The sequence below is a fragment of the Medicago truncatula genome, chromosome 3 (genome assembly GCF_003473485.1).
Source record: "Medicago truncatula cultivar Jemalong A17 chromosome 3, MtrunA17r5.0-ANR, whole genome shotgun sequence".
Taxonomy (NCBI): Eukaryota; Viridiplantae; Streptophyta; class Magnoliopsida; order Fabales; family Fabaceae; genus Medicago; species Medicago truncatula.
The window spans coordinates 10,646,406-10,718,494 of NC_053044.1; the positions used below are offsets into that span (position 1 = coordinate 10,646,406).

The 72,089-nt window shown below is 36.9% G+C and overlaps 3 protein-coding genes, 1 long non-coding RNA gene and 1 other non-coding gene across 6 annotated transcripts; 3 read left to right on the forward strand and 2 right to left on the reverse strand.

The window, feature by feature from the left end:
• Positions 1 to 28,422: 28,422 nt before the first annotated feature.
• Positions 28,423 to 29,178, reverse strand: LOC112420070 (uncharacterized). The gene has a single exon (XM_024778686.1). It carries the CDS (start codon positions 29,176 to 29,178, stop codon positions 28,423 to 28,425), a length of 756 nt encoding a protein of 251 aa, XP_024634454.1.
• Positions 29,179 to 31,404: 2,226 nt separating this feature from the next.
• On the forward strand, positions 31,405 to 37,459 carry LOC11406209 (putative disease resistance RPP13-like protein 1). Its single transcript, XM_003599309.4, has 3 exons — positions 31,405 to 35,480; positions 36,022 to 36,084; positions 36,637 to 37,459. The coding sequence occupies exon 1, from the start codon at positions 31,601 to 31,603 to the stop codon at positions 35,465 to 35,467; it is 3,867 nt and encodes a 1,288-aa protein (XP_003599357.2). The 5' UTR covers positions 31,405 to 31,600; the 3' UTR covers positions 35,468 to 35,480; positions 36,022 to 36,084; positions 36,637 to 37,459.
• Positions 37,460 to 42,825: 5,366 nt separating this feature from the next.
• On the forward strand, positions 42,826 to 48,335 carry LOC11406823 (putative disease resistance RPP13-like protein 1). 2 transcript variants are annotated; one of them, XM_024778191.2, is made up of 3 exons: positions 42,832 to 47,163; positions 47,325 to 47,395; positions 47,935 to 48,335. In XM_024778191.2, the coding sequence occupies exon 1, from the start codon at positions 43,130 to 43,132 to the stop codon at positions 45,749 to 45,751; it is 2,622 nt and encodes an 873-aa protein (XP_024633959.1). In that variant the 5' UTR covers positions 42,832 to 43,129; the 3' UTR covers positions 45,752 to 47,163; positions 47,325 to 47,395; positions 47,935 to 48,335. The 2 variants fall into 2 exon arrangements, with proteins under 2 accessions (XP_024633960.1, XP_024633959.1); XM_024778192.2 differs by lacking the exon at positions 47,325 to 47,395 and having other exon boundaries at positions 42,826 to 44,686.
• Positions 48,336 to 55,693: 7,358 nt separating this feature from the next.
• On the forward strand, positions 55,694 to 57,666 carry LOC11408383 (uncharacterized). Its single transcript, XR_003010049.2, has 3 exons — positions 55,694 to 56,358; positions 56,945 to 57,036; positions 57,260 to 57,666. It is a non-coding gene; the product is annotated as an uncharacterized lncRNA (long non-coding RNA).
• Positions 57,667 to 60,204: 2,538 nt separating this feature from the next.
• TRNAW-CCA (transfer RNA tryptophan (anticodon CCA)) lies at positions 60,205 to 60,276 on the reverse strand. Its single transcript has one exon. It is a non-coding gene; the product is annotated as a tRNA-Trp (tRNA).
• Between the last annotated feature and the right edge of the window lie 11,813 nt (positions 60,277 to 72,089).

The window sequence follows — 72,089 nt, forward strand, 5'->3', positions numbered from 1 at the left end:
ATTATTTGATTTGCAAATAAAACAATTTGATATGGTATCAACCGGTCAATGTTACAACAATATTTTTTTATTAAAAAATCATTATTAATTTTTTTTTGAGAGAATTTATATATTGACTTACATTATAATACAACTAATTTTGTCAAAAAAAAAATTATAATACAAATAATATAATATAGTAATCTAATACTACCTCCGGTCCTATTTACAAGAGACAATTTACTTTTTAGATACATTGAATAATTTATGTATTTGGTTTAGGTTCTTGACTAGATACATACATTATTCAATGTATCTAAAAAGTCAATTGTCTCTTGTAAATAGGACCGGAGGGAGTATAATTTATACACATGGTTCCAAATACTAATTACAAAAGTTAACACGGAAAGTTATAATAATGCAAAGTTATAATAATTCCAAAATTAATGCATAAGAATAAAACAATATAAGAGTGCCACATGTCGTGACTTCATGAAATTCTAAAACATTGAAATGTAGTGGCACATGTCAAGAGCAAAAGAGTAGAGAATTATTTCCATAAAAGTCTATGAAATGGGTCATAAATTTATATTATATAGATAGATTATATAGATTTAAGTAGCTTTGATCCTTTGACCAAGTTTGAAGAACAATTATTTGCCTGAATTAAGAATATTAATCCTTCCCCATTTTAAATCTATTCCACGACGTAATTTATGTCAAATAAAAGAGATTGATCAATTTGTTTCCTCTTATTGCCAAAATTCAATGAAAACCATTTTTGTTGGCTTTCATCCCACGGTTTCTCTCTTTCTCTCATTACAAGTGTATAATCTTTTCCTATCCTTATGATTTTGACCAAATAGAAGCCATTGATTGTCTTCTTGATTTAGATAAAGTCAACCATAATACTATAATATTCTTCATTTTGATTTCCTCATAACTCCAAATTATTACCCTTAATATATGTCTTACGTTTTCAATTATTCTACAACACCTTATCATATATTTAAAATCCCTTGGTCAATTCCAAGAGGGCATGTGTAAGAAATCAGAAAACGAAACCTCGCATAGCTAGCCTTCTAAATATCCTTAGCTTTGGAAGCTTACGCCCATCATCATTGCCATCAACATCATCTCACCAAAATTCTAAGTCTCGGTCCACTATACTCTTTAGAAGGTCTTAGGAGCCTTAAAGACTTGCTTGTGCGTTCGGTTCGGAATCAATCCTAGTACGTCTTGTGTCGAAGGAGAATCACTCAAAGGTAAGGGCGGTATTCTGTATAATTATATATTCATAATCTTATAACTTATAAGTTAATCTGAACGTAGAACCCTTATCCTAATAAGATGAGAAGACTTGAATATAAATAAAAGAATGGAATATATAATTTTTATTGCATTTCATGTTTGATGAAAAGGTCTCATCTTTTGTGGCATAGCATGACGTTATGATTTGACTCTCTTGTGCTTTAGAGAAAATGCTTTGATAAATGTGATGAATATTTTGAAAGAGAGTTTGAATATCTTAGTTGATGTTGTGAAAATGGTGATGATTTCAAAGAGTGTGCATCATGCATGGCATGACATGTAATTGTGTCATAGGGTGCCGTAAGGGCGATTTACTCTGGTGCCGTAAGGGCGATTTACTCTTGTGCCGAGAGGACATTTATTATGTGCCGAAAGGGCAATTTATTCTTGTGCCAATTGGGGCGATATCCGGATCATGGTCAAGTTGCATCTCATGCATCATTTGCATAAAAATCGTATTTTGATTTCTGTTATTTGTATTGAGCTTTTGACTCTTATCTGGTGAGTGTCTTACTGTTCTTTTTATCTTGTGCCTTTATGTCTATATAATTGTATTTTTGTGGTTTAAGAATACTGATCCCTTACAACCAATATTTTAGGTATTGATGAGTTTGAAGATTTGAAGAAAGTATGATGTTAAGTTTGCACGCGCGCGGGAAATAAATTTGGGTTTTTCATAAATTGTAATTTAAAATATTTTTGAGGTTCATTTTAGTTTCTTGTAATAATCCAATTTAATGAATAATTTCTATTATTTTACTTTAATAGTTAGCTTCTAAATATCCTTTCTATTAATTATCTTTTATTTTCAAAAGCAAATATACTCATATTTTCTAAAGAATAAATAATATTTAGGTAATGTCTTGGATTAAAATCCGGGGCATTACAGTTAACTTCCGTTGTGTTCGTGATATATGAACAGAACAGTATAGGAGTTTCTAAAACTCCATTGTTATTGTTATGTTTTTTGCTTCCATAGGTGCGAATTTCACAAAGCATAAGCCATTCTAAGCCAATTTCAAGCACAAAATCAAGTAAGGTTTTTGAATCATATTGCATTGCTATTTTGTGATTGATTTGTTAGTTTTTTTTTGTTAAATTGCGATTATAGAGGTTTATTGATTTTATGATGTTCTGATAGTTTAGGTTGTTTGAATTGTTAGGTTTAGGTTAGAATTGTTTAGATTGTTAGAATTGTAGAATTGTTATGAAATTATGGTAGAATTTTTAGGATTAGATGAATTGTTGTATAATCGTTGCGATTAGTTTAGGTTTGTTATGAAATTTTGTTGTTATGAATTTGTGATAGAATTGTTACGATTAGTTACAGTATAATTTTTAGGATGAGTTTAGGTTTTGATGAATTATTGTAGAATTGGTACGACATGATGTAGGTTTTGATCGTCGATTTGTTTATGTAGATATGTCTCAGAATCAAGGAAACGTTGAGTTGAACAAGAAGAAGAAGGGTGACGACAAGAAGAAAGAAAAATCACTGATGACATGGCACAGAATCACATGTGATGGATCCGTCAAAAAGAAGGATTCGAAGGTGCTGGTGTATAATCATTCGAGGTTGAGGAGGAGCGGGAGGACATGCTATATTGTCCTTAGCCAAAAGCAGGTGCCCCATGGATTGTCGAGGACAACCCAATTGACTTGTGTGATGCGGAAGATGATTGAATGTAATGTGTTGTAATATCTAATTGTTTTGGATCTTTTTTTATGTTTTTTTATGGTAAATTTTGCTTGACATATTGGTACTTTGAATAAATTCGCGTTTTGAATAATTTCAATTAAAATCGCATTTGGAATAATTTCAATTAAAGTCGTGTTTCGAATAATTGCGTATTCGAATAAAAACTAATTAAATCTAACGTGAATTCAATTAATTAAAATTGCGTAATGAATAAATAAAATCAAAAAGTAAATAAATAAAATAATTATTGTTCCATTCAAAACAAAATGTATTATGCACATTCAACTATACATGTTATCACATTACATTGTATTACATTACATTCCAGAATGTACCTTCCAACTGCAACAATTATCTTACCCTTGAATGAGGCAAATTCAAACTTGTTAAACAGCAGGACTCCAACATCCGATCAACATCTTGAATTATGGTATTCAGGTGTCAAAAGAACGAGATGCATTCCTTGACACTTCAATACCAGTATTCAAGATGCTTATTGAATGCTGGATTCCTGCCGTTTAACAAGTTTGAATTACCCAATTCAAAGGAAGACAATTGTTGCAGTTGGACGTTTGTACCTTCCAACTACAACAATTTTGTTACCTTTCAATAGGATAAATTCAAACTTGCCAAGCAGCAGGACTCCAATGTTCGACCGACATTCCCATAATTCCATTCAAAAGATTAAATTCTTGTTAGATTTGGTTTAAATGACGGTATTCAAGTGTCAAAAGAATGAGGTCCATTCATTGACACTTCAATGAATGGACAATTGTTGTAGCTGGAAGGTGCATTCATTCAGTACCTAATGACGATCTTCTGGCGGAATCAAACTTTTGATGATATTTCAGTTGATCTCAGCAACGTCACCCGCATATCGATCCACTGGAACATGTGCTCCCAAAACATGCTCATCACGTTTTCGTCGTTCGTTAATTCCACCCAATTGAATGATACTCTCCCCTCGTCGAGCGTTGGACATTTATACCGAATGTATTCCACCCTCCTTGTGTCTCTCAAGTTTACTCCTTGGTTGAATTCAGCCAGTTCATCCTTGAGACCTCTTAACGTTACACCAATGCACTAAACCTTCAACCTCTGAGGTTCTCCGCCGTTGAATTGTGCATGAACGTCGATCCACCCGGCCATTGTTTCAAATCTACACAATTAGAAATTAAAAATAATCAATGAAAAACTCATTCAAACACTTGTAGTGAAAAGTTGACATAAACCATAAAAATCCTAAACAAACCCTAAAAAATTTATAAAAATTTGAAAAAATATATAAATTTAAGCATTATAACAGGTATTCATAATATATGTTAATAACATTTCAGATCTACAACATAATTATATTAAAAACAAATATTCAAACCCTAAAAAATTTATAAAATTCGAAAAAAAATATAAATTCAAGCAATATAACTTCATTATAACATGTATTCATAATATATGTTAATAACATTTCAGATCTACAATATAATTATATTAAAAACAAAAATTCAAAATTTAATAATTAAACAACAAATAAAATTATAAACATATAAACACATATACTAACTAAAATGTATGACAATAGCATAAGTGATAACTTACTTGCGATTTCGTAGAAGAAATTTTGGATGATTTGGTAGAGTTTTTTTAGAGAGAGTGAGTGAAAATTTGAGAGAAATATGGTGAAGGTGATGATGGAGTGAGTGAGTGTCTGGGTTATGGCTACTGACTTGAATATATCACGAACACAATGACAGTTAACTGCTGCTGGAAATCCAGCGGTTCTTAACTGTCGGTGCACAGCCTAACGGCAGTTAACTGCTGTTAGGGGTAAAAACGTCATTTACTTGTGTTAATAGGAAGTATTCTATGTCAGAAAAGCAATTTTCTTCTTATTTTTTCCTCAAATGTTGGTCCATAAGATTCAGCTCACTCAATTAAAAAAAATCGGCCCATTAAAAAAAAAATCAACATAATGTCAGCATCTATGGCCACCGGAGCTCCGCCGGACAGCCACCATCCATCGCCATGACTTTGCCGGAGCTCCGTTGTGGATCGCCGGAAAATCTAGATTTCCGGCCATATCGCCGCCGCCCACGACCGTACCAGTCGCCGGAGAACTTGTCGGTCAACGTTGGTGTCCGGTGGTCAACGCCGGTACACCACCACCTTTAATTTATTTATTTTAGTAATAGATGGATTGGAGGGACATAAAACTTAATGGATGGATTAGATATTTTTTTTTTCAAAAAAGAATTGGTGGATTTTAATGGACTAATGGATTTTTTTGATCCATCCATTAGGATCCAAATCCATATCCATCCATTTTGCCACCCCTATTTTCAACTAGTCTTGTTGCAACTATTAATTCTAAGAGTCACAACAATGCAGTTTTTTGTTTGAGACTTCTTCTCTGTTATGCCAAAATAAAAGTTTTGTTTACCAAAGTAAGACAGGACTAATAATTTGAAAAATGAAATTATTGTAAAATTTTGATATTATTGTAAAATTTCAAGTAAATTTAGGTCTAACCAGCAATACATGGGGTGTAACTAGAAAAATTCATAATATAATGATCTATATTGACTTAGGTCTAACCAGCAATATATGGATTAGGATTTTAAAAGATAATTTGTATGAAAAATCTAGTGGATTTTAAAAGACTATGTAAGATTTTAAAAGATTCTCAAGATTTGTAATTTGGATTTCAAAGGATTTATATTCAAAGATTTTATAAGATTTTAAAAGACTATGAGATTTCAAAAGACTATGAGATTTCAAAGGATTTATATCAACAAGCCAATTGTGTTTTCTTCTAGATGCTTATGAGATGTTTTTTTTCTTTCCAACACTGTGTATTACATCATGATATTCATTTCTAAATTATAAAAGACTTTGAAGCCGTCTTACATATTAAAAATGGTTTTAGACACAGAGTCATCTTAAAAGAAAATTAGTTTGAAACAGAACTAATAAATTGAACAAATAGCTAAAATTTTACGAGAATGAAAATTAATACGTCCAACATTGAAGCAGTCTTGCATTTTTTTTCCTTTCCATAATAACAATAATTTGGTTGAAAAGGTACAGTGATTTAAAAATGACCGTCCTTTCAAAACAAAACAAAAAAAAATGCAAGACTGCTTCAAAGTTTATAAGCCTCACAATCCACCAACATTATTTCGGTGAAGGTAGCTCAAACTATATTGACTGAAAGTTTTCTACACCCAAAATAATGTTCACCTGGAATAATGTTCTATGCATCTTGAAACTAATGGGAAAATGAATCTCGTTGAATACCACAAGATTTATTTATATTTTATAAAAGTCTTGATTGAATACTGTTGAGTTTGTCTTCAAATTTGTGGTTTGGAAGAACAGGGAAATCGTGACACGATTTTGGTATCGTGACGCGATTTCGGATGCCGTGAGTTAGGGTTGCAGGGGTGCAAATCGTGACACGATTTTGGGAAAATCGTGACACGATCAAGAAACTTGCTCGTTAAGTATCCTTGATAAGGACTGGTCGTTCCTTGGGACGGACGCAAATCGTGACACGATTGGGCAAATCGTGACACGATTGGAACAGAGGAAGACTAGTACTTAAGTGTTCTTGTGCAGATTTGAAGAGAGGGTTGAAAGAGAGAGACTTGGGAAATCAAAGGGGAAGCTCTAGAGTTTAGGGTTCTTTGATTAGAGTACCTCTTGGGTTGAAAACATGGGAAACACCTTGTAGAGAGAATCATTGAGTGTCTTGGTGAGATTGGGAAAGGGGTAGAAATTAGGGTTTGTTCATAGTGAACATTGTCAAGCTAATTTCTTGTAACCTCTTGTATTCCTTTTGTAAAGAACTCATTTGATAGTGGATTGGAGAGTACAAACTCTCCTCCAGAGTAGGTCAAGTTTGGACCGAACTGGGTGACCAATCTCTTTGTGTTTATTGTTTTCTTCTTCCCTCTCCTTGTTTATCTTGTGTTTAGTTGCTTTGTTTCACACTTGTTTCCTAGATTGGATCTAGGTGGTGTTTGTTGTTTCTTGCTTGCTCAATAAGCTTGGTTTGGTGGTTACCACTCTCCGTCGCTCCACACATCATTATTCTTTGTATTGGTGTGGTTCGATCCGGACCTTGGAGGTTCGGGGATTCACAACAATTGGCGCCCACCGTGGGGCAATGGTAGTGATTTGGTTTAGTGTGTACCATGGGTTCAAAGTGGGATATTGAGAAGTTCACCGGGCTCAACGATTTTGGGTTGTGGAAGGTGAAGATGCAAGCGGTGTTGATTCAACAAAAGTGTGAGAAAGCTTTGAAGGGTGAAGGCGGTTTGCCGGACACCATGTCACAAGAGGAGAAGACCGAGATGGTGGACAAGGCGAGGAGCGCCATTGTCCTGTGCCTCGGGGACAAAGTTTTGAGGGATGTCGCGAAGGAACCAACTGCGGCATCGATATGGTCTAAGTTGGAATCGTTGTATATGACCAAGTCGTTGGCTCATAGGCAATTCCTTAAGCAACAACTCTACTCATTCAAGATGGTGGAGTCAAAGACCGTGATGGAGCAATTGGCGGAGTTCAACAAGATCCTCGACGATTTGGAGAACATTGAGGTGCAACTTGAGGACGAAGACAAGGCTATACTCTTGTTGTGCGCACTACCGAGGTCATTTGAATCCTTTAAGGATACCATGCTCTATGGCAAAGAAGGCACTGTCACCTTGGAAGAAGTTCAAGCGGCTTTAAGAACCAAGGAGTTGACCAAGTCTAAGGACTTGAGAGCGGATGAAAACAGTGAAGGCCTTAGTGTGTCAAAAGGAAATGGTGGAGGTAGAGGCAGCCGGGGAAGCTCAAAGAGCGGAAACAAGGATAAGTATAAGTGCTTTAAGTGTCACAAGTTGGGGCACTTCAAGAGGGATTGTCCGGAGGAAGATGATAGCTCCGCGCAAGTTGTGTCTGAGGAGTATGGAGATGCGGGTGCTTTGATGGTGAGTTGTTGGGAGGAAGGTGAAGGTGAGGGTTCTCACCTTGGAGTTGATTCCTTGTAGATGGTATGGTTCGTCTGGAGAGACGTTAAACACTCAACGTCAGCCTGGAGAGGCGGTGGTGAGAATACTCGTGGTTAGTCTGGAGAGGCGGTGGTAACAATACTCGTGATCAACCTTTGAGGTGGAGTGGCAAGGCGGAAGCATAGTGGAAGTACTCATTTGGAAGTTGAGGTAGAGAAAGCTCAACTTGAGGTGGAGTTGGTGACTCCGGAAATGGTACGGCTATGGAGGCTTTGGGAGTTTATGCTCTAGTGGTGAGCATGTGGATTCTTCATGAGGACGGATGGTATTCCGGGGTTTGAAGAATGTATGGGGTGGCTTGTGTGATTGCCTAAAAGGCCAAGGGTGATCGGATGCAAGGTGATCTTCGAGGAGGCGGGAGACGTTCCGTGGTTGAAGATGGTTTGGTGAAAAATGAAGACTTGTGGAGCAACTTGGTGTAGAGTTGGATGCAAGGGAAAAGGAAGATTGGTGGTTGATGGTTAAAGTGGCATCATCACCAAATTAGAAGTCAAGGTGGAGAAATGTTGAGTTTGTCTTCAAATTTGTGGTTTGGAAGAACAGGGAAATCGTGACACGATTTTGGTATCGTGACGCGATTTCGGATGCCGTGAGTTAGGGTTGCAGGGGTGCAAATCGTGACACGATTTTGGGAAAATCGTGACACGATCAAGAAACTTGCTCGTTAAGTATCCTTGATAAGGACTGGTCGTTCCTTGGGACGTACGCAAATCGTGACACGATTGGGCAAATCGTGACACGATTGGAACAGAGGAAGACTAGTACTTAAGTGTTCTTGTGCAGATTTGAAGAGAGGGTTGAAAGAGAGAGACTTGGGAAATCAAAGGGGAAGCTCTAGAGTTTAGGGTTCTTTGATTAGAGTACCTCTTGGGTTGAAAACATGGGAAACACCTTGTAGAGAGAATCATTGAGTGTCTTGGTGAGATTGGGAAAGGGGTAGAAATTAGGGTTTGTTCATAGTGAACATTGTCAAGCTAATTTCTTGTAACCTCTTGTATTCCTTTTGTAAAGAACTCATTTGATAGTGGATTGGAGAGTACAAACTCTCCTCCAGAGTAGGTCAAGTTTGGACCGAACTGGGTGACCAATCTCTTTGTGTTTATTGTTTTCTTCTTCCCTCTCCTTGTTTATCTTGTGTTTAGTTGCTTTGTTTCACACTTGTTTCCTAGATTGGATCTAGGTGGTGTTTGTTGTTTCTTGCTTGCTCAATAAGCTTGGTTTGGTGGTTACCACTCTCCGTCGCTCCACACATCATTATTCTTTGTATTGGTGTGGTTCGATCCGGACCTTGGAGGTTCGGGGATTCACAACAATTGGCGCCCACCGTGGGGCAATGGTAGTGATTTGGTTTAGTGTGTACCATGGGTTCAAAGTGGGATATTGAGAAGTTCACCGGGCTCAACGATTTTGGGTTGTGGAAGGTGAAGATGCAAGCGGTGTTGATTCAACAAAAGTGTGAGAAAGCTTTGAAGGGTGAAGGCGGTTTGCCGGACACCATGTCACAAGAGGAGAAGACCGAGATGGTGGACAAGGCGAGGAGTGCCATTGTCCTGTGCCTCGGGGACAAAGTTTTGAGGGATGTCGCGAAGGAACCAACTGCGGCATCGATATGGTCTAAGTTGGAATCGTTGTATATGACCAAGTCGTTGGCTCATAGGCAATTCCTTAAGCAACAACTCTACTCATTCAAGATGGTGGATTTAAAGACCGTGATGGAGCAATTGGCGGAGTTCAACAAGATCCTCGACGATTTGGAGAACATTGAGGTGCAACTTGAGGACGAAGACAAGGCTATACTCTTGTTGTGCGCACTACCGAGGTCATTTGAATCCTTTAAGGATACCATGCTCTATGGCAAAGAAGGCACTGTCACCTTGGAAGAAGTTCAAGCGGCTTTAAGAACCAAGGAGTTGACCAAGTCTAAGGACTTGAGAGCGGATGAAAACAGTGAAGGCCTTAGTGTGTCAAAAGGAAATGGTGGAGGTAGAGGCAGCCGGGGAAGCTCAAAGAGCGGAAACAAGGATAAGTATAAGTGCTTTAAGTGTCACAAGTTGGGGCACTTCAAGAGGGATTGTCCGGAGGAAGATGATAGCTCCGCGCAAGTTGTGTCCGAGGAGTATGGAGATGCGGGTGCTTTGATGGTGAGTTGTTGGGAGGAAGGTGAAGGTGAGGGTTCTCACCTTGGAGTTGATTCCTTGTAGATGGTATGGTTCGTCTGGAGAGACGTTAAACACTCAACGTCAGCCTGGAGAGGCGGTGGTGAGAATACTCGTGGTTAGTCTGGAGAGGCGGTGGTAACAATACTCGTGATCAACCTTTGAGGTGGAGTGGCAAGGCGGAAGCATAGTGGAAGTACTCATTTGGAAGTTGAGGTAGAGAAAGCTCAACTTGAGGTGGAGTTGGTGACTCCGGAAATGGTACGGCTATGGAGGCTTTGGGAGTTTATGCTCTAGTGGTGAGCATGTGGATTCTTCATGAGGACGGATGGTATTCCGGGGTTTGAAGAATGTATGGGGTGGCTTGTGTGATTGCCTAAAAGGCCAAGGGTGATCGGATGCAAGGTGATCTTCGAGGAGGCGGGAGACGTTCCGTGGTTGAAGATGGTTTGGTGAAAAATGAAGACTTGTGGAGCAACTTGGTGTAGAGTTGGATGCAAGGGAAAAGGAAGATTGGTGGTTGATGGTTAAAGTGGCATCATCACCAAATTAGAAGTCAAGGTGGAGAAATGTTGAGTTTGTCTTCAAATTTGTGGTTTGGAAGAACAGGGAAATCGTGACACGATTTTGGTATCGTGACGCGATTTCGGATGCCGTGAGTTAGGGTTGCAGGGGTGCAAATCGTGACACGATTTTGGGAAAATCGTGACACGATCAAGAAACTTGCTCGTTAAGTATCCTTGATAAGGACTGGTCGTTCCTTGGGACGTACGCAAATCGTGACACGATTGGGCAAATCGTGACACGATTGGAACAGAGGAAGACTAGTACTTAAGTGTTCTTGTGCAGATTTGAAGAGAGGGTTGAAAGAGAGAGACTTGGGAAATCAAAGGGGAAGCTCTAGAGTTTAGGGTTCTTTGATTAGAGTACCTCTTGGGTTGAAAACATGGGAAACACCTTGTAGAGAGAATCATTGAGTGTCTTGGTGAGATTGGGAAAGGGGTAGAAATTAGGGTTTGTTCATAGTGAACATTGTCAAGCTAATTTCTTGTAACCTCTTGTATTCCTTTTGTAAAGAACTCATTTGATAGTGGATTGGAGAGTACAAACTCTCCTCCAGAGTAGGTCAAGTTTGGACCGAACTGGGTGACCAATCTCTTTGTGTTTATTGTTTTCTTCTTCCCTCTCCTTGTTTATCTTGTGTTTAGTTGCTTTGTTTCACACTTGTTTCCTAGATTGGATCTAGGTGGTGTTTGTTGTTTCTTGCTTGCTCAATAAGCTTGGTTTGGTGGTTACCACTCTCCGTCGCTCCACACATCATTATTCTTTGTATTGGTGTGGTTCGATCCGGACCTTGGAGGTTCGGGGATTCACAACAATTGGCGCCCACCGTGGGGCAATGGTAGTGATTTGGTTTAGTGTGTACCATGGGTTCAAAGTGGGATATTGAGAAGTTCACCGGGCTCAACGATTTTGGGTTGTGGAAGGTGAAGATGCAAGCGGTGTTGATTCAACAAAAGTGTGAGAAAGCTTTGAAGGGTGAAGGCGGTTTGCCGGACACCATGTCACAAGAGGAGAAGACCGAGATGGTGGACAAGGCGAGGAGCGCCATTGTCCTGTGCCTCGGGGACAAAGTTTTGAGGGATGTCGCGAAGGAACCAACTGCGGCATCAATATGGTCTAAGTTGGAATCGTTGTATATGACCAAGTCGTTGGCTCATAGGCAATTCCTTAAGCAACAACTCTACTCATTCAAGATGGTGGAGTCAAAGACCGTGATGGAGCAATTGGCGGAGTTCAACAAGATCCTCGACGATTTGGAGAACATTGAGGTGCAACTTGAGGACGAAGACAAGGCTATACTCTTGTTGTGCGCACTACCGAGGTCATTTGAATCCTTTAAGGATACCATGCTCTATGGCAAAGAAGGCACTGTCACCTTGGAAGAAGTTCAAGCGGCTTTAAGAACCAAGGAGTTGACCAAGTCTAAGGACTTGAGAGCGGATGAAAACAGTGAAGGCCTTAGTGTGTCAAAAGGAAATGGTGGAGGTAGAGGCAGCCGGGGAAGCTCAAAGAGCGGAAACAAGGATAAGTATAAGTGCTTTAAGTGTCACAAGTTGGGGCACTTCAAGAGGGATTGTCCGGAGGAAGATGATAGCTCCGCGCAAGTTGTGTCCGAGGAGTATGGAGATGCGGGTGCTTTGATGGTGAGTTGTTGGGAGGAAGGTGAAGGTGAGGGTTCTCACCTTGGAGTTGATTCCTTGTAGATGGTATGGTTCGTCTGGAGAGACGTTAAACACTCAACGTCAGCCTGGAGAGGCGGTGGTGAGAATACTCGTGGTTAGTCTGGAGAGGCGGTGGTAACAATACTCGTGATCAACCTTTGAGGTGGAGTGGCAAGGCGGAAGCATAGTGGAAGTACTCATTTGGAAGTTGAGGTAGAGAAAGCTCAACTTGAGGTGGAGTTGGTGACTCCGGAAATGGTACGGCTATGGAGGCTTTGGGAGTTTATGCTCTAGTGGTGAGCATGTGGATTCTTCATGAGGACGGATGGTATTCCGGGGTTTGAAGAATGTATGGGGTGGCTTGTGTGATTGCCTAAAAGGCCAAGGGTGATCGGATGCAAGGTGATCTTCGAGGAGGCGGGAGACGTTCCGTGGTTGAAGATGGTTTGGTGAAAAATGAAGACTTGTGGAGCAACTTGGTGTAGAGTTGGATGCAAGGGAAAAGGAAGATTGGTGGTTGATGGTTAAAGTGGCATCATCACCAAATTAGAAGTCAAGGTGGAGAAATGTTGAGTTTGTCTTCAAATTTGTGGTTTGGAAGAACAGGGAAATCGTGACACGATTTTGGTATCGTGACGCGATTTCGGATGCCGTGAGTTAGGGTTGCAGGGGTGCAAATCGTGACACGATTTTGGGAAAATCGTGACACGATCAAGAAACTTGCTCGTTAAGTATCCTTGATAAGGACTGGTCGTTCCTTGGGACGTACGCAAATCGTGACACGATTGGGCAAATCGTGACACGATTGGAACAGAGGAAGACTAGTACTTAAGTGTTCTTGTGCAGATTTGAAGAGAGGGTTGAAAGAGAGAGACTTGGGAAATCAAAGGGGAAGCTCTAGAGTTTAGGGTTCTTTGATTAGAGTACCTCTTGGGTTGAAAACATGGGAAACACCTTGTAGAGAGAATCATTGAGTGTCTTGGTGAGATTGGGAAAGGGGTAGAAATTAGGGTTTGTTCATAGTGAACATTGTCAAGCTAATTTCTTGTAACCTCTTGTATTCCTTTTGTAAAGAACTCATTTGATAGTGGATTGGAGAGTACAAACTCTCCTCCAGAGTAGGTCAAGTTTGGACCGAACTGGGTGACCAATCTCTTTGTGTTTATTGTTTTCTTCTTCCCTCTCCTTGTTTATCTTGTGTTTAGTTGCTTTGTTTCACACTTGTTTCCTAGATTGGATCTAGGTGGTGTTTGTTGTTTCTTGCTTGCTCAATAAGCTTGGTTTGGTGGTTACCACTCTCCGTCGCTCCACACATCATTATTCTTTGTATTGGTGTGGTTCGATCCGGACCTTGGAGGTTCGGGGATTCACAACAATTGGCGCCCACCGTGGGGCAATGGTAGTGATTTGGTTTAGTGTGTACCATGGGTTCAAAGTGGGATATTGAGAAGTTCACCGGGCTCAACGATTTTGGGTTGTGGAAGGTGAAGATGCAAGCGGTGTTGATTCAACAAAAGTGTGAGAAAGCTTTGAAGGGTGAAGGCGGTTTGCCGGACACCATGTCACAAGAGGAGAAGACCGAGATGGTGGACAAGGCGAGGAGTGCCATTGTCCTGTGCCTCGGGGACAAAGTTTTGAGGGATGTCGCGAAGGAACCAACTGCGGCATCGATATGGTCTAAGTTGGAATCGTTGTATATGACCAAGTCGTTGGCTCATAGGCAATTCCTTAAGCAACAACTCTACTCATTCAAGATGGTGGATTTAAAGACCGTGATGGAGCAATTGGCGGAGTTCAACAAGATCCTCGACGATTTGGAGAACATTGAGGTGCAACTTGAGGACGAAGACAAGGCTATACTCTTGTTGTGCGCACTACCGAGGTCATTTGAATCCTTTAAGGATACCATGCTCTATGGCAAAGAAGGCACTGTCACCTTGGAAGAAGTTCAAGCGGCTTTAAGAACCAAGGAGTTGACCAAGTCTAAGGACTTGAGAGCGGATGAAAACAGTGAAGGCCTTAGTGTGTCAAAAGGAAATGGTGGAGGTAGAGGCAGCCGGGGAAGCTCAAAGAGCGGAAACAAGGATAAGTATAAGTGCTTTAAGTGTCACAAGTTGGGGCACTTCAAGAGGGATTGTCCGGAGGAAGATGATAGCTCCGCGCAAGTTGTGTCCGAGGAGTATGGAGATGCGGGTGCTTTGATGGTGAGTTGTTGGGAGGAAGGTGAAGGTGAGGGTTCTCACCTTGGAGTTGATTCCTTGTAGATGGTATGGTTCGTCTGGAGAGACGTTAAACACTCAACGTCAGCCTGGAGAGGCGGTGGTGAGAATACTCGTGGTTAGTCTGGAGAGGCGGTGGTAACAATACTCGTGATCAACCTTTGAGGTGGAGTGGCAAGGCGGAAGCATAGTGGAAGTACTCATTTGGAAGTTGAGGTAGAGAAAGCTCAACTTGAGGTGGAGTTGGTGACTCCGGAAATGGTACGGCTATGGAGGCTTTGGGAGTTTATGCTCTAGTGGTGAGCATGTGGATTCTTCATGAGGACGGATGGTATTCCGGGGTTTGAAGAATGTATGGGGTGGCTTGTGTGATTGCCTAAAAGGCCAAGGGTGATCGGATGCAAGGTGATCTTCGAGGAGGCGGGAGACGTTCCGTGGTTGAAGATGGTTTGGTGAAAAATGAAGACTTGTGGAGCAACTTGGTGTAGAGTTGGATGCAAGGGAAAAGGAAGATTGGTGGTTGATGGTTAAAGTGGCATCATCACCAAATTAGAAGTCAAGGTGGAGAAATGTTGAGTTTGTCTTCAAATTTGTGGTTTGGAAGAACAGGGAAATCGTGACACGATTTTGGTATCGTGACGCGATTTCGGATGCCGTGAGTTAGGGTTGCAGGGGTGCAAATCGTGACACGATTTTGGGAAAATCGTGACACGATCAAGAAACTTGCTCGTTAAGTATCCTTGATAAGGACTGGTCGTTCCTTGGGACGTACGCAAATCGTGACACGATTGGGCAAATCGTGACACGATTGGAACAGAGGAAGACTAGTACTTAAGTGTTCTTGTGCAGATTTGAAGAGAGGGTTGAAAGAGAGAGACTTGGGAAATCAAAGGGGAAGCTCTAGAGTTTAGGGTTCTTTGATTAGAGTACCTCTTGGGTTGAAAACATGGGAAACACCTTGTAGAGAGAATCATTGAGTGTCTTGGTGAGATTGGGAAAGGGGTAGAAATTAGGGTTTGTTCATAGTGAACATTGTCAAGCTAATTTCTTGTAACCTCTTGTATTCCTTTTGTAAAGAACTCATTTGATAGTGGATTGGAGAGTACAAACTCTCCTCCAGAGTAGGTCAAGTTTGGACCGAACTGGGTGACCAATCTCTTTGTGTTTATTGTTTTCTTCTTCCCTCTCCTTGTTTATCTTGTGTTTAGTTGCTTTGTTTCACACTTGTTTCCTAGATTGGATCTAGGTGGTGTTTGTTGTTTCTTGCTTGCTCAATAAGCTTGGTTTGGTGGTTACCACTCTCCGTCGCTCCACACATCATTATTCTTTGTATTGGTGTGGTTCGATCCGGACCTTGGAGGTTCGGGGATTCACAACAATTGGCGCCCACCGTGGGGCAATGGTAGTGATTTGGTTTAGTGTGTACCATGGGTTCAAAGTGGGATATTGAGAAGTTCACCGGGCTCAACGATTTTGGGTTGTGGAAGGTGAAGATGCAAGCGGTGTTGATTCAACAAAAGTGTGAGAAAGCTTTGAAGGGTGAAGGCGGTTTGCCGGACACCATGTCACAAGAGGAGAAGACCGAGATGGTGGACAAGGCGAGGAGCGCCATTGTCCTGTGCCTCGGGGACAAAGTTTTGAGGGATGTCGCGAAGGAACCAACTGCGGCATCAATATGGTCTAAGTTGGAATCGTTGTATATGACCAAGTCGTTGGCTCATAGGCAATTCCTTAAGCAACAACTCTACTCATTCAAGATGGTGGAGTCAAAGACCGTGATGGAGCAATTGGCGGAGTTCAACAAGATCCTCGACGATTTGGAGAACATTGAGGTGCAACTTGAGGACGAAGACAAGGCTATACTCTTGTTGTGCGCACTACCGAGGTCATTTGAATCCTTTAAGGATACCATGCTCTATGGCAAAGAAGGCACTGTCACCTTGGAAGAAGTTCAAGCGGCTTTAAGAACCAAGGAGTTGACCAAGTCTAAGGACTTGAGAGCGGATGAAAACAGTGAAGGCCTTAGTGTGTCAAAAGGAAATGGTGGAGGTAGAGGCAGCCGGGGAAGCTCAAAGAGCGGAAACAAGGATAAGTATAAGTGCTTTAAGTGTCACAAGTTGGGGCACTTCAAGAGGGATTGTCCGGAGGAAGATGATAGCTCCGCGCAAGTTGTGTCCGAGGAGTATGGAGATGCGGGTGCTTTGATGGTGAGTTGTTGGGAGGAAGGTGAAGGTGAGGGTTCTCACCTTGGAGTTGATTCCTTGTAGATGGTATGGTTCGTCTGGAGAGACGTTAAACACTCAACGTCAGCCTGGAGAGGCGGTGGTGAGAATACTCGTGGTTAGTCTGGAGAGGCGGTGGTAACAATACTCGTGATCAACCTTTGAGGTGGAGTGGCAAGGCGGAAGCATAGTGGAAGTACTCATTTGGAAGTTGAGGTAGAGAAAGCTCAACTTGAGGTGGAGTTGGTGACTCCGGAAATGGTACGGCTATGGAGGCTTTGGGAGTTTATGCTCTAGTGGTGAGCATGTGGATTCTTCATGAGGACGGATGGTATTCCGGGGTTTGAAGAATGTATGGGGTGGCTTGTGTGATTGCCTAAAAGGCCAAGGGTGATCGGATGCAAGGTGATCTTCGAGGAGGCGGGAGACGTTCCGTGGTTGAAGATGGTTTGGTGAAAAATGAAGACTTGTGGAGCAACTTGGTGTAGAGTTGGATGCAAGGGAAAAGGAAGATTGGTGGTTGATGGTTAAAGTGGCATCATCACCAAATTAGAAGTCAAGGTGGAGAAATGTTGAGTTTGTCTTCAAATTTGTGGTTTGGAAGAACAGGGAAATCGTGACACGATTTTGGTATCGTGACGCGATTTCGGATGCCGTGAGTTAGGGTTGCAGGGGTGCAAATCGTGACACGATTTTGGGAAAATCGTGACACGATCAAGAAACTTGCTCGTTAAGTATCCTTGATAAGGACTGGTCGTTCCTTGGGACGTACGCAAATCGTGACACGATTGGGCAAATCGTGACACGATTGGAACAGAGGAAGACTAGTACTTAAGTGTTCTTGTGCAGATTTGAAGAGAGGGTTGAAAGAGAGAGACTTGGGAAATCAAAGGGGAAGCTCTAGAGTTTAGGGTTCTTTGATTAGAGTACCTCTTGGGTTGAAAACATGGGAAACACCTTGTAGAGAGAATCATTGAGTGTCTTGGTGAGATTGGGAAAGGGGTAGAAATTAGGGTTTGTTCATAGTGAACATTGTCAAGCTAATTTCTTGTAACCTCTTGTATTCCTTTTGTAAAGAACTCATTTGATAGTGGATTGGAGAGTACAAACTCTCCTCCAGAGTAGGTCAAGTTTGGACCGAACTGGGTGACCAATCTCTTTGTGTTTATTGTTTTCTTCTTCCCTCTCCTTGTTTATCTTGTGTTTAGTTGCTTTGTTTCACACTTGTTTCCTAGATTGGATCTAGGTGGTGTTTGTTGTTTCTTGCTTGCTCAATAAGCTTGGTTTGGTGGTTACCACTCTCCGTCGCTCCACACATCATTATTCTTTGTATTGGTGTGGTTCGATCCGGACCTTGGAGGTTCGGGGATTCACAACAATTGGCGCCCACCGTGGGGCAATGGTAGTGATTTGGTTTAGTGTGTACCATGGGTTCAAAGTGGGATATTGAGAAGTTCACCGGGCTCAACGATTTTGGGTTGTGGAAGGTGAAGATGCAAGCGGTGTTGATTCAACAAAAGTGTGAGAAAGCTTTGAAGGGTGAAGGCGGTTTGCCGGACACCATGTCACAAGAGGAGAAGACCGAGATGGTGGACAAGGCGAGGAGCGCCATTGTCCTGTGCCTCGGGGACAAAGTTTTGAGGGATGTCGCGAAGGAACCAACTGCGGCATCAATATGGTCTAAGTTGGAATCGTTGTATATGACCAAGTCGTTGGCTCATAGGCAATTCCTTAAGCAACAACTCTACTCATTCAAGATGGTGGAGTCAAAGACCGTGATGGAGCAATTGGCGGAGTTCAACAAGATCCTCGACGATTTGGAGAACATTGAGGTGCAACTTGAGGACGAAGACAAGGCTATACTCTTGTTGTGCGCACTACCGAGGTCATTTGAATCCTTTAAGGATACCATGCTCTATGGCAAAGAAGGCACTGTCACCTTGGAAGAAGTTCAAGCGGCTTTAAGAACCAAGGAGTTGACCAAGTCTAAGGACTTGAGAGCGGATGAAAACAGTGAAGGCCTTAGTGTGTCAAAAGGAAATGGTGGAGGTAGAGGCAGCCGGGGAAGCTCAAAGAGCGGAAACAAGGATAAGTATAAGTGCTTTAAGTGTCACAAGTTGGGGCACTTCAAGAGGGATTGTCCGGAGGAAGATGATAGCTCCGCGCAAGTTGTGTCCGAGGAGTATGGAGATGCGGGTGCTTTGATGGTGAGTTGTTGGGAGGAAGGTGAAGGTGAGGGTTCTCACCTTGGAGTTGATTCCTTGTAGATGGTATGGTTCGTCTGGAGAGACGTTAAACACTCAACGTCAGCCTGGAGAGGCGGTGGTGAGAATACTCGTGGTTAGTCTGGAGAGGCGGTGGTAACAATACTCGTGATCAACCTTTGAGGTGGAGTGGCAAGGCGGAAGCATAGTGGAAGTACTCATTTGGAAGTTGAGGTAGAGAAAGCTCAACTTGAGGTGGAGTTGGTGACTCCGGAAATGGTACGGCTATGGAGGCTTTGGGAGTTTATGCTCTAGTGGTGAGCATGTGGATTCTTCATGAGGACGGATGGTATTCCGGGGTTTGAAGAATGTATGGGGTGGCTTGTGTGATTGCCTAAAAGGCCAAGGGTGATCGGATGCAAGGTGATCTTCGAGGAGGCTGGAGACGTTCCGTGGTTGAAGATGGTTTGGTGAAAAATGAAGACTTGTGGAGCAACTTGGTGTAGAGTTGGATGCAAGGGAAAAGGAAGATTGGTGGTTGATGGTTAAAGTGGCATCATCACCAAATTAGAAGTCAAGGTGGAGAAATGTTGAGTTTGTCTTCAAATTTGTGGTTTGGAAGAACAGGGAAATCGTGACACGATTTTGGTATCGTGACGCGATTTCGGATGCCGTGAGTTAGGGTTGCAGGGGTGCAAATCGTGACACGATTTTGGGAAAATCGTGACACGATCAAGAAACTTGCTCGTTAAGTATCCTTGATAAGGACTGGTCGTTCCTTGGGACGTACGCAAATCGTGACACGATTGGGCAAATCGTGACACGATTGGAACAGAGGAAGACTAGTACTTAAGTGTTCTTGTGCAGATTTGAAGAGAGGGTTGAAAGAGAGAGACTTGGGAAATCAAAGGGGAAGCTCTAGAGTTTAGGGTTCTTTGATTAGAGTACCTCTTGGGTTGAAAACATGGGAAACACCTTGTAGAGAGAATCATTGAGTGTCTTGGTGAGATTGGGAAAGGGGTAGAAATTAGGGTTTGTTCATAGTGAACATTGTCAAGCTAATTTCTTGTAACCTCTTGTATTCCTTTTGTAAAGAACTCATTTGATAGTGGATTGGAGAGTACAAACTCTCCTCCAGAGTAGGTCAAGTTTGGACCGAACTGGGTGACCAATCTCTTTGTGTTTATTGTTTTCTTCTTCCCTCTCGTTGTTTATCTTGTGTTTAGTTGCTTTGTTTCACACTTGTTTCCTAGATTGGATCTAGGTGGTGTTTGTTGTTTCTTGCTTGCTCAATAAGCTTGGTTTGGTGGTTACCACTCTCCGTCGCTCCACACATCATTATTCTTTGTATTGGTGTGGTTCGATCCGGACCTTGGAGGTTCGGGGATTCACAACAATTGGCGCCCACCGTGGGGCAATGGTAGTGATTTGGTTTAGTGTGTACCATGGGTTCAAAGTGGGATATTGAGAAGTTCACCGGGCTCAACGATTTTGGGTTGTGGAAGGTGAAGATGCAAGCGGTGTTGATTCAACAAAAGTGTGAGAAAGCTTTGAAGGGTGAAGGCGGTTTGCCGGACACCATGTCACAAGAGGAGAAGACCGAGATGGTGGACAAGGCGAGGAGCGCCATTGTCCTGTGCCTCGGGGACAAAGTTTTGAGGGATGTCGCGAAGGAACCAACTGCGGCATCGATATGGTCTAAGTTGGAATCGTTGTATATGACCAAGTCGTTGGCTCATAGGCAATTCCTTAAGCAACAACTCTACTCATTCAAGATGGTGGAGTCAAAGACCGTGATGGAGCAATTGGCGGAGTTCAACAAGATCCTCGACGATTTGGAGAACATTGAGGTGCAACTTGAGGACGAAGACAAGGCTATACTCTTGTTGTGCGCACTACCGAGGTCATTTGAATCCTTTAAGGATACCATGCTCTATGGCAAAGAAGGCACTGTCACCTTGGAAGAAGTTCAAGCGGCTTTAAGAACCAAGGAGTTGACCAAGTCTAAGGACTTGAGAGCGGATGAAAACAGTGAAGGCCTTAGTGTGTCAAAAGGAAATGGTGGAGGTAGAGGCAGCCGGGGAAGCTCAAAGAGCGGAAACAAGGATAAGTATAAGTGCTTTAAGTGTCACAAGTTGGGGCACTTCAAGAGGGATTGTCCGGAGGAAGATGATAGCTCCGCGCAAGTTGTGTCCGAGGAGTATGGAGATGCGGGTGCTTTGATGGTGAGTTGTTGGGAGGAAGGTGAAGGTGAGGGTTCTCACCTTGGAGTTGATTCCTTGTAGATGGTATGGTTCGTCTGGAGAGACGTTAAACACTCAACGTCAGCCTGGAGAGGCGGTGGTGAGAATACTCGTGGTTAGTCTGGAGAGGCGGTGGTAACAATACTCGTGATCAACCTTTGAGGTGGAGTGGCAAGGCGGAAGCATAGTGGAAGTACTCATTTGGAAGTTGAGGTAGAGAAAGCTCAACTTGAGGTGCAGTTGGTGACTCCGGAAATGGTACGGCTATGGAGGCTTTGGGAGTTTATGCTCTAGTGGTGAGCATGTGGATTCTTCATGAGGACGGATGGTATTCCGGGGTTTGAAGAATGTATGGGGTGGCTTGTGTGATTGCCTAAAAGGCCAAGGGTGATCGGATGCAAGGTGATCTTCGAGGAGGCGGGAGACGTTCCGTGGTTGAAGATGGTTTGGTGAAAAATGAAGACTTGTGGAGCAACTTGGTGTAGAGTTGGATGCAAGGGAAAAGGAAGATTGGTGGTTGATGGTTAAAGTGGCATCATCACCAAATTAGAAGTCAAGGTGGAGAAATGTTGAGTTTGTCTTCAAATTTGTGGTTTGGAAGAACAGGGAAATCGTGACACGATTTTGGTATCGTGACGCGATTTCGGATGCCGTGAGTTAGGGTTGCAGGGGTGCAAATCGTGACACGATTTTGGGAAAATCGTGACACGATCAAGAAACTTGCTCGTTAAGTATCCTTGATAAGGACTGGTCGTTCCTTGGGACGGACGCAAATCGTGACACGATTGGGCAAATCGTGACACGATTGGAACAGAGGAAGACTAGTACTTAAGTGTTCTTGTGCAGATTTGAAGAGAGGGTTGAAAGAGAGAGACTTGGGAAATCAAAGGGGAAGCTCTAGAGTTTAGGGTTCTTTGATTAGAGTACCTCTTGGGTTGAAAACATGGGAAACACCTTGTAGAGAGAATCATTGAGTGTCTTGGTGAGATTGGGAAAGGGGTAGAAATTAGGGTTTGTTCATAGTGAACATTGTCAAGCTAATTTCTTGTAACCTCTTGTATTCCTTTTGTAAAGAACTCATTTGTAACCTCCAGAGTAGGTCAAGTTTGGACCGAACTGGGTGACCAATCTCTTTGTGTTTATTGTTTTCTTCTTCCCTCTCCTTGTTTATCTTGTGTTTAGTTGCTTTGTTTCACACTTGTTTCCTAGATTGGATCTAGGTGGTGTTTGTTGTTTCTTGCTTGCTCAATAAGCTTGGTTTGGTGGTTACCACTCTCCGTCGCTCCACACATCATTATTCTTTGTATTGGTGTGGTTCGATCCGGACCTTGGAGGTTCGGGGATTCACAACAAATACCACAAAACTTTTTTATAATGAAAAAGTCTTTTAAAATCCCTTGAAATCTCAATTCAATACACCCTCCTTAAATATTCAATCAGTTCACTTTTAAATGTCATTTTAGAAAATTAGTCTCCAATTATGAAAGGTTGAATCACCGCCGAGGTTTTGCGTTATCACCATTTGTGATCCCAAAGGTATTTGTTATTCTATCTCATTTTTTTCTATTATTATTGTCATTATTATTATTACTATTTTTTTGTGGTCAAACTTAGTTTCCCAAGAATAAAATTAGGCAAGACAACAAAATCGGTAATCCGTCGAAACCCACACCGAGTTGAGCCGTTTGTCTCTTTTCGACTGAGTTTGGATATGAGTTTAGGTTTTTTCTTACTTCAAAATATAGTTATGAGATAGAAGTACCCACCCCAAACTCTTCTCGAATATTGAAAATTATTGATAAGCAAACTCTGAATGTCACAGTGACATTTTCCTAGTTTACAATCGACAAATACACATGGTGTTGGATGTGTTTTCCTACCCCAACTGGATTATATTAATGGAATTTCTAATAGTATGATTGGGTTTGGGAAAAAAGAATTGAACGAGGAGCGATACACGGTGAACATATCATGTAGAATTCTGCAAAGTGACAATTTGACAATAAGGATGACTTATCTGTCAGCTTTACCACTCTTACCCCTAAAAAACAAACTTTGTCTTAATAGGGGAGCGAATGGGATTAGAGACCTAGTAAACGATGGATACTAGGTAGAGTAGTGATAGTTTTGCTATGACATTTTGTTACCGTTTGACCGTTACATAGACTTTTGCTTCTGAAAAAGATATTTTAAAGTAAAATGACTTATATATTGAAACTTAGAATATAATAAACCCTTCTGCATGGAGAAGAAGAGTAGCCATCCGAATTCAAGGCGAGTTTGGGGCTTGAAAAACTTATTCGTTATAAAAAATTATTTCACTGTAGGGGTGGGGACAAGGATACTTGAACCTGTCGAGGACGAGGATAAGGTTCAAATCCCCATTTTCGTCAAAGATCGGGTAAGACAACGAATAAGTGTATGAGATTTGGGGACCTAGGCGAGGAAGGTGAAATTCTTACCTTGCTCAATTGTCATGCCTAAATAAAATCCGGAGTAGTTTTGACGTTTTTATAACAGGTCACCAACTAGTACTTGACTTTGAGTTTTTTATTTTTTTATTTTTATTTTATTTCAAAGGCTAAATTTACCCGTAAACAAATTGTGAAGCACTAAATTGGATCTCCATTATTATTATTATTATTATTATTATTATTATTATTATTATTAGTATATTTTTTTGGGTAGAGTATTGATAAGGTTACACTGCTTTGAACAAGAAGATCTTTAATGTTTTGAACAAGAAGATCTTTAATGTTTTGAATTAGCACGACATGGACATGGTACTTCACACTGGGACCATTGATAAGGTTGATGCAGAGAAGTGAATTAGAGTAGCAAACAAGTTCATTGATACCCCAAGTTCTTGGCCAAGATCAGACATTGGTAAATAGCAAATAATTTCGCGTGCGTTATATCAGAAGATCCTGGAATGTTCCCAGAAAATCAAGATTGTTATTATTCTACTTTATGTGTCTCTCATCTGAAACACCATTAGCATGAGGAGAGAAACTAGACTTAAGAACATCCACCTTATTCTTGATGTTAAATGAAAGACGGTTAATGGACCAAGTTTCAAGCACATCAAGTTACGATACCTCCAATACACCAGACACCAGCTGAGAACAGGAATGCAATCAAACCTATAGAACCACCCTTGAGCAAATCTTTCCGTTAAATTGCTTTTTTTTTCTTCTTCTTTCGCATTCCTATCTATATTCTATTTTGTCTATTATTATATCAGTGTTTATATAAGGTTTGCTTAAATACCTATTTGGTCCTTTAACTTTAAAACCGGTCAATTTTACCTCTTAATATATTTTAAAAATTCAGTTTGATCCCTTAACTTTAAAACCGATTAATTCGTCCCTTAACTTCAGCAAATTAATTCAACTTGGTCCCTTAACTTATAAAAAAATATTATCATTTTCATCGATTAAGAAACCAAGTTGCACTAAATTGCATAAGTTAAGAGACCAAATTGAGCAATTTTTAAGTGTAGTGACCAAACTAAACTTTTAAAATAAGTTAAGGTGCCAAATTGATCAAAGTTCAAGTTAAGAGACCAAATTGAACTTTTAAATTAAGTTAAGGGACCAAAGTGTTATTTAAGCTAAATATATTCATCTTTGTAATTATATTATCAATTCAAACAAACAATTTCAATAACTTGAAACCTTTTGAAAAGGTCACCATCACTGCAATTCTCTTTTTTTGGTTTTTGGTTCAATTCAAGCTTCCCTTGGAATGGGATTAGTATCCTAAGCTCAGAACATATCCTCAGCAGTAGACAAAGTGATTTACATTTCTTCATAAGGCAGGGGCTTATTTAAATGTCTAGGTGGCTGAATTGGACTAAAATGTCAAAATTGTCTAAATAAAATCAATGAGCTTGGCTTAACCAAAGTCTGAAATTTTAGCCATGAAATAATCATCTAGAAGCACATTTTCAGGCTTGATGTCACAATGAACAATCTGTGTCATAATCTTAATGCTGATATTAAATCTTGTATTCCAGTCTAAATGAAATTCAGCTTTTTTCTTCTTGATATCCATTTCTTTATTGGACATATACACATAAACTGAATGCCTATGAGTTCCTTCTGTACAAAATCCTTTAAGGGGGTAAGGTAATAAATGCTACCGATGATGCTAACTTTAGCTCTGAACTCTTTCTTCACTTGACCAATAATACCTTCCAATTTCTTCACAGCCAATTGAGTCTCATCAAGTATTGAGTACCAACCCAAAATCCCCTTGGCATACCAGTTAATTGACCAATAATAACTTCAATATCTTTATGTCGGTAACATATTGGCATACCAGTTAAATTTCCGAGAAATTTTCTTCTCAGAGATTCAGGTAAATTTTTCTTTTTCAAGTAGTATCTAGCCCCAACAAAGAGCTGAACGATATTACAAGCAACTTTAATTTGACAATAACGACAAACTTCTATGGAAGGACATTGCAAGACAAGAGAAATTTCCACGACAATATGTTTGAAAACCAGACAAATCGGTTTTCTAAAAGGGATGTAGAAATGAATTGCAAAGTAACAAGTCCGTCATCACCTTTCAGAAATTCAGTAGATTTTTCTGATTTATCATCACAACTGGAAACAACCAAGGACAGCTAGACATAAGGTTGATTGTGAATATGATATAGCCATGAAGGGATCATATCGTTGATGTGTACCAAAAAGATCTTGTGGTATTCTTGTTGATGAATCACTGTTTATTCCACCATTGTTGAGAGTAGAGAAAGTAATAAAACCATCCCTTCCGAAAACTGCAATCCAAGTTGCTTTCACACATGCATCAGCATAGAAAGTAAATTGCAACAACAAAGACATCTTCTCGTCATACAATCTCCATAAATTGTTACTGATATTTGCAGTAGCCAAAACATTATTGTCCTTATCAATTGTTTTGCGGTTACCCTTCTGCATAGTCTAGTAAGTCAGTGGAGTTTCCAAACCAGCAGAAACAATAGCATTACCAGATTTTATCTGAAGAACATAGGTCGAGTTATTTGGAATAGGTTCACTTGTAAGTTTCTTTACCTCTTTGAATTTCTTTGAAGTCGTCAAAGTTGTTGGGAGAATAAAAACTTTGCCAAAGTACCATACTATTGTTGTTTCCAAGCAAAACTAATTTTATTTTATTTTTATAGATAGACGAAATGGCAAAGCCATTATAAACTCACACGCACAAGTGCAGGTGTTGGGGTTCGAACCCCGACCATGGCATCCAGCCTAACAATTTTGACATTTTTGTCAGTTGAGCTAGGACTTGTGGAGAAAATCATATTGTGAAAATATTTCCCTAATTTTGCATACATTTGTACAAAACTCAAACAGAACACTCTAAACCCTATGGAAATGGATAAATTAATTAATAATAATTTGCATATGTTATTTGTTATATTAATTATTAAAAGTGATTTTAGTGAATGAACATTTTGTGATGAACCTGCCATCAAGGTAGTGCCAAGCAACTATGGAATGTGTGAAGTCATTCTATTCCTCAAACCTCCTTCTTCTTCCTTCTCTGCTTAGCCAGAAAATTTCTTAGTTAATTTCAATTTACATTCCCTAGTTGTAATTGCCTTCCAGCTTTTACAGTGAAAGTTGAACTTTCTACTTCTCAATTTCCATAAAAGCAGAACCAGCAAAGAGTTCAACTGGACATGGTACAGGTGCAGGGGTCCCACTCCCAGGACTGCATGGAGTGAGAATGAGCAAGGACATGAAAAGTGATCAACTCTTGTGAGTAATTTCGTTGTTTGAATGTTTTAGACACATATCAATCAATACAACACGATTTTACTGTAAATCATCTTCACTTAATTTTAGCTTTATAATATGCTTTCTTAATTAAGTTAACATTGATTACTTCACTCAACACTCTTTGACGTTGTTAAAGAACTCATAGTTGAGAGATAAGATTTCTTCCTCGATATAACGATTGAAGAAAAATGAGTCGTTGTTGATTAATATTAATCGACTGTTTGCATAAATTCTGTTCACGTCAATAATTTCATATTGCATTCATAGTTGTGTGAGAAGTTGCATATTTTTTTTGGTAGCAATAACGTCTCTAATCATGTTTTTATTAATATATGAAGATTAATTTCACATGAATAGAGCCGGCAACAAGCTGCACCGCTACATATATTTGATAGGATTGAAGATGTAATTTGGTGTTTAAACATAATGAAAGATTGCATATGTTGGTGTCCCTTTTATAAATCTTCAAATTGTGCTATTTCATATTAGGAAACTTTTATTACCAGAACAGAAACTTTGGTGATTTGTCAAGAATAAATAAATAAATTAAGTATGATACAAATTATAATAATTAGGATAAATAAAAAAATCTTTCACATTTGACTTTAACTTCTGTAGCTTATTCAAGTACAGATCTTTTCTTAACGGCAAAAGGTACTATAGTGTTATGAAAATATTTCCACTAAAAATTTATCTGTTAACATATCCAATTTTTTTATAAAAGACTTACATTGATGCAAATTGAGTTCACAGTGATCAAAGTATTTTGGAACATGAGTAACTCATTTTTTTATTTTTTTATGATATGAACTAGATTCTTTCATCTTCATTATTCTATAAAAAAGCAAATGATATACTCCGTTTTCTGATTAAAAGCTTTTTGATTGTGTGATCAGGTCGTTTTCGACTTTCGTTTCTTTGCACTCCTTGCTGTTGGAGGTTCCTTGACTGGCTCAGAAAGGTGCTATAATGTTGTTTTTATGTTTCCATAGAAAGATCAAGGACTTGTTTGGATTAGGTCATTATCTACTGACATATGCATTTTTCGGACTATTGGAAAGAGATTATGGGAACAACTTATGACATGTATATAAGCTATTTTTAAGTTATTTCTATAAGCTCTCTAAGTGATTCTATAAGCTCTCTAGTGTATAGTTTTGTATTGCATTTGTATGTTACTGATTCCACAACACAAATTCAACCCTTGAATCGCATGGTCACATGGTTCAAATGTCAGTAAACATGGGAATGAGTTCTCTCATGTTAAAACTCCACATGATTTTTTTTTTTTTTTTTTTTTTTTTTAAGTTCCAACTTTTTGATTAAACAAACGAAGGAGCCTGAACACGGCTTACAACAATGGCAGGTTCAATGGATGTTACTACACCAGCTCTGTTGACACAATTCACCACAATGAGAGCATCACAGGAGAGCTTCAAGCTTTGGATGCCTAACCTCACTGCCACTTGAAGCGCCCATGTCACTCGTAGTGCTTCGGCCAAGCAAGGGTCTACTTCCACCGAATCCAATTTGCACTTGTGATGAGTAATTATTCCTGTCTGTGTCTGGTTTTTCAGAATCAGCCCCCATCCTGTTTGTCCGTTTGAAAAACATCCAGCATCCACAAACATATGATGGGATATATCCTGGCACGTGCCATCATTGTCCCTCCTTTGGCGGGGTGGTTGAGGCCTTTGCTTGACATTTGCTGCATTGAACTCCTGAATAAACTGAATAGCTGTGTGAGCTAAATTAACAGGGTCTGTAGTGGCCCCATTAAAAACAGCTTGATTTCTAGCGTACCAAAGCTTCCAGAGGATAGTGCAGAACAGCTGCGAGTCATCCTTAACAGCACAAGATAGCCAATCTAACAAATAGCTATGCAGGTCCATATTAAAGGGAGCATGGGAACGCAAAGGCGATGCAAACAGTGCTAGTTTGGACAAATTACAGTTCATGAATAAATGTTCCACAGTCTCTGCTTCAGAATGACATAAAGGGCAGGAGGTGTCTAGAACAATACCTTTCCTCTGTTGGTTGTGTCTATTTGGGAGAATGTTCTTTGCCAAGCGCCACATGAAGTTTTTGATCTTGTTGGGGATTGGTGCTTTGCAAATTTCATTCCATAGTCTTTCGTTCCTGCGTTGGGATGGTCCTAGCTGAAGATTTTCTCTGATTCTGCTCAATAAGTGGTATGCTGTGTAGCAACCATTTTTCTCCCAGCGCCAGCAAATCTTGTCTTTTGGAAGGGATTGGGATATAGGAATACTTACAATTTTAACGCTTCTTGAAAATATTATAAATTAAGGTCCTATTCCGTTGTATAGTATCTGGATCCAGAAGTTCTTCCACCAAGGCTTCCTGCCTCAAAGTACAGTTATCGCTCTTTGATGTCAAAATTTCGAGGTTTGGCATCCTTCCAAAATTTGATGCTTTTACCATCTCCGTATATTAATCTGCCACCTTTCTCAACCCCCTCTCTTGCGCTGATAATGCTTCTCCACCCATAACTTGGTTGATATCTGGCCTTTGCCTCCAAGAACGTACCTCTAGGATCGTACCTGCTCTTTAACACCTTTTCTAGAAGGGAATCATCTCCATTGGAGAGCCTCCAACAATGCTTTCCTAGCAAAGCTTTGTTAAATCACATGAAAATTTTGTAGTTACATGAGAGTGACAATTTCACATACAATTTTCAAGTGAAAAGATAATGTAAAATTTTAACATGAGAGCATTCATTCCCATTACTAGTGACTTAGTAATAATGATATGAACTGTGAATTGATTTTTCTTATTTTCTGTTATTAAATCCCCTTTAGTGATAATTTTACTTTTGATTAAGAATGTTTTCTGATAAGTATTGGTGAAATAATAGAGCTAGTGTCATATTAATAAACTTATTCATGTATCATGGTCATTTTAGGGCTGTGTCAAAGGAGTTCACACTGGAAATATGGTTCTGCGCTTGGTTGAAATGAATCTTTATGACTAATTTCTGATAAGATTTAGTTTTTACTTGCATTTAGCCTTCTTTATGACAATAAAATAAATGAATCTTGCTGCTGCAGATGTTTATCTTGCTGGTACTGTTATGTTGATTTTTATAATGGGTTTATATGGATTGTTTATCAGCAACATACCTCATGACATTTCACGTTCTGTGGACCGTTCCCTTAAAGGATCCTCTCTCTGGAATGTTTGCTTTGAAGGTAATCGTAAACCCTATATTCATGTAGGGGGTACGGTCGCGGTCCTCCACTCACTCTATGAGTAAATCTCGTCAGTTACTCCGTTTCATAGCTCTATAGATTTTAATTTTATCGATTCAGCTGTTGAATTATCTTAACAAAAATGTATATATTGTTTGAAAAGTATATTCAAGCAATAATCAATACCTACATTCAGAAAGCTTCCAATATGCAATCAGTACCTCGTATGCTATGCTTCATTAGGTTTTATATCACATAAAATTCTCAAGAAATGCTTTTCCCTAATTATTTCTTTAGATGGTTGAAACAAAAATTGAAATTTCAAAAGCAAATTACACATCAAAATATTAATGTCTTGCTTCCACAGCAGAATTTCATGTTCTTTTCTTATGTGAACATCCGCACAGTTAATCAATTATTTGTTAACATATTGTTTTAAATCAAAATAGTACATGGTTGAAACTTCAAAAAGATGCAAGTTGCATTTTATGTGTGCAACATTTCTTTGTATATTTATTATTGAGCCAACAAACAACTATTATTAGTTATTACTATTATTATTCAGACGTCAGTCTTCTTGACTCTTACAAATCATCACTTATCTTTCAATTTAATTTAAAGTTTTTTTTTCCTTTCCCTGCTTTACTTTACAAATCATCACTTATCTGTTTTTTGTGGTGACATATTTATTAATTTTCAAATATCTTTAAAAATTATCATAAAAAAATATTCAAAAGATATTATATGACATAATTGGAAGAAGTGGCCTCAAATAATAACAATTCACAACATTATTTTTCTCGGAAACTATATTTGACTGAGGTTGTGTCAAGTCTTTGTTTTGGGGCCATGCAATAATATCATATTTTTTTCCCATAAAGTGTGTGTTTTGAAATATCATTTACATTCAAACCTTCATTTAGTAAATTCTATATTTAAAATATCGGTACAATATTTCCTTGTATCAATTATTTTGTGGGATGTGGGTCCAATATTAACCACTACTGAGCTTTACTTTCCAGCTTTCAAATTTTGTTTCTTCATTAATTCACATACATATAAGTCTTCTTGAGTCTACCCTTTACAATATGCACTTCCAACCACTCAAAAACAGCGCTGTTAGTGTTATCCATTCATTCACAAGCGAGTCTTCTTTGAGTCTTTAACAAGATCCATACCATAGTTTCTATCCCTTAATCTTCATAGCTCTTACTTTCCATCAAAATTCCATACTATTTTCTACAAGTTCCATACCTTAGTTGCTGGTTTGCTTTAATAAGATCAACTGAAGATGGCTGCAACTATGATAGGAGGTGCTTTTCTCCATGCAACTGTTCAGACCTTAGTTGAGAAACTTACTTCAACTGAGTTTCTTGATTACATCAAAAACACAAATCTGAATGTATCACTCTTCAGACAGTTACAAACAACCATGCTCAATCTTCAGGCTGTACTAGATGATGCAGAGGAGAAGCAGATCAGCAATCCCCATGTCAGACAGTGGCTTGATAACTTGAAAGATGCTGTCTTTGATGCCGAGGACTTGCTCAACGAAATCAGTTACGATTCACTGCGATGCAAGGTGGAGAATGCACAAGCTCAAAACAAAACTAATCAGGTGTTGAACTTCCTTTCATCTCCTTTTAATAGCTTCTACAAAGAGATCAATTCTCAAACGAAGATCATGTGTGAAAGGTTGCAATTGTTTGCACAGAATAAAGATGTACTTGGTCTGCAAACTAAAATTGCTAGAGTAATTTCTCGTAGAACACCTTCAAGTTCAGTGGTAAATGAATCTGAGATGGTTGGTATGGAGCGTGACAAAGAGACAATAATGAACATGTTGCTATCAGGGATGGGCGGAACCCATAATAAGATAGGTGTTGTTGCAATTTTGGGCATGGGAGGTTTAGGAAAAACTACCCTTGCCCAACTTGTTTACAATGATTATAAAGTTCGATACCATTTTGATTTGCAGGCATGGGCTTGTGTGTCTGAGGATTTTGATATTATGAGAGTAACCAAGTCTCTCCTTGAATCGATCACTTCTAGAACTTGGGATAACAATGATCTTGATGTCCTTCGAGTTGAGTTAAAAAAAAACTCGAGGGATAAAAGATTTTTGTTTGTGTTAGATGATATGTGGAATGACAATTATAGTGATTGGGATGAACTTGTAAGTCCCTTCATTGATGGAAAGCATGGAAGCATGGTGATTATAACAACACGCCAACAAAAAGTTGCAGAGGTGGCACGCACATTTCCTATACATATATTAGAACCTTTATCAAATGAAGATTGTTGGTATTTACTTTCAAAGCATGCATTGAGAGTTGGTGAGTTTCACCATAGTACAAACTCAACCCTTGAAGAAATAGGCAGGAAGATTGCAAGAAAGTGTGGAGGATTGCCAATAGCTGCTAAAACAATAGGAGGACTTCTAGGTTCAAAGGTAGATATAATAGAGTGGACAACAATTTTGAATAGTAATGTATGGAACTTACCAAATGATAAAATTCTTCCTGCTTTGCATTTGAGTTATCAATGTCTTCCCTCTCATTTGAAAATATGTTTTGCATATTGTTCAATTTTTCCAAAGGGTCACACACTTGACAGGAAGAAATTGGTTTTGCTGTGGATGGCAGAAGGCTTTCTTGATTATTCACATGGGGAGAAAACGATGGAAGAATTAGGTGGTGATTGCTTTGCTGAATTATTGTCCAGATCCTTAATTCAACAATCAAATGATAATGGTCGTGGAGAAAAGTTTTTCATGCATGACCTTGTCAATGATTTGGCTACAGTCGTATCTGGAAAAAGTTGTTGCAGGTTTGAATGTGGTGATATCTCTGAAAATGTTCGTCATGTTTCATATATTCAAGAAGAGTATGATATTGTAACAAAGTTTAAGCCTTTCCACAATTTGAAATGCTTGCGAACCTTTCTACCTATTCACGTTTGGAGGTGCAACAATTACTTATCCTTTAAGGTAGTTGATGATTTGCTACCATCACTCAAAAGGTTGCGCGTGTTATCTCTATCAAAGTATAAAAACATCACCAAGCTACCTGATGATACAATTGGCAAGTTAGTGCAATTGCGAAATCTAGATCTCTCATTCACTGAAATTGAAAGCTTGCCTTATGCAACATGTAACCTTTACAATTTGCAGACCTTGATTTTATCAAGTTGTGAGGGTCTCACTAAATTACCAGTACATATTGGAAATTTAGTACAATTGCAGTATCTAGATCTCTCCTTCACTGAAATCGAAAGCTTGCCTGATGCAACATGCAACCTTTACAATTTGAAGACCTTGATTTTATCAAGTTGTGAGAGTCTCACTGAATTGCCGCTACATATTGGAAATTTAGTCAGTTTACGTCACCTTGATATAAGTGAGACTAACATAAGTAAGTTGCCTATGGAAATGCTGAAACTAACAAACCTTCAAACTCTAACCCTTTTTTTAGTGGGTAAGCCCTATGTAGGGTTAAGTATCAAAGAGCTAAGTAGATTCACAAACCTACGGCGAAAACTTGTTATTAAGAACTTGGAAAATATTGTTGATGCCACAGAGGCATGTGATGCCAACCTTAAAAGCAAAGACCAAATTGAGGAGTTAGAGATGATATGGGGAAAGCAAAGTGAAGATTCACAAAAAGTGAAAGTATTGCTCGATATGTTGCAACCACCAATAAATTTGAAGAGTCTGAATATTTGCTTGTATGGTGGGACAAGCTTTTCGAGTTGGTTAGGAAATTCTTCGTTTTGTAACTTGGTATCCCTCGTAATCACTGATTGTGAATATTGTGTGATACTTCCACCACTTGGGCAACTACCTTCTCTCAAGGACCTAGAAATATTTGGAATGAAGATGTTGGAGACAATTGGCCCGGAGTTCTATTATGTCCAGATTGAAGAAGGCTCTGAATCTTTCTTCCAACCATTTCCATCCCTTGAGCGCATAAAATTTAACAACATGCCAAATTGGAATCAATGGCTTCCCTTTGAAGGAATAAATTTTGTTTTTCCTCGACTTAGAACTATGGAGTTAGATGATTGTCCTGAACTAAAGGGGCATTTTCCTAGCGACCTTCCTTGCATAGAAGAAATTATGATAAAAGGTTGTGCGAATCTATTGGAAACACCACCTACTTTGGATTGGTTGCCGTCAGTAAAAAAAATTAATATCAATGGTCTTGGGAGTGATGCTTCAAGTATGATGTTCCCTTTTTACTCTCTTCAAAAGTTGACCATAGACGGTTTTTCATCTCCGATGTCTTTCCCAATAGGCGGTCTTCCAAACACCTTGAAATTTCTCATAATCAGTAACTGTGAGAATCTAGAGTTCCTTCCTCATGAATACTTGGACAATTCCACATATCTTGAGGAATTAACAATATCTTATAGCTGTAATTCAATGATATCATTTACCTTGGGATCTCTCCCTATCCTCAAGAGTATGTTTTTTGAGGGTTGTAAAAATCTGAAATCGATATCAATTGCAGAAGACGCGTCAGAGAAGAGTCTCTCATTTCTTAGAAGCATTAAAATATGGGACTGTAATGAACTTGAATCATTTCCCTCAGGTGGATTGGCTACTCCAAACCTTGTTTATATTGCATTGTGGAAGTGTGAGAAGCTTCATTCACTGCCAGAAGCAATGACCGATCTTACTGGCCTTAAAGAAATGGAAATTGATAATCTACCAAATGTTCAATCTTTTGTCATAGATGATTTGCCTAGCAGTTTACAGGAACTGACTGTTGGCTCTGTTGGAGGGATTATGTGGAAAACTGAGCCAACTTGGGAACATCTCACTTGTCTTTCAGTGTTGCGAATAAGCGGTAATGATATGGTGAACTCGCTAATGGCGTCATTGCTACCTGCATCTCTTCTGAGACTACGCGTTTGTGGTCTTACTGATACAAACTTGGATGGGAAGTGGTTTTTACATCTCAGTTCTCTCCGAAACCTTGAGATTGTTAACGCTCCCAAACTCGAGTCGTTGCCAAATGAAGGATTGCCTACCTCTATTTCTGTACTAAGTTTAACTCGCTGTCCATTACTTGAAGCAGGGTTGCAGAGCAAGCAAGAGTGGCGTAAGATTCTTCACATACCTGCCATAATTATTGATGACAAATTAATCACATGAGTTTCATATCTTGGTGAGTCTCTGAAATACTTCTTTTTGTTTCTTTCTTATTATGTAAGGGTCAATTAATATTATTAATTCAATAATAACATCAAAATACAAAATTATAACTCTAACTGAATTTTTTTAATCATAGTATTAAATTCTGTATCACCCCTGCTTCTGCACAATCTTGCTTCTGCACAAGAACTGTTTTATTGACCAGGAACAGATGTAAATGAGAAATAACAGCTGACCACAAATAAGTTAGATACTTTTTTTGTTTGTGAGTTGTGATGTCATATATATTTGAATGAGTTGGTTTTGTGTTCATAGAATATCATTTATGCATTATCTAACTGTCTTTACTTAATATTGCTTCCTTGTGTTGGTTCCTTGTGATTATTCTTCTACCCTTTGCTTTGTATGGCAGATAAAGATGCTTAAGAAAGTTATTTGATTCTAAATTATGTTTTGATTTTGGGACTTTATGTTTTGTTGTTTGCCAGTTCATCAACCAGATTTGGTGGCTTAGTTTTTATTTTCAATTTATTTTATCTCTGCCCTGTTTGCAGATCGACCAAGGGCATCAAGTGAGATTGATGGCTTGCAACAAGATGGCAGCAGTGGAATCTAAGGTACAAATTTAGATATTAGTACATGCATGTTCTAATTCTCTTATTTCTTTCCATCAATAACATGGTATTTCTTTTTTTATCTTCTTTCTTGTTTGTTATTGGTCCTTCAATAAATCTTGTTTACTCAATTTCAAATCTGCAACCAAATTACTTTCACATCAGTATTGTGTTTTCCCCCTCCCCAGTTTAAATTTTACAAGTTCTTGTTCAGAAGTTGTCCCTTGTGTAGATTTATTTGTTGTTAGTATTTATTCTAGTCTCTCTTCAAGTATTTTGCAGGATTTAGAAAATGAGGTACAAATATTCTTTGTGAAAATAAGTGTTTTTGATATCAATTGTGTTAAAGATGCTGCTCAAATTGCTAATGTTAATAGCTTTGGATTATCAAAATTAATTTAATGAGTTTTTTCTGTTGTTCCTCTTTGGAACAAGAATTCCAAATAAATAAGTGGCCACCTTGAGTATCTTCAATTACTTTCTTATCTTTGTGAAACACTTCATAATTGTGAAAAGCTTGAGTATCTTTTGTTAATGCTTATTTGATTTTTTCAGGAGTGTGGGGTTCGTAGATTTGTATTGGCTGCATTTTGTTAAAACAAGAGTTCTAACAAGATGTCGGACAAGATGTCTTGACATGTTGGTGCGACATCATAGCGTGTCTTGTTTTGCTTTCTTGGAGACTGTATTTTAAACGTGAGATTCATGAAGATTCTCTGAAGATTTGATTCATGTGGAGTTGACCAAGAAGCGTGTGGTTTCTAGAAGCAATAATAGGTAGTTTTGCTTTGACGTTTTCTTAAGTGTGATGTTGTAACATTTAAGGAAACAATATATTTTCTTCAGAACTTTGTGTTGAAAATCGTGTGGTTCAGCGGATTATTTGGCACGAGTTATGCACCAAGCTCATTCTGCACTCAAGCTATATAAAGGAAGACTCAAGACCTAATTCACCATTGAAGCCGTAGTTCAAAAAGTGTCATTTTTAGGGTTTTAGTTTGTCCTTGTTATTTGTGAGCCACTCTTGTATCACGCGTTGATGCATAGAGTTGGACTGTAGTTGAGTTGTAAACTATGAATCACTCAAAGCTTCTAAGCACAAGTTGAATCTCTGTTAGGAGTGTGTCTCCATCACTGTTGTTATTATTGAGTCAATCATTGGGACTGTGGTTGAGAGGAAGGGATAGAGGGATCTCATATCTAGGAGAGTCTTAAATTGAAGATAGTTTTTATGTATGCTTCAAATTAATATTATCACAGTGAATTTCCTTCCTAGCTTGGTAGCCCCTAGATGTAGGTGACGTTGCACCGAACTGGGTTAACAAACAACTTGTGCATTTTACTTCCTGCTTTTATTATTCACGATTGTTGTTTGTTATATGTGTTGTCATGACGTTCTGAAGTCATTCTTGACATCTCGCTTGTCCTAAGATCGTGTATAACATTTTTAGTGCGTGCTAGAATTTCAATTGGCATCAGAGCAGACACCCTATTCTGTTTCTGGGTGAGCTCCAGGGAAAATATTTTCTGGTACAATGGAAAAGTAAGGAGGACAAGTTAACAGACCACTTGTTTTGGATGAGTCCAACTATGACTATTGGAAAGTGCGCATGGTGGCATTCCTTAAGTCTATTGACAATATGACTTGGAAATCTGTTGTAAAAGGTTGGGATCATCCTCTAGTTAATGATAATGATGGTAAGGACACAACTGAGATGAAACCTGAAGAGGAATGGTCAAAGGAGGAAGATGAGCTTGCTCTTGGAAACTCCAAAGCCTTGAACAAATTTTTTAATGGAGTAGACAAATATATGTTCAGATTGATAAATATTTGTACCGTGGCCAAGGATGCTTGTGACATCTTGAGAACTACACATGAAGGTATATCTAAGGTTAAGATGTCAAAATTGCAGCTACTTACCACTAAATTTGAAAACTTTAAGAAGAAAGATGATGAATCCATTCAAGACTTTCACATGATCCTGGATATTGCAAATGCTTCTGGTGCTCTGGAGAAAAGATGACTGAAGAGAAGCTTGTCGTAAAAATTCTTAGGTCTCTTCCCAAGAAGTTTGATATGAAAGTAACTGCCATCGAAGAAGCCCAAGATATTAAGAACATGAAAGTTGAAGAACTTATTGAGTCACTTCAAACTTCGCTTAATTACTGTTTTCGCCCCCTAAGTTTTCAAATGTTGTGATTTTGGCCCCCTAAAAAAACAACTCTTTCCAAGCCCTCTATGTTTACTTTCTATTGCAATTTTAGCCCCCCAATTTTGACCCAGTAAACGTACACGTGGGCGCCACATGTGTAATTTTTTTTTTGTTTTTTTAATTTAAAAAAAATATATATTAATTTTTTTTATTTTACACATTTACATGTGGCATTTTTATTTATTTTAAAAAAAATTACACACGTGGCGTCCATGTGTGCGCCACGTATGTATTGACTGGGTCAAAATTAGGCTAGGGGGCTAAAATTGGAACAGAAAGTAAACATAAAGGGCTTGGAAAAAATTGTTTTTTTTTAGGGGGAAAAATCACAACATTTGGAAACTTAGGGGCCAAAACAGTAATTAAGCCTTCAAACTTTCGAAATGGCTATAAGTGATAAGTCTGAAAAGAGAAAAACAAAAGCGTTGCTTTTGTGTCTAATACCAGTGATGATCAAACTCAAGGTGACCGTTTTTTTTTTTTTTTTGAAAACTCGGTATCCGATCCAAGAATCGACTAATCCGAGGGGACCAATCCCACCGTCCACTTGTGGGGGCCCCGTTTAAAGCCAGAGCAAGCTCTGTATGGACTTAGCCCACCGAAATTGGCACTAGAGGGAATCAAACCTGAGCCCTCTGGAGGAGCAAACTCCAAGATCCCAAGCCAACCCCAAATGGGTTAAACTCAAGGTGACCTTGAAACTGATGAAGGAATATCTCATGAGATGGTGCTTCTTGGAAGACAATTTAACAATATCCTGAGCAAAATGGATAGAAAAAGCAGACCTAATGTCAAGAACATCTCGTCTAACATTAGCAAAAACTTGCTTCAACAGATTTTCTTGATTACATCAAAAACACCAAGCCAAATGTCTCACTCTTGAGGCAGTCATACAAACTGTTGCGAATCCGATGAAAATCACACCAATAACAACTTGATGTGTGGAGCAAGGGATAATCAAGCAACCAAAACAAAGTGTATGGGACAATTAAATACAAGCCAAAAGTAGAAAACAACGGCGAGAAGAACACAAAGAAGAGAAGAACACAAAATAATTTGTTGACCCAGTTCGGTCCAAATTGACCTAGTCTTGGGGAGAGAGCAGCCCTCCGATCCACTATATGATGAGTAACGTTACAAAAGAGAAATCAACGGGTTACAAGAATAAGTCTCCCTCCTAATTCTACCCAAAGTCCCAGCCTCTTCCCGTAACCAAGAGACTCGATCCTAATAGTGTTTCCCAAGGTGAATCAACCCACAAACCCTAGTGTTTGTTCCAAAGAGACAAACTCTATACAAACCCTAGTTTTGTTATTGCCTTTCTAAACCCTTGTTCCAGCCCCCTCTATCTCTCTCAAAGTTTGCTCCGATACAAGGTCTATATTTATAGTAAAAGCATCGCTTAAAATTTGGAACAAATCTGCACTCAAAAATATGTTTCTGTTTTTCGCTGCCAGCGCACCATCGTGCCACGATGAGAGATGGAAATTAGACCCAGATTCTATGGGCACTCGCAAAAAATACCCGCTATGGGTAGGGTAAAACCCCGCTTTCATGGGTCCGAGCTTGGGTATGGGTAATTACCCGCAAATTTATATGGGTATGGGCACGGGTATGGGCACTGTACTACCCAGCCCCGCAACCCGCATCTATGTATTTATATAATATTATAAATAATTTATTTATTTTTGGTGTACAATTAATTAATAAATTTAACTATTTAAGCCTAACCTTAAACCTAAATCAAATTAATAAAAACTTTAGTAACAATTTATTATGATTTTAACATGCAACTAGAACTTTTTAACGTATAACTGATGTAAGGTATCTATTTTTTTTTTCTTTCTAGGAATAATTTGGATGTTTTTTTATTTGGTTAAATATTACGATTCATATTATTTCGTAAGTTGATTTAAAAAAATTTGCATCATAGTTTTATTTCAAGTGTGGTGATTTTTATTATCTTTTCATGGCTAAAGTGCGGGTAATAGGTGAGGGTATGAGCACTTAAGTACCCATAGGGTATGGGGAAGGGCACTAAAGTTGTTGCCCACGAGGGTATGGGCACGGATACAGACATTTTTTACAAACGCGGGTATGGAGATGGATACTGTAGTACCCTATCCATTGGGTACCCATTGCCATCCCTACACGATGTGATCCCATCGTGCCACGATTTTTCCAGTGCCTTGCCTCAAAACTGAAACCTCCATCGTGCCACGTTGCCTTGCGATCATGCCACGATTCCGCATAAATCTGATTTTCAGTTAACTCTTACACAAACAACCATGCTCAATCTTCAGGCTGTACTAGATGATGCAAAGGAGAAGCAGATCAGTAATCCCCATGTCAAACAGTGGCTTGATAACTTGAAAGATGTTTTCTTTGATGCTGAAGATTTGCTCCAAACACTTGACATACGTGATTGTAGGTGTTTGGATTCCATTTTTATTTTAGAAAGTCCTTCATGTCGGTCGTCAAGCCTCCAGCCACTTAAAATCAAATCCCATAAAGCAATTGGATTGTTTAAAGTCAAGCTTAAGACGCTCACTGCTCTTGAACAGTGGGCTTTGACTTGTGGAGAGTTGTCATTTTGTGAAGGAGTTTGCCTACCACTCTTTCAAGATTGGTAATTGAAAAGGATGGTGATATAGTTAACACCTTGGTAAAAGAGCCGTTGCTAACCATCTCCCTTGTGTCTCTGAATATTGGTGATCTCTATAACATGAAGTCCTTTGATGGAAATGGGCTTCAACACCTCTCCTTTCTCGAAATCTTCACTTTCGTAATTGTCAACAACTTGAGCCATTTCCTGAAAATTGCGTTCCTTCCTCGCTGAAATCACTTGAAATTTGGAGTTGTGAAAGACTTGAATCATTACCGGAAGACTGCCTCCCTGATTCTCTGAAGCGTCTGAGCATCGTATTTTTCCCTTTGTTAAAAGAAAGGTATAAAAGGAAGGAACATTGGTCCAAAATTTCTCTCATTCCTGTCATAAAAATAAATGGCGAAATCACAATATGAGCCATGTTAAAGTACTGATGAGAGAGAAGAGTTGCATTCTTATTTCAGGTACGTTTTTCATTTACCTGCCTCGTCGAAAATGATTTATCATTTGTGTGTGCACAGTCCAAAGAGATATTAATAACCATAACATAGTCCACTTCCATAATGATGATCTTTGAGGTTTTTAAGGTTCATATGATGATTAACACACTGATCAAAACTGGACTCCACATCATTTAATTACTTACGTCATAGACTGTTCGACTATTTGTTAATAAATTATTGTAAGGATTGCAAGAAATCAAATCTTATACACATATCTTGAATAAATTTACACTGCCAGTTTTCTGCATAAATCAGTTTCTTTGTTAATCAGCTGGAATAACTCATAAAAATCAGTTTTCTGTATTTTTTTAAGTTTATTCTCTTGTTCATCAATAAACTCCTATCTAGCAGTTACTAACTAGTCCCTTGCTGATACTGTGCAACTACTTTTTTCTAAATCACCATCTTTTGATTTGTATACATTCCCTGCCAAACAATTTCACTTCCTGGTTTATTCATTTTGTGCAAACGGTTCGCCAATTTCAATTTTATTAATTGAATTGCCAACTCCTACCTATCAGTTACTAGTTCATTATGTTCAAACTGTTAGCAAAAGTCAGTTTGTGTTTCCTTATCGTCGACTGTATGAGCCGGTCAGACCGAGTAGAGTGTAGTAGGGTTTGCAATATTCTTCAGACCGAGTAGAGTGTAGTAGGGTTTGCAATATTCTTAATTCGTAGTTATGTGTAAGTGGATGCTCATAACATTCATCGTTTGAAATATTTTGTTCTACTGTTTTGTTTGTTGGTATGTAGTAATATAATAAAGATTGATGCTCTTGATTCTACTTTTCAACTAGTCTTAGCTGCAACTATTAATTCCAAGAATCACAACAATGAAGTCCTATCAGATTTACTCATTTCTTTTTTGTCTGCATTATTTACCACAGAAAAAGAAAAAAATTGACCCTTTAGTAACTTTCTGCTTCACGACCCTTTGCTTCATTTGCTGCTTCATAACTTAAAATTTGTAGATAACAAAAATATATCCTACTTTCCTTAAAAAAAGAAAAAGAAGAAAAAATGCTAGTAAATTTTGAAGATGTAAGCTATTAAGGACAATTTCAAGAGCAAATTACACATCAAAATGTCTTGCTTAACATCCGTACAATTAATCAAATATTTGTTACATGTACTAACATATTGTTTTAAACTTTTTGTAAAATAAAATATTGCTCTAAACTTTTTCAATTTTCAAATATGATCATTCAAAGATATTAAATGAAAATAATTGAAAGAAGTGGCCCCTACTGAAATAAATTATTCACAAAATTATTATTATTGGACACCATATTTGACTATGTCATTGGATGTTTGTTTAATATGTCCCTTGGATTGCTCAAAGGCCTCAAAATATATTTTACTTTAACAGCGGGATAAGTGGAATTGTCTCTTCTACTTCAGAAAAAATATATTGAAATGGTACATGGTTGAAAATTCAAAGATGCAAGTTGCATTTTACGCGTACAACATTTCCTTGTATATTATTTTGTCAGAAGTAGATCCATTAACCATTATGAGCCAACAAACAAGTATTAACCATTCATGACTCTTTCTTTGCTCCTTGCTTGCAATTTGATCTGATCCATAAACTATTATACACGAGTCTTACTTGCAATTATTGTTATCCCCCAATCTTCATAGCTCTTAATTTCTATCAAAATTCTGCTATTAGCTACAAGTTCCTTACTTGCTAATTTGCTCTAACAATATCCGATAGAAGATATGGCTGCAATAGGAAGTGCTTTTCTCTCTGCAACTATTCAGACCTTGGTTGAGAAACTTGCTTCAACAGAGTTTCGTGATTACATCAAAAACACCAAGTTGAATGTCTCACTCTCGAGGCAGCTGAAAACAACACTGCTCACTCTTCAAGTTGTGCTGGATGATGCGGAGGAGAAGCAGATCAACAATCCTGCTGTCAAACTATGGCTTGATGACTTGAAAGATGCTGTCTTTGATGCTGAGGACTTGCTCAGCGAAATCAGTTATGATTCCCTTCGATGCAAGGTGGAGAATGCACAAGCTCAAAACAAAAGTTATCAGGTGATGAACTTCCTTTCATCTCCTTTTAATAGCTTCTACAGAGAGATCAATTCTCAAATGAAGATCATGTGTGAAAGCTTGCAATTGTTTGCACAGAATAAAGATATACTTGGTCTGCAAACTAAAATCGCAAGGGTTTCACATAGAACTCCTTCAAGTTCGGTGGTAAATGAATCTGTCATGGTGGGTAGGAAGGATGATAAAGAGACAATAATGAACATGTTGCTTTCAAAGAGAGAAACAACCGACAATAATATAGGTGTTGTTGCAATTTTAGGCATGGGAGGTTTAGGAAAAACTACCCTTGCCCAACTTGTTTACAATGATAAAGAAGTTCAACACCATTTTGATTTGAAGGCATGGGTTTGTGTGTCTGAGGATTTTGATATTATGAGAGTAACAAAGTCTCTCCTTGAATCTGTCACTTCGACAACTTCGGATAGCAATGATCTTGGTGTCCTTCAAGTTGAGTTAAAGAAAAACTCGAGGGAGAAAAGATTTTTGTTTGTGTTGGATGATCTGTGGAATGACAATTATAATGATTGGATTGCACTAGTAAGTCCCTTCATTGATGGAAAACCTGGAAGCATGGTGATTATAACAACGCGCCAAGAAAAAGTAGCTGAGGTGGCACACACATTTCCTATACATAAATTAGAACTTCTGTCAAATGAAGATTGTTGGACTTTACTCTCAAAGCATGCATTGGGCAATGATAAGTTTCCCCATAGTACAAACACAACCCTTGAAGCAATTGGCCGGAAGATTGCAAGGAAGTGTGGAGGATTGCCAATAGCTGCCAAAACACTAGGAGGACTTCTACGTTCAAAGGTAGAAATAACAGAGTGGACTTCAATTTTGAACAGCGACATATGGAACTTATCAAATGATAATATTCTTCCTGCTTTGCATTTGAGTTATCAATATCTTCCCTGTCATTTGAAAAGATGTTTTGCATATTGTTCAATTTTTCCAAAGGATTACCCACTTGATAGGAAGCAATTGGTTTTGTTGTGGATGGCAGAAGGCTTCCTTGATTGTTCTCATGGGGGAAAAGCGATGGAGGAATTAGGTGATGATTGCTTTGCTGAATTGTTATCGAGATCGTTAATTCAACAATTAAGCAATGATGCTCGTGGAGAAAAGTTTGTCATGCATGACCTTGTCAACGATTTGGCTACAGTCATATCTGGACAAAGTTGTTTCAGACTTGGATGTGGTGACATCCCTGAAAAGGTTCGTCATGTTTCATATAATCAAGAACTGTATGACATTTTCATGAAGTTTGCGAAATTATTCAACTTCAAAGTCTTGCGAAGCTTCCTATCTATTTACCCCACAACGTCGTATGATAAATACTTATCCTTGAAGGTGGTTGATGATTTGCTACCATCACAAAAAAGGTTGCGTCTGTTATCACTATCAGGGTATGCAAACATCACCAAGCTACCAGATTCAATTGGGAATTTGGTGCTGTTGCGGTATCTAGATATCTCCTTCACTGGAATCGAAAGCTTACCTGATACAATATGTAACCTTTACAATTTACAGACCTTGAATTTATCAAACTGCTGGAGTCTCACTGAATTACCAATACATATTGGAAATTTAGTCAGTTTACGTCACCTTGATATAAGTGGGACTAACATTAATGAGTTACCTTTGGAAATTGGGGGACTAGAAAACCTTCAAACTCTCACCCTTTTTTTAGTTGGTAAGAACCACATAGGGTTAAGTATTAAAGAGCTAAGGAAATTCCCAAACCTACAAGGAAAACTTACCATCAAGAACCTGTATAATGTTGTTGATGCCTGGGAGGCACGTGATGCCAACTTGAAAAGCAAAGAGAAAATTGAGGAGTTAGAGCTGATATGGGGAAAGCAAAGTGAAGACTCGCAAAAAGTGAAAGTTGTGCTCGATATGTTGCAACCTCCAATAAATCTGAAGAGCTTGAATATTTGCTTGTATGGTGGGACAAGCTTTCCGAGTTGGTTGGGAAATTCTTCGTTTTCTAACATGGTATCCCTCTGTATCAGTAATTGTGAATATTGTGTGACACTTCCACCCATAGGTCAATTACCTTCTCTCAAGGACCTAAAAATATGTGGTATGAACATGTTGGAGACAATTGGTCCGGAGTTCTATTATGTCCAGGGAGAAGAAGGTTCTTGTTCTTCCTTCCAGCCATTTCCAACCCTTGAGCGTATAAAATTCGACAACATGCCAAATTGGAATGAATGGCTTCCCTATGAAGGCATAAAATTTGCTTTTCCTCGACTTAGAGCTATGGAGTACACGTAATTGTCGAGAACTAAGGGGACATTTGCCTAGCAACCTTCCTTGCATAAAAGAAATTGTAATAAAAGGTTGTTCTCATCTATTGGAAACAGAGCCAAACACTTTGCATTGGTTGTCGTCAGTAAAGAAAATTAATATCGATGGGTTTGGTGAAAGGACCCAATTGTCATTGCTTGAGAGTGATTCTCCATGTATGATGGAAGATGTAGTGATTCGAAAGTGTGCTAAGCTATTAGCTATGCCAAAAATGATTCCAAGAAGCACTTGTCTTCAACACTTGAAACTCTATTCTCTTTCATCTATCGCCGCATTACCCTCAAGTGGTCTACCCACTTCATTGCAATCAATTGAAATTGAATTTTGTTTGAATTTATCCTTCCTACCTCCTGAAACGTGGAGCAATTACACATCACTTGTGAGACTTTATTTAAGTCATAGCTGTGATGCACTTACATCCTTTCCACTTGATGGTTTCCCTGCGCTCAAATCACTTACCATAGATGGTTGTAGTAGTCTGGATTCCATTAATGTTTTAGAAATGTCTTCACCTCGGTCCTCGAGCCTCCAATATCTTGAGATCAGATCCCATGATTCAATTGAATTGTTTAAAGTCAAGCTTCAGATGAACTCGCTCACCGCCCTTGAGAAGTTGTTTCTGAAATGTCGAGGAGTGTTGTCATTTTGTGAAGGAGTTTGTCTACCTCCCAAATTACAAAAGATTGTTATTTTTTCCAAAAAAATAACACCGCCGGTTACGGAATGGGGTCTCCAAGATCTAACCACTCTTTCCGAATTGATGATTAAAGAGGCAGGTGATATAGTTAACAACTTGGTGACGGAGTCGTTGCTACCCATCTCCCTTGTGTCTCTGGATCTCTATAAGATGAAGTCCTTTGATGGAAATGGGCTTCGACACCTCTCCTCTCTCCAACGTCTCGATTTCTGTCAATGTCGACAGCTTCAGTCATTGCCAGAAAACTGCCTCCCTTCCTCGCTGAAAACACTTCGATTTGTGGATTGTTATGAGCTTGAGTCATTGCCAGAAAACTGTCTCCCTTCCTCGCTGGAAAGCCTTGACTTTCAAAGTTGTAATCATCTGGAGTCATTACCAGAAAACTGCCTCCCTTTGTCGCTGAAATCACTTCGATTTGCGAATTGTGAAAAGCTTGAGTCATTTCCAGACAACTGCCTCCCGTCCTCGCTGAAATCACTTAGATTGAGTGATTGTAAAATGCTTGATTCATTACCAGAAGACAGCCTCCCTTCATCTCTTATCACTCTGTACATTATGGGATGCCCATTGTTAGAAGAAAGGTATAAAAGGAAGGAACATTGGTCCAAAATTTCTCACATCCCTGTCATCACAATAAACAACCAACGCACAATATGATAGACAAGCTGTGCTCCTGTTTCAGGTACGTTTTCAAATCATTTCATGGGTCAATAATTCAATATTAAAATGCAATAATCAACACAAAGCCAATAATCAATCTCTGTTATTGATTGTGATAACAATCCAAAGATATCTCAAAATATTTTCATATTGGCAACTAATTAATCTCTGCTATGTATGTAGTTTTGAAGGACAAATTCTCATTGGTCCAAAATTACTCACCATATGAGGACAAGTTGTGTTACCGTTTTCAGGTATGTTTTCCTTTTACCTTCCAAAACAATGTTATCTTTCGTAAAAGTTCAAATTGTATCCTCTGTATGAGATTTGATGATCACTCATTTCAATGTTATTTTCAAAAATTGAATTATTTGTTTTAAGGACTGTTCTTTGGTTACCCTTTAGTCTCTAATTACCTTTCTGACAAACAATACCTCCAAAAATCTTACAATCTTTGCTTCATTAAATTCAAGCTTAAATCATAAAAAAATTGTATTTTCATAAAGATCAAAGGATTTCTACAAGAGGTACAATTTTGAGAATGTTAGCTATTGAGAACGGTTTGATTTCAAGTAACTTAGTCCTTCGATAGAAAAAGTATCTTTTTTGAGATATGATTACTCACCTGTAATAACTCATTATATTTTTCGTGTACATAACAAGATTATTTTTTTTCTTCTTCTGTAAACTGGAGTCTAAATGGAATTATCTGAAGACCATTTTCTTTAACAATAAAAATTTGATATTAAGGTCATCTGAGATAATGAAATAAAAATGCTTATTTTCTTTACAGGTGATGATGGCCTAAGTGGATGGAACTCAGTTCATTTGATAAATTGAAGACAAAAGTGGGATATGTGGTTATTGTTCTCATGATTCATCTTGTATAAATCTTTGAGTGGAGAAAAAATGGTTGCCATTGATTGCCACAAGTCTCTTTGTATTTTATTATCTTTTGGTTGTATCTTGGTATGTTTTGTAATAACCTGCTTGGTCCAGTCATACAGAGTACAATGCAGTAGGGTTTGTAATATTCTTGCTTTGTAGCTTTAAGCAAATGCTCATATGATTCAGAATGTTGGATACTGTTTGAAATATTCTGTTCCACTGCTTTGTTAGTATGTGGAAACATGAAGCATAAATAAATGGAACAAGTAGAAGAATCCATGTTATTGGTTCTAAATATTCTATTCATATAAACATTTTGTTGAATTAATGTGGTTGTTACATATAGTATCTCCTTTGATAAAACCTGTGCATAAACAGCAATGGAAGTAATGGATGCTACAAATAAATGGAACAAATTCCTTTAGTTACCTGTCTATCTGGATTTTGAATCCTACTCTCATTGTTTGTGTTTTAGCCATTAATTAATTTAAATGGTCCGAAAATTAAAATGTGAAAAAGTTTGCCGACACATATTGAATTTGAACTCACTACTTACTGGATAGTAGCAGGTGCGTTGTAAATCCTTCTTAATTTGCATAAGCAAGAGTAGAATGCAGCAGGCATTGTAATATTCTCAATTCATATATGTAAGTGAACACTCATATGGCCCAAAATATTGATGTTGATACCGTCGGATGGACATTCCGCTCATACCGCTCGTATATATGTAAGTGAACACTCATGTTTAGAGGAATGTAGTTTGGAAGCAACAGCAGAGCAGAAAATAGAAACTGGTCTAACATGCATATTTATTTTCACACAATTGAACTTTAATATGTTTTAAGCTATAGAAAGAATGTTGTGAATTCGTTGAGAAAACCACACCAATAAAAACTTGATGCATGGAGCAAATTAATACCAAGTAATCAAATCAAGCGGGTAGCAAATAATCCAAACAAAAACAGCAAGAGATAAAAGAGAGAGAGAGAGAGAGAAAAACACAAGATATTTGTTTACCCAGTTCGGTCTAATGATGACCTAGTCTGGGGGAGAGAGCAGCTCTCCGATCCACTATAATGAATGAGTTTCTTTACAAAGAGATAATGAGTTTCAAGAATCAGTCTTCAAACCTAATTCTACCCAAGTCCCAGCCTCTTCCCGTGACCAAGAGACTCAATCCTAATAGTGTTTTGTTCAAGGTGAATCAAAACAATCCCAACCCTAGAGTTGTTGCCAAGAGAGATTCTCTATAAACCCTAGTTTGTTTGTTGGTCTAAACCTTGTTTTTCTACACACTTTTATCATCTGATACAAGGCTGTATTTATAGTGGAAAGTAAACCCTTAAAAAACTGAAACAAATCTAACTGAAAAATACGTTTTATTTTTATAGCGACCATCGTGGCACGATGAGTCTTCATCGTGGCACGAAATTTCCAGTGTCTTCCCAGGAATCTTGCTTCAACCATCGTGACGCGATGCTTCTCCATCGTGGAACGATACTCCAGATTTCTGATTTTAAGTTAACTCTCACAATTCTCCACCTTGACTTCAAATCAGTGATGATGCCAGTTTAACCATCAATCACCTTGCTGCTCTCTCCAGTCCTTCATCTATGCTTCAATGAAGTTTATCAAGTCCAAGCAATGCTTGAATCTTGATCTTGGTAATGATTTGGTGAACATGTCTGCTGGATTGTCTTCCGATGCCACTTTCTCTACCATGATCTCCTTAGTCTCAATCATGTCTCTGACGAAGTGCAAACGAATGTCAATGTGCTTTGTCCTTTCATGATACACCTGATGATTTGTCAAATGAATGGCACTTTGGCTATCACAATGTATCTTCATACATCCTTGACTAATCCCCATTTCTCCAATCATACCTTTCAACCATATGGCTTCCTTGACCCCTTCAACAAGGGCTATGTATTCTGCTTGAGTTGTTGAAAGGGCTACAACTGATTGTTGATTTGCCTTCCAAGTTACCGCTGTACCGAACATTGTAAACACAAAACCTGACAAAGATTTTCTGGTGTCTACGTTACCTGCATAGTCCGCATCCACATATCCCTCCAAAGCATCCCTACCTGGTTGTGACCTTGTATACTTTAGACCACCTCTCAAAGATCCATTCAAATATCTCAGAACCCACTTCAAAGCTTGCCAGTGTACTTGACCCGGATTTGCCATAAACCGACTTATCACACTGATTGCGTAGGATAAGTCCGGTCTACTACAAACCATACCATACATGATGCTTCCAACCCCACTTGCATAGGGAGTACCCTCCACCTTGCTTTTTTCTTCATCGGATTGAGGACATTGCTTTATAGATAGCTTAGTGTGGTGACCAAGAGGAGTGCTAACGACTTTAGAATCTTTCATTCTGAACCGCTCCACCACTTTCCTCAAGTACCCCTGCTGAGATAAGAACAACTCACCTTTGTTCCGGTCTCTTATGATATCCATTCCAAGTATCTTCTTTGCATTACCAAGATCCTTCATCTCAAATTCATCATTCAATCTTTCCTTGAGCTTCTGAATCTCTTGTATGTCAGAACTTGCCATAAGAATATCATCTACATAAAGGAGAAGATAGAGAATGACTTTCTCATTCCTTCTCATCATGTAAACACAACTATCATAGTTGCTTCTCACAAAACCAGCCTTTACTAGGAACTCATCAAACCGACGATACCACTGCCTTGGACTTTGCTTCAACCCGTACAAAGATTTCTTGAACAAACACACTTTTGTATTGTCTTCTACAAAACCTTCTGGTTGTTGCATATAGATAGTTTCTTCCAACTCTCCATGTAGAAATGCGGTCTTCACATCCATTTGTTCTAACTCAAGATCATACATGTTAACAATCGCCATAAGTACCCTTATAGAACAATGTTTTACCACCGGTGAAAAGATTTCATTGTAATCAATCCCTTCCACCTGAGTAAAACCCTTTGCTACAAGTCTTGCCTTATACCTTGGTGCTTCGACCCCTGGTATACCTTCTTTCATCTTGAACACCCACTTGCTTCCCACTACCCTTTGATTCTCAGGTAATGAAACAAGTTTCCAAGTCTGGTTCTTCTCCAATGAAAGCATTTCCTCATTCATTGCCTTCAGTCAGTCCTTGTTTTCATTGCTTTCTAATGCTTCCCTGAAGTTCTTTGGTTCCGAGTCTTGCAATTCTTCAGCCGCATTCAAAGCATAATAAATAAGGTCAGCATAACCGTATCTGTTAGGTGGATTGATATGTCTCCTCTCCCTATCTCTTGCTAGCTGATAGTCAGGATTCACTATCTCTTGGCCTTCACCCTCATCAGGTACTGGAGTTTGATCCTCCTCTTCCCTTTCATCAGTGATAGGCTCCACCTCAAACTGAAGTTTCTCTGTCCCCGTTTCTGAGCTTGTATCCAGGTCTTTGCACTTCATCCCCATGCGGGTCTCATCAAAAGTAACATCCCTGCTTATAATAAATTTTGATTCTCCAGGTTCCATCTTCCACAGTCTATAACCTTTCACACCTTCAGGATAACCCATGAAAATACACTTCACAGCTCTAGCATCAAGTTTGTCTTGCCTGACATGGGCAAACGCTAAAGCTCCGAAGACTTTCAAGTTAGAGTAGTCTGCCGGTGTCCCACTCCAAACCTCCATAGGTGTCTTGAGATCTATCCCTATTGATGGACATCTGTTAATCAAATATGCTGCAGTACTAACAGCCTCTCCCCAGAAACTCTTGGACAATCCAGCTCCCAACAGCATACATCTCACACGCTCCAACAGAGTCCTATTCATTCTTTCAGCAAGACCATTCTGTTGAGGTGTGTATGCCACGGTTCTATGCCTCTTTATACCTTTCTTCCTGCAAAACTCATTAAACTGTTCTGAAACAAACTCCAAGCCATTGTCAGTTCTCAACACTTTCAGTTTGGTACCAATCTGATTTTCTATAAGTATATCCCATTCCTTGAATTTTTCAAAAGCATCACTTTTCTTCTTCAGAATGAAAACCCATACTCTTCTAGAATAATCATCAATGATAGACATGAAATATGAACCTCCCCCATGATTCTTCGTCGATGCTGGACCCCAAAGATCCGAATGAACATACTCAAAAGGCCTACTAGATTTATGCACCCCCACTCCAAACTTCACCTTGTGTTGTTTGCCTAATGTGCAGTTATCACAAAAATCTAGCTTGTTCAATTTTTCATTCCCTAGCAAACCTTGTTTAGCTAGCTCCACCAAACCCCTCTCACTGACATGACCTAACCTCAAATGCCAAAGTTTAGTTATGTCCAGAGTGTCAACACTAGCAACCGATGCATTTGCTATTACGGTAGAACCTTCTAAAATATATAGACCTTGTATTTTAGACCCTTTAGCCATAACCAATGCACCATGAGAAATTCTCATCACACCACGTTCAATTCTAGTGCAATAGCCTAGACCATCAAACATGCTTATGGATATTAAATTTCTCCTAAGTTCAGGAATATACCTCACATTCTTCAAAAGGAAATCACGATCATCAAACATTTTGAGTCGGATAGTACCCATACCTTGAATTTTACAAGCCTTATTATTACCAAGGCGAACTACTCCACCTTCTTTCAGCTCTAACGTTTCAAAGTACTCCTTTCTTGGACAAATGTGATAAGAGCACCCAGAGTCCAAGACCCAGCTCTTTTCAGGTTACCAACTTGTCACAGTTAGTGCTCCAGCACTCTCATAACCTTCATCTTTGCTTGCAATCTGAACGGATGAATTTCCACCTCCATTGTCCTTTCTCTCCGGACAATCCTTCTTGAAGTGACCTGGATTATGACAAATAAAACATTTGTACTGTGTTTTATTGCCATCACCCTTCGACCTAGACTTTGACCTGGAATTCTTGCCTTTCCCTTTTCCTCTGTTCTGACTTCACCCCCTTGAGACATTCAAGCCTTCTCCACTATCATCAAAGCTGCTTGGTTAACTCTTTGGTTCTCAAAGCTGCTTGAACTTCCTCCAAAGTGATAGTGCCCTCTTTGCCATAAAGCATAGTATCCTTGAAATTCTCAAAGGACCTGGGTAAAGCACACAGTAGGTGTAAGGCTTTATCCTCGTCTTCCAGATTAACATCTATGTTCGCCAAATCATTAATAATCTTATTGAACTCCGTCAATTGCTCCATTATAGGTTTTGACTCCACCATACGGTAAAAGTAGAGTTGTTGTTTCAGACACTGTCTATGTGCCAAAGACTTGGTCATGTATAATGAATCAAGCTTATTCCACATAGACACAGCAGTAGCCCCCCTTGATACTTCTCTCAACACCTTATCCCCAAGACACAAAATGATAGCGCTGACCGCCTTATCATTCATCTCCGTCTTCTCAGCAGGTGTTAGATGTGCATGAAGGTGAAAAACACAAGAGGGGGGGGGGTTGAATTGTGTTTTCTTTTTCTCTTAAAAAATACTTCTTCTGATAAAACTTCAGAAGCAGTTTGATTGCTTCTGATGAAATGATCAGAGTCAGATTGCAGCGGAAAAGAACAGAGCAGAGAAAAGAAAGACAAAGACACAAGCAGTTATCCTGGTTCCTTCCACAACACGGAAGTAGTCCAGTCCCCCTTGCACTTCCAAGGAGATTTCACTATAATCACAAGATTACAACTGCTCAATACTTTCTAAGTATGAGACTTCACAAAACTATGCTCAAGCACACACGCAAGAGTCTTCCAATGCTCAAGCACTAAGCAAGAGACTTCTAATGCTCAAGCACGCAGGCAAGAGACTTCTAATCAAACAAAAATACAGAGAATTGAGTTTGAATTGAACACTTGATATACAATCAGTGGTGTTCACAATACAATACAGAAAAGACTCTAGACTTTGAATTTCTAAGATGTATCAAATCAGTGCAGAAATTCAGTGTGCTTTGTAGAATCAAATTGACAGAGTTTTGGCGCTTTTGAACTTATGTATCTATGTCTGCAATCTTCAAGTCTTCACTCCTTTATATAGAGGCGTGAAAGAGACGTTGAGATAATCAGCACGTCTAAAGAGTCGTTTGAAATCCTTTGAATATCCACCAGTGATCCTTTGCCTGATTTGGGTGTAGTCCTTTGAAGAATAAACTTCAAATTCATTCCCATCTTGAGTGTACAATTCTGCAGGCATGGCTGTTGTTTTGTCTTGTAGCGTAGACAGAAAACAGAGTAGTGGAGGTAGTGGTTGTACACTTGTACTTTGTCAACTCTATTAATGAGAGGCAAGTGCTCAGTGCTATCCATATATCCGTTGATACCTCCCTTTCAATTCTTCGTTCTTCTTTGATAAGACTGAATTGAGAATCAGCTACTTTGAATCTTCAGTTTGATTAAAAGATCAAATGTAGCTTCTGGTGAAAACTTTTGCTTCTGATGAAATCTTTTGCTTCTGATGACTTTCTGCTTCTGATGACGTCATCTCTTCAGGAGCAGTTTAGCTTCAGGAGCAGTTTTCTTCAGATGCTCAGAATTTCTTTTTCTTTCCATTGTTCTTCCAAGACCTATTGAAATAACTTGAGTAGCCTTTGGTCCTGTACACTTGAACAATTATTAGTAATAACCAATTGACAATTTTTAATACCTTGTTATCATCAAAACTTAATAAGGTTCATTGTGAAACACATTTTGTTCCAACAGTGCAGACATCTGTACTTCTCCCTTTAGTGCTTCAACGCACTTTTGTTGAATTAAGATTGCCTTCATCTTCACCTTCCACAACCCGAAGTCGTTACTACCGGTGAACTTTTCAATATCCCACTTCGAACCCATTATACTTGGTTATTGACTTGACCTTTGCCCCACGGTGGGCGCCAATTGTTGTGAATTCGTTGAGAAAACCACACCAATAAAAACTTGATGCGTGGAGCAAATTAATACCAAGTAATCAAATCAAGCGGGTAGCAAATAATCCAAACAAAAACAGCAAGAGATAAAAGAGAGAGAGAGAGAGAGAGAGAGAGAGAGAGAGAAAAACACAAGATATTTGTTTACCCAGTTCGGTCTAATGATGACCTAGTCTGGGGGAGAGAGCAGCTCTCCGATCCACTATAATGAATGAGTTTCTTTACAAAGAGATAATGAGTTTCAAGAATCAGTCTTCAAACCTAATTTTACCCAAGTCCCAGCCTCTTCCCGTGACCAAGAGACTCAATCCTAATAGTGTTTTGTTCAAGGTGAATCAAAACAATCCCAACCCTAGAGTTGTTGCCAAGAGAGATTCTCTATAAACCCTAGTTTGTTTGTTGGTCTAAACCTTGTTTTTCTACACACTTTTATCATCTGATACAAGGCTGAATTTATCGTGGAAAGTAAACCCTTAAAAAACTGAAACAAATCTAACTGAAAAATACGTTTTATTTTTATCTTCAGCGCGATCATCGTGGCGCGATGAGTCTTCATCGTGGCACGAAATTTCCAGTGTCTTCCCAGAAATCTTGCTTCAACCATCGTGGCGCGATGCTTCTCCATCGTGGCACGATACTCTAGATTTCTGATTTTAAGTTAACTCTCACAAAGAATTTGCCAAAAATATTTTTGATTGGGAAAAATACAAAACCTGATACAAAAATCTACAAATTAAGGAGCAACACTTTTGCGAAGTCACGTTCTTTCAAAAGGAATGTTGTTATGCGCCAATTGGTTTGTGATAGATTTTCCACAGTAGGGGTAGCGGCATTGACATCAAACACCACAACTTGTTAGCGCATGTAGTTCATAGAGCCTCTTCAATTTCATCCAAAGATCTTTCTAACATTCTTTGTTTGACTAGGAACTCACATGTTGGCAAATTTTCAAAAACTATATGTGAAATACATGTAAGAAAGAGTATTGCTTATAAACTATATGAACTGACATTATAAATTAATTACCTGATCATTTTTTTTTTGTAGAATAGATCATAATTCTATTCATTGAAGTTTTCTTGATCAGGACTCCAGTCATCAAAAATTTCTTTTCCCTTATTCAAATTCATATTTATGTCTTGTTCTGTCTACAAGTTCATTCAATCAAACAAATGACTTACATGCTTAGACACAAAGTTTCAATACAATAGTTTATATTAATACTTAAATTTTTTCTTTTTGAGGTAGTATCTAACAAATTGAAAACTGTTATACTTCATTACTCCTCCTTGTTCTGTAGACCTTTGGAGAAACTGAAGGATTGGTTGCTATGTGAAAATCTATAAGCAGAGTGAGTTTACTGAAATATACAACAGTTAGCTGTACACATTTGACTTTAACTTCTGTAAGTTATTCAAGAACAGAGCTTTTCTTAACAGCAAAAGGTACTATACAAATATTTCCACAAAAAATTTATTTGTTACCATATCCAAATTTTTAATAAAAGACTTTATGCCAATTGAGTTCATAGTGATCAAAGTATTTTCAAGTTATTTCTATAAGCTCTCTAAGAGGGCTTATGAAAACAACTTTTATCTTATATGAAAACAATTTAACTTTATTTTATCTTTTGTTATAGAAATAACTTATTCTGTAAGCACTTAATTATGGTTTTAACAAAACAGATAGCAAACCCATTTTGTTTGTCTGTACTCTATAGTCGGAAGTTTTGTATTGCATTTGCATGTTACTGATTCCACAACTCTAATGGTCCAAATGTTACTTCACATGGAAAATTTCGTAGTTACATGAGAGTGACAATTTAAAACAAAATTTTCAAGTGAAAAGGTAATGTAAAATTTTAACATGAGAGCATTCATTCCCTCTTTTGCATAGTTATAATTTTACTTTTGATTAAGAATGTTTTCTGATAAGTATTGGTGAAATAATAGAGCTAGTGTCATATTAATAAACTTATTCATGTCATGAATAAGCCTACATATATTTGACTAAATATATATATCATTTTAGGGCTGTGTTCTAAGCATACAAAGTCTATTGGTCAAGCTGTGTCAAAGGAGTTCACTCCGGAAAGATGGTTCTGCCTCAGGTCGACGCAATTGGTAAGAATATTATTATCCACCATCACGAGAAAGAACATTCTAGATTATATCTGACCTGCATGTTTCCAAACAAAGAACATGAAAATAGCTTTTTTCTTTTTCTGTTTTCATTTGGAAGTTTTAACTTTACTTCGGTTTCTGTCTAAATTTCTGATAAGCTTTAGTTTTTACTTACATTTAGCCTTCTTTATGACAATAAAATAAATGAATCTTGCTGCTGCAGATGTTTATTTGGAATGCGTATATATGTATGGATTGTTTATCAGCAACGCGCCTCATGACATGTCACCTTCTGTGGACCGTTCTCTTTTTGGAATGTTTGCTTTGGGGTATGGTCGTGATCCTCCACTCACTCTATGAGTAACTCTCGTCGGTTAATCCGTTTCATAGCTCTTTAGATTTTAATTTTATCGATTCAACTGTTGAATTATCTTAACGAAAATGTATATATTGTTTGAAAAGTATATTCAAGCAATAATGAATACCTACATTCAGCAAGCTTCCAAAATGCAATCAGTACCTCCTCAAGAAATGCCTTTCCCTAATTTTTTCTTTAGATGATTGAAACAAAAATTGAAATTTCAAGAGCAAATTACACATCAAAATATTAATATCTTTTCCGCAGCAGAATTTCATGTTCTTTTCTTATGTGAACATCTGCACAGTTAATCAATTATTTGTTACATGTACTAACATGTTTTAAACTTTTTGTAAAAATGTCGTCGTGCGCTTGGCTTAGTTGGTAGGGACAATGCATAATACATGCAAAATCCAGGGTTCAAACCCCGGCCACCACAAACAAAAAACTTTTTATAAAAAATATTGTTCTAAACTTTTTCAATTTTCAAAATATGATCATATAAAGATATTAACCGCAAATGATTGAAAGAAGTGGCCCTGCTCAAATAACTATGCACAAAATTATTATTATTGGACACCATATTTTACTATGTCATTTTATTGTTGTTCAATAGGTCCTTGGATCGCATAAAGGCCTCTCAACGGATTAGGTTGTAACCTCTGGTAGTCTTTTTTTTTTTTTTTTTGCATGTGTAAAGTTCGATCGAGTCGTAGCTTCCGATTGGTTTATTTTCTCTTTAAAAAATGTAAATAGTTGAAGAGTTTATTCAACAATCATCTTATTATTTGTGGTGGTTGTGTCAAGTCTTTAAAATATAGTGAAGATAAGAGGAATTGTACTTAGTTCAGAAAAAATCTATGGAAATGGTACATCGTTGAAACTTCAAAGATGCAGCAAGTTGCAATTTAAGTGTGCAACTATTACTATTCAGCAACAATTGTGACTCTTAACTATATGCACAAGCTAAGTCTTCTTGAGTCTTCATTACTCTTAACTTTCTTTCCTCCTTTCATGCAATTTCATTTACATATTCTTTTTTTACTTTCCCTGCTTTACTTTACAAATCATTACTTATCTGTTACTTGTGGTAACATATTAATTTTCCAATATCTTCAAAAAATATAATAAAAAAAAATATTTAAGGGATATTATAGGAAATAATTGAAAGAAGTGGCCACAAATAACAACAATTCACAACATTATTTTTCTCTGAAACTTATTTGACTGAGTATGTGTCATGTCTTCTTTTGGGCCCATACAATAATATCATACTTTCTTAGAAAGTGTGTGTTTTGAAATATCATTTACATTCAAACCTTCATTTAGTAAATGCTATATTTTTCAGCAATGATATACTCATCAGTTATCACATTTAGAAAGGTTATCAACGTAATCTCTAGTAAATTATTTTTAAATTTTAACACAGGTGATAAGAAAAATGACAATATGATACATTTATTTTTAGTATATGAGAGGAATTTAACTAGAAATTGCATATTTGACTCACTTTCCTAAAGTAAAAATGTATATACAGGATCTGCTATTTAAAGATTTCGATGCTTTTAATTGAGTGTGTCCACCAATCTTTTCCTTTTTTCTTTTGGCCTCAATTATTTTGTGGGATGTGTCCAATATTAACACTGCTGAGCTTTGCTTTCCAGCTTTCAAATTTTGTTTCTTTCCAATATTAACTTTTCCTATATGCACTCCCAACCATTCACAAGCAAGAAATCTGCATCCTTCTTCATCGACAAAACCTTTACAAGCTAAAATATTTGAGGGATATTATAGGAAAATTTTTTGAAGCCATCTTACATATTAAAAATGGTTTTAGACACAGAGTCATCCTAAAAGAAAATTAGTTTGAAACAGAACTAATAAATTGAACAAATAGCTAAAATTTTACGAGAATGAAAGTTAATACGTCCAACATTGAAGCAGTCTTGCATTTTTTTTCCCTTCCATAATAACAATGATTTGGTTGAAAAAGTATAGTGATTTAAAAATGACCGTCCTTTCAAAACAAAACAAAAAAAATTCAAGACTGCTTCAAAGTTTATAAGCCTTGCAATCCACCAACATTATTTCGGTGAAGGTAGCTCAAACTATATTGACCGAAAGTTTTCTACACCCAAAATAATGTTCACCTGGAATAATGTTCTATGCATCTTGAAACTAATGGGAAAATGAATCTCGGTGGACAGCAAGGATAAGAAAATTGTGAGTCTCACAAATTTGTGACATTGTTTGTTGAATGAGCATTTTGTTCACATTTTTAATCAAGAAGTCTCACAAAATCCATCCCATAAAGAATTAATCGAAGTCTATCAATTTTTGAATACCCAAAGACATTTTATAAGTTGTGAGAAATCCTAATTGAATACCAATGGATTTCGTTGCATTGAAAAAAAAGTCTTGATTGTCTTAATTGAATACTACAAGATTTATTTATATTTTATAAAAGTTTTGATTGAATACCACAAGACTTTTTTATAATCAAAAAGTTTTTTAAAATTCCTTGAAATTTCAATCCAAAACACCATCCTTAATTGAATACCACAAGATTTATTTATATTTTATAAAAGTCTTGATTGAATACCACAAGATTTTTTTATAATAAAAAAGTCTTTTAAAATCCCTTGAAATCTCAAATAGTTTCAGACTTGGTACAACTCAAATAGTTCTTCTGAATTTCGAATAGTTCTCAAGATTCTCTGTTTTCTTTTATCTAATAAAACTTTTGATTAGACTGTTATCCCATTATTTAATATTTAAGATTTAAGTGTCATTCTCAATCTAAGAAGAATCACGCTCTGTAGGATTTGAACCTACGACATCGGGTTTTGGAGACCCGTTCTACCGAACTGAACTAAGAGCGCTTTCTTTTCATAAACTATTTTTTACAACAAGTACTTATTTTATTTATATTATGCTTTTAATCCAGGCTTCAGACCAACCATAATTCATTTGTTCCGAGGAAATGGACAAAAGAATAAAAAAAAGAATAAATGGAGAATTGCTCTATCTAACTGGTGACTGGTTTCATTCATCTACCACCATGAACAATACTCTTTCGCGAATGTAAGTACAATATTTCTTTTTCGCAATTTACATTTCAATGAAGAACTCTGACTATGATATCAACATTCTGAGCGATACAAAATTAATAAATTTCTTTAGACAAATACATCCAAACTCATATCGAGGATGAAAAAAGTAGCGCGGAAAACTCATAGCAGAATCACTTGTTAAACATTAACAGACAATCTATACAGATTGAAACGTCCCTGTTTGGATAAACAACTTATTTTGCACCTTATCTCATAAGCGCTTACCATATAAGTGCTTATGAATAAGTTGAACATGTCATATAAGTGCTTATGAATAAGTTGAACATGTCATAAGCGCTTACCATATAAGTGCTTATGAAAAAAGTAGCGTGGAAAACTCATAGCCAAATACAATTGACATTAATGGTTGAACCTTCCGCTCACATCACTTGGCATTAATACATAAGTTTTTAAATATCATATAGAATCCTTAGCGAAGACTTTTCTTAATATTTTTTTATTTAGATTTGTGAAACTAAACTGAAATTTGAAGGGCAGAGAAACACATCAAAATATTAAAATCTTGTCTCCACACCAATATTTCATTTTGTCTTTCTTTTGTTATTTGTACATTGGAACCATTCATCAATGGCTTGTTACTGATGATAACATATTGTTCTAAATATCCTTAAATGATACTCCCTCCGTCCCTTAATACTTGACACAGTTGACTTTATTACGCATGTCAATGCATAACTTTGAACTTAAATATCTTGAATAATATATTAGGAAAAATTATGAAAATTTGATATTTTGAAAATACTCATCGAGACGAATCTAACGACAACTTATATGATGTTATTTATTGATAGATTTTTTTAGCAAGTGTACTAAATACTATCGAAGTAGTAAAAATATCGTTCCCACGAGGACTGTGTTAATCTCAATCTCAATTTAGCAATTTAGTAAATATTTAGGATGTATAAATTATTTTGTTTATAGATTTGATTTGATTGCATAAAATTAAATAAACAGAAAATAAAGATAGTTTTGGAAAATATATATGAGAGATGAGACTAGGTCTTTTGAATCATCTATGTTTCCTAATTGGTATACTGCACCTATTCTTATGAATGATTTTCTAGTTTCACGATAGTTAACAAAATAGTCCTAATCAATCCCTTGACTTAGAACCCTCTTCTCAAACTACAGCCCCTAATTCCTTAGGTGGTCTAATAATATTTGAAGGTGTAAGCACGTTAACCTAATATCACTAACAAATGATTATCCATTCCTAGACTAACCCTGTTTATTAGAACAATTCAATTATGTCTAAGTAGAAAGTTATGGTCAGTAGTCATTCATTCTCACTAAATCATGCTTATATTTGATCAGGATATAAAAAGCATTAAGAACAATTGAATTGAATAAAAACTAGATTATCATTCACAATAAATAGAGTTTCATAGCAACATGGTTCAATTAGGGTTACAAGGAATATCTCAGATCTAATCAAAGGAAATTAGCTAGACATAATCAAAGAATTAAACAACATAGTAAAGAAAATAAACCAATAGGATTCCGTCGTTGCCGGCTTAGCTTCTAATTTTCTTTCAATCGATGTTGTTCTTTTTTTGTTTCCATATGCAAGCTTTTTCTTTTTCTCTCGTGCTGCGTGAATGCCTAATTCCTCTCTTCCAAAACGTGGCTTCTCTGTACCAAGCGTCCTCCTTTTTTTTGCTGCTCTCCTCATATATATATATGCCAATAAGTAAAGAAACCTAATTCTTCATTTGTTTCTTTCCGTTAGTAACAACACATAGAAGCCCAATTCTTTTTTTATGCTAGCGACACCTCCTGTTTTGCGATCTTTTTGATCATTTTCTCTTGCTTTCATTTCTTTCCTTGTGCCATATGTCCCTAAAATCGTGTCACGAAATAACCATCGTAACGCGTTTTAACCAATGTCAAATTAACTTCATTCTGTGCTCCAAACCGTGACACGTGACACGATTTTGCTTTCTTCAAAATCTTCTATTTTTCTTGTTTTCTTTGTTGTTTAAGCTTGCTTGTGAACTCAAAATATCATGAAAATGACACTAAAAACAGTGAATGACTGACTGTCATCATTTATATTTGTATATTAGTTGAAAAATACGGTCAAAGTCATTTAGGTTAAAATTAAAAAAATTTAAATAGGTCAAGTATTAAGGGACGGAGGGAGTATATTAATAGGAAAGAGGTGGCCCTCAATTATTATCATTGGGTCCAGCAGTTCAGCTTCATTTTGAATAGCCAAGGGGAAAATAAATTTAAGGACTAATTTAATTCTCTTTTTTGTTTGAGTTTATATCGATCAAGTCATTATCTCAGCAGTAAAGACAAAGAGAATCGTAAACTTTTATTTCTAAAACCCAATAACTATGGTCATTAGAGTTTCGAACAATTTTAAAATACTAGTCGATCCACAGTCAGACTATATATTGAAATGTTCCACAATAAAATTTATCATTCAAGTGTTAGCCGACCCTAGTTTTCTAGTGGGAGAAACTCCAACTTCTCTCTAAACTTTCTTTCTCCTTTGTTCATCGAGGAGGGGTGGTTTTAGGTCATTTTGACCTAGAATCACCCCTCTACATCTTTTTTCCCCTTTTCTTTCAATCTAAATAAGTGGTTTTCACGTCTATCAAGTTTTTCCTTTTGTGTTTTTGTGATTTCGTCGTCTAAGTGCGGCGTTGTGTTGTTCGTCGTCTTGTGCGGCGTTTGATTTCGCGTTTTGTCGCGGTGTTTGCTCAGTTCCTCTTGAAAGATCTACATCAGTCAATTACAAATTCAACCAATGATTTGAACGATAACGTTGCAGATCCAGATGCATGAGTATTTCGGCGACTTAAGTTTTATCATATTATTTGTAGGCATTTTGCCGTTGTATGCTATTAACTTGGGTGCTGTGAGTTTGTTCGTAGATTCACCCTTTACGTTTTTAGCTATGTTTGTATTTGATGTACTCTATCGATTTGAATGAATGAATATCGTTTTATTTTTGTCAAAATTTTTTTTATCATTCAAACTTCAAAGATGCCAATTGCTTTTAAAGTGTGCAACTATTCTTTGTATATCTATTATTTTGTCTGATGTGGGTCCATTAACAAGCATTATTTCATTCACATATGAGTCTTTACTATATGCACATGCTAATATCCTCTCGAGTCTTAACTCCTTAATTGCATTCACATAGCTCTTACTTCCAATCATTTCTATAACTAGTATATAGTGACCCGTGCCAGCACAGGGAAATAAAAAACTTTTTTGATCAAATGTATAGATTTTAAATTCGATATGAAAAAAATATCATCTTAATTTTGTATATATTTTGAAATATCTAAACATTGCATATAACGATAAAAATATTTGGATTATTATACTTGTACTAATTATTTGTAGTATAAGATGCACTCATTTTTAAACTTAGCATATGTAATTTTATTGCAAAAATACGTCGACGTACTGTGTAATAATATTTGTTGACAAAATGTATTTTATTAATCATAAAAACTAAAAAATATGTTTTTTTTTTTTTTATATAATAGTCATTGTCACATGCATACACGTAGTCGGTAAATGCAAACGTTTAATTTTTTACGGGTGTGTATAAATATAGTTTGGGCTACAGAAACACCGATTGTTATTTGTTTTTAATTTTTACAAAACAAATGGTGTAATGTAAATAATGTATTTTAGGGTAACAATGATGTAAAAAAAAAATGTTCCGCGGATTGTTAAACCTGAAAAGTGCATGAATTAATAGTCAATGACAGGAGGATCTGCTTATATAGAAATTGCATGTCTATAATGACCCGTGCCAAGCACGGGAAATAAAAAACTTTTTTGATCAAATGTATAGATTTTATACTATGTTATCTTAAAGTTATAAGTGTTGTTATAATTTACATTTGATATGGAAAAAAAATATCATCTTAATTTTGTTAATTTTGTATATATTTTGAAATATCTAAACATTGCACATAGCGATTAAAGTATTTGGATTTATTATATTTATACTAATTATTTGTAGTATAAGATGTACTCATTGTTAAACTTAGCATATGTAATATTTTTGCAAAAATACGCCGATGTACTGTATATTATTATTTGTTGACATAATGTATATTAATCATAAAAACTAAAAAAAATGTATTTTTTTTTTATATAATAGTGAGTGTCAGATGTATACATCTAGTCTGTGAATGCAAACGTTAAATTTTTTTACGGGTGTATATAAATATAGTTTGGGCTACATAAACGTCGATTGTTATTTATTTTTATATTTTACAAAACCAATGGTCTAAGTTAAATATTGTATTAACGATGTAAAAAAAAAGTTCCGCGTATTGTTATACCTGAAAAGTGCATCAATTAAAAGTCAAAAGCAAGAAGATCTGCTTATATAGAATTTGCATGTCCTGTAATGACCAGTACGTCTTACAAAGAAATTAAAAAAAAAAAAAAAACTTTCAATCAATACGCAACTTTAGTTTTCTAAATTATAGCAACAACAATTCTAAAACATAACCAATGATCATACTTTTTAAAAAACTTCACGATACACAACATTTGTGGTCTCCTTGAAAACATTATTATCTTCATCCAAGATGAGCAGTTTCAAACCTTTTCTAGAAGTAACTCGAGAGACAACGACATAGAGTTGCTCATGCGTGAACACGGGCTTAGGAAGATAAACTCCCACTCGAGATAAAGATTGACCCTGACTTTTATTTATTGTCATTGCAAAATAAAACGTCAATGGAAATTGTCTGCGCATGAATTTGAAGGGTAGTCCTGGATCACTCGGAATAAGATTCATCCTGGGAATGAATACGTTGGTACCTGCCCTTTTTCCTGTAATTACGGTAGCAGCTATCATGCTCTTCCCTAGATGTGTAACTGTCAGCCTCATACCATTACACAGTCCATTGGCCCGATCGATGTTTCTCATCAGCATAACTGGACATCCCACCTTTAGTTTCAACCGGTGATTTGGAATTCCAGAGCTCTTAATATCATTAAGGAATTCCGTTGTGAACCACTTGATTTGGACATCAGAATTTTCACCCGATCAACAAACATAATCAAAGCTTAAATACTCTTTCTCTTCACCTGGAATCAGTGACATCATATATTCGTTAACATGCTCAACTGAATCAAGCGTTGGTGCGAGTATTCCCCTTTCTTGGAAAAATAGCGGGTCACCAAGGTTATCATTCAAATCGAGATACACAAAGTCTGTAAGTGACATCAACAGATTTGTTGCGTCTGATATGAGCAAATCTTCAGGAATTTCTACCTTCATTTCACCATTCTCCTCCGAAGCGTTGTTGCCGTCTCCAATTCATAGTATCCACTTGCCAAAATTAGCAATTTCTTTCTGCTCTGTAGGTACCAAAGATGCACCCAATCTCATATTAACAGTAAGCATTAACACATTAAAATAAGCTCATATCTTTGATGAATTGATTGATGCATCAACAATATCCTGCCTCGTTCCTTTTCGGACAACAGGCAATATCTGCCTGAAATCACCACCTAAAACTATTGTCATTCCATCAAATGGTTTAAACTCGTTTAGGGAATCATTCTTGGACATGATACCACACATTGATCGGTCAACTGCCTCAAAACACCATCAGTGCATCATTAGAGCCTCATCCCAAATTATCAACTTTGCAGCACGCACCAAGTCTGCCCTAGGACTATCCTTTTCCATCGTAAGAGATGATGCCTCATAATCTCAATAGGGACTGTCAGCGTCAGGTGTGCGGTTCTTCCTCCTGCTAATAGAAGAGTCACTATACCGCTAGATGCAACATTCAATACAATTAACCCCTTCGATCTAACAGCAGTCGACAATGTTTTCATATAAAGGTTTTTCCAATACCACTGTAACCATATAAGAAAAAGAAACCATCGTCGTTAGAACCAACGGACTCCATGATCTTTTCATGCACATATCTTTGTTCATCAATCAGCATCAGTAACATATCAGCATGTGTCTTTTCCAGTTCATCTTTGTTGTAATTTAGCTCATCAACGATAAGCTTGTTTGTGAAAGTTGGCATGTCTGCTGCGTTTTGTATGGGTATGGATTTGATGTCAGTAAGCGACTGTTCGTTTTCCTGAAGCAACATTTCAATTTCAATCAAACAAAGGTTCTTCAAGTCATCGTCACCGATACGCAGATCTGTATATTAAATGTAAAGTCACGAAATTAATATTAACACCTTTGCATGCATTTGTGTGCACGTTGAAGAGAAAGAAAAAATATTAGCTTTATATGAGAATCCTTTATATTTAAACTTATCAGCCTAAAAAATGTAGAAAATGTTGAATGGTATCGTAGAGTTATTAACTCTTAGTTTTTTCTTTACTATATCCTAAAAAAAGTACCTTTTAACTACTTAAACTACTCTAATCAGCCTTTACTATATCCTAAAAAACACACCTCTCGAAAACAACCCTGTCATCAAGGTTGGAATGTGTTAAATTTCTTAATGTGTAATAGTCTTCATATGTATCACCCTTATCCCTAATTTTTATTAGTGAAGTACTGTTTTGATTCTCACTTTAATTTGAACTATTTGGTTCCACCAAGATATTTTACTCCTAGCTAGGTCCAAAACCTATTAATTCTTCTAGTGTCTCTTTTGCTACTTTTCTAATCTCATATGTCATCTTGTTCCACGTATCATTTTCACTTATATGTAGCTTCACACAACCTTCCTTCAAAATCTTTTGCAGGAAAACACTTTGGTTTTGATCCTTTAAATGTCACCACTTGATCCTTGTTTCTCAATCATGGCCTCTCATCTTCGCTCTTATCTTAACCCTTACATCCATAACCAATACTATATGTTGGATGATCAAACTCTCCATGTAAAACTTTAAATTCAAACAAATATTTATGTCATAATTCCTAATAAGAAATAAATCTATTTGAGAACATGAAATCCCACTCTTGTATGTAATAAATTTCCTTTTTATTTTCCTAAAGTAAGATTAAAAGACAACAAAAAAATCTAGGACGAATTTACCCAATGCATTTATCTCCCCTAGGCTATACCCTCATTCAAGCCTTTATAACTTATCAAGCACTTCTTACATGCCCATTTAGATCCCCTCCTAGAAAAACATTTTCTCCTTGTGGTATATCTTGAATTTAACCTTTCAAAATTTAACTTTAGAATATTCTTCCAAATCCACCTAAGATGGATAAACACTCATAACATTAAAGATGTCTTATTTCCTTTAAAAAATAAAAAATAAAGATGTCTTATTAAACTTAAAATTTGTAGGATACAATCAAATCTCACATCCTCTTTACATCCACAATATCCTTTTTCAATTCCTTATCCACAATAATGCCTACATCATTTCTCGATCTAACTTTTCCAGTTTATCAATTTGAACTATCTAATTCTTTCGTCTTTTCACCTACCCACATAGTTTTTTGCTGGCACATAAAATTAATCTTCATTTTAGTCATAGCGTCAACTATTTCCATATATGTGATCTCAAAAAAAAAAAAAAACTATTTTCATATATGTTCAAGTAAGAGTACCTTTATTCCATGTTCTAAAACGGATTATACTCTCATTAACTAACTTCTTTACCCACACTCGTTCACAAAGATGTGGAGACTCTTGCTTATTTTTTACTGCATTCAGGCAGCGATGTACCCATCCTTGCTCATTTAACTTTGTATTTGAGCTATACAACGTGTTTCTTCTACGCATTGACCCAGTTTCACACTATTATATACTTGGTTCATATATGCCTCATTAATATCAATAGGGACTGTTAGTGTCGAGTGCGCGGTTCTTCGACCTGGTAATAGAAGAGCCGTTATACCGCTGAATGCAGCATTCAATATAATTAATCGATTAAAGAACAGAAAATGTGAACAAATTAATCTCGGGAGCGTAAAGTAGCCGCTGCTCCCCCCAATATTTTTTTTCTTCTTTCGTATACTACTACAAATGCAGCACTCAACCGCTCACCCTTTGCGACTGTGAACATGTTATCTCTCATTAAGCCTACTTCTCAAGTCACTACGTAATTGTAGCATAATCTCCATCACGTGAAACGATCACGTCGTAGTGACACTTTTTTATTTCAATGTATTTTATATGACATGAACACTATATAAATATTTAAATATTTTATGTATGTATAATACTGAGATTTGGTTAATCCATTTTTAAATTTTCGCTGCTCATGAGCAAGATCCGCCACTGGTTGTTAGAATATTATTCTGTTTCATCCAAAAAGACAGGTCATATAACCTTTTTGACAAATATTCATCTAAATTTGTTTAAGAAATCTTCAGGGTTAATTGTTGTCATGTAACATTTTTAAGAAAGCTTCATTTTATGTTAGATCATTAAAACAGATGATTGATGTATAAAGTGAAAGATTTACTCGCAACGTCTCAACAAAATCAATTCCTTAACTCAGATTTTCTTGTTTGGAATAAACAGGGACATAGATGAAAACTCGGAATACAAAACAATTGAGATGAATGAATAGCTTTGGGAAAGATTAATGTAGGCAATTTTCTTGTTTAAATTCACATATGGCAATTTCTCTTCGGGAAAGATTGGCGCACATAAACTAATTTATTGAATAGCTTTTTCTGTGTAAATAGTTAAGAATGAAATCTCTTTTGAATTGCAATCTCCCAATTATATTGTAAATGTTTAATGTCACGGTATAAAACAATATGAAATTTATTGACACAATATTTCAAGTACTACCAGAAAATTCCCCCCTTTTTTTTTCTTTCTTTTTCTAGACCACAAAAAGGCCTTGTATTTTTTCGGTACATCAATCAATACTTCACTAAATATGATAAAACCAAAAATATTCTATTTATGAAAACTTAATAGAGAATTTCATATCTGATATAACTTGACATTGCAAATAAATTACACATCATCAATGAATCTTAGGCCTAATACGAAAAGGTATCCTTATTGTGAACGCTTCGAGACGATGACAAACCCTTTTTGCAAAAGGTTGAAGATTAGTACATCACCCTTTTCGAGACGTAAGCTTTTCAGGATATATTAACCTCACAAGAACGGTACAACTTGAGGGTCCACAAAGTTTGAGATATGTAAGACATGTTTCTTTCAGGAATTCTCCAAAAATAAAATCATATAGAATCTTCTAAGACAATAAAAGAGAATATATTAGTAATTCAGGTGGGTCGATAAATCAACTATTACGAAGAAACCAATTAAAAAATGTACTCCCTCCGTCCTAAATTATAAGCAAAAAAAATTCATTTTCTTTGTCTCAAATTATAAGCAAAAAATACAACTTTTATCATATTTAATTATGTTTTTTCAACAGATTATCTTTTCCAAAGGAAAATTAAAAGCAAAGTGCATTCAATTTGCTCTATTTTTCATTTTCTCTATAATCAACTACCAATGAAAATTGTTTTTACATCTTCCTATAAAACTTATTTCAAAGATAATACAAAAAATTATGTTACAAACTACTATGTTTTAGTTTTCTTAATAAGTGTGATTTTTATTTTTCTTATAATATGGGACGGAGAGAGTATTAAAATAAAAAATCTTAACCATGGGTGATGAAGTTGCATTACGACCAGTAAGATGGCAGAACTGTGGTTAAAAGAATAGAAACAAAAAAAATAAGACTGAAAAAAAATAAGACATAATAGAAAAGGGGATATAAAAATATGAAAAAAAAAATTAAGTTAATCAACCTTATTGTCCATTAGAACCATTTCTAAGGAGAAAGGAAGTTGGTCATTTTTCATATCTGTCACAAACCAAATGCGAACGACTCGAACCTGATATTTCAGTTTTCTTTGTAATGGGATATATCAGAGATCAAGTCAATCTTTGGGGCCATTTCGATTTAATGAAGAGACACAAAAAGTACGCAAAGAAAAAGAAATAAAATAGAGAGACAACTGTAAAATTGGAGTTGTGGTGTGAGAAAAATGTTTGTCAATACAATTTATAATAATTTTTAGAGGACAATGATGTAAAATAACCACATTCAATTCGATAAATGATATCAATCTGCTTGTAGCCGAAAATAAAAATTCAATAGGTCATTAGGTTATTTATTTTTTTTTTTTGTGTTTGATTGCATCCTTTTTTTTTTTTTTTGATTAAGTGTTGGATTGCATCCTAAAGTTGCTCATTAAACCACACAAATCAAAATCAATAGGTTATTTAGTTTTAGAAAGTTTTCATCCGATTTTAATATCAATAAATTCCAAAATATTGTAGCCGAAAATAAAAAAATCAATGGGTCATAATGTTTTATTTTTATTGCTTCAGATTGCAAATAAAGTTGCTCAATAAACCACACAAATCAAAATCAATAGGTTGTTTAGTTTAAAAAGTTTTAATCTGATTTTAATCCCAATAAAGTCCAAAACCTTTTTTTTTTCCGGTCAAATAAAAAAGCTACACATCTATGAGAAAAATATACAATTTGATAAGGTATCAATCGATCAATGTTACAATAAAATTTTGTATTAGATAAACTATTATTAAATTTATATAATATAGATTTTACTACTTAATAAAAAAAAAATTACGGATTGGCCAAAAAAAATCAATTTGATAGGGTGTCAATAGGTTAATGTTGCAATAATATTTTGTATTAGAAAAATTATTATTAAATTTATAGATTTTATTGGTTCACAAAAAAACCAATTTGATAGGGTATCAATCGGGCAATGTTACAGTAATATTTTGTATTAGAAAAATAATTATTAAATTTATATAATATAGATTTCATTAGTTCATAAAAAAAGTTTATGGATTGGAAAAAAAAATCAATTTAATAGAGTATCAATCGGTCACTGTTACAACAAAGAATTGTATGATTACAATGATTTTGAGATGACACAATATACAATTATATTGCACAATTATATCGCCCATTTTTGATGGATGAGAAACCGTTGTGAAAGAAAAAAAAATAAAAATGGATTGATTTGATTTCGGCTTATGTGGCCAAACTTTGATTTGATTTATGTTTAATGCATATGATTTTTTTTTTCTTGTGGTAAATGCATATGATATTTTAGCAATTGCATGAAATTTATTTTGAGCCATCTTTATTCTTCGTAAGATAAAACCAAAATGATGCGATCATGTTTTTTGAATAAAATCTTAGAGAAGCATTAACAGTAGAATAATCAATATATATTCTTTTTTTTTTTTTTGAACAAATCAATATATATTCATTTGTTTATATTGTTGATTACAATTGTTATAAATAACCAATTAAGATGTTTAAGCTTATGATACAATCTTTACATTTTTTATTTATACAAATAATTGAATCATACGATATATATATATATATATATATATATATATATATATATATATATATATATAAGATTTAAAAAAGATCAACTATATGATTCGACCATTGATTCTTTAAATTTCTTTATGCAAATGGAGATATTGGGAACGTATGTGAATGGAGATACCACGAACTAATTCAAACAAACTATCGACTATATAAAAAAGATCTAAAAACATAACAAAGTCGAATGAGAAATATCAGACATGAAATTAATTTTC

What these genes read in the sequence shown, in the direction of transcription:
- LOC11406823 (XM_024778191.2), top strand. Translation starts at nt 43,130, where the DNA reads ATGGCTGCAATAGGAAGTGCTTTTCTCTCTGCAACTATTCAGACCTTG.
- LOC112420070 (XM_024778686.1), bottom strand. Translation starts at nt 29,178, where the DNA reads ATGTGGCGCTTGGCAAAGAACATTCTCCCAAATAGACACAACCAACAG.
- LOC11406209 (XM_003599309.4), top strand. Translation starts at nt 31,601, where the DNA reads ATGGCTGCAACTATGATAGGAGGTGCTTTTCTCCATGCAACTGTTCAG.